The sequence below is a fragment of the Delphinapterus leucas genome, chromosome 2 (genome assembly GCF_059928025.1).
Source record: "Delphinapterus leucas isolate spDelLeu-1000000601 "Yukka" chromosome 2, BTC_Dleu_Yukka2, whole genome shotgun sequence".
NCBI classification, from domain to species: Eukaryota; Metazoa; Chordata; class Mammalia; order Artiodactyla; family Monodontidae; genus Delphinapterus; species Delphinapterus leucas.
In genome coordinates this window covers 137,617,131-137,689,219 of record NC_143130.1, presented here as the reverse complement: position 1 = coordinate 137,689,219, position 72,089 = coordinate 137,617,131, and the positions used below count along the sequence as shown (strand labels likewise).

Here is a 72,089-nt window from a genome sequence, read left to right as displayed (position 1 = left end):
ATTAATTTCCGCCAATTCCTGCTGCTGGCCATGCTGCCACCACACCACCTCAATTCCCCTCGGTGCTAACAACGGAAAGGGGCACACAGTGGCTGTCACTCTAGTGAGAAAAGGAAAAATGTACTGTCGATACATAAAATTTGTCAATGTAAATGCTTTCAGGAGCCCTTCGCTTTTCTTTTCATGTTCTTTGAGCCTAAGAACCATTTAGAGAAGCCCTGCTGTTCTAGCACCCTAAGGACACGAAGAGGATGCGCATGGGCAGCTGAGAAACAGAGTTTCTATTTATGTGGAGCACGGCAGGCCTAGATCTTCGATTCACAGTAAGCAGAATATCTTAATCACAAGCATTCTGAAGTCGTGCCAGGTGGAGTGCCTAGTGTCTGTCTGCTTGCTTTTCTTTCTTTCTAAAAGATACAACTTGGGAAAGACTCTGATACAGGCAGGTAGGCTCTTATTTCAGGATCCGTTATTATCTTCCCATTGGGAGGTTGGGAAAGAATTGGCACCTAAATATTCATCCAAATGCGTCTATACCAGGAGTGGTCTAGAATTTCCAGCAAGGACAGGGGCAAGGATGGCAACTTTTTGGTAAAAGGAGCTAGTGGGCTTCCCCAGAGAAACTACATTTGCATAGTAAACAGGCTGTTGTTTGGAGTCCATATTGACTGGGGCTGGATTGGTAAGGCTGACGGAGGTTTGGAAGGGCTCCTCACTTTGTATTCCCCATGCTTTTAGGAGCCCTTGCTACATGTTTTAAGGCAATGTCTTCAACAGAGCTAACACGGTAGAATAAAGTTTTTAGTAGTGTAGGAAGTGAGGGTTTTATCTGCCTAGAAAGATGCCTGGTACAAGAGGTGCTCAGAAATATTTGTTGAATGAATTTATGATTTTATGGAAGCTATTAAAGTAAAAGCCCTGGAAAAGAAGTCACCATCCAGAAAAACAAAACAAAAAACAAACAAACAAAAAACAACAAAGAAACAAAAAAAGAAGTCACCATCAGAATAACTGGTTTCTATTTTTTAGTTTAAGTTAATTATTAAAAATATTTAGAATGACTCCCTTCCCCTGACTGAAGCAATAAAGTGATATGTGTAAAAAATACAGGGAATAGTTTTTGGTAATAAGCAAATATGCAAATACATATGCAAGAACACTTGGCAGAGGCTTCCTGCTATCTTTCAATGTTTCTACAATTCTCCCATCTTCCTGTAAGAATAGGACTCCCAATTTTAGCTGGATACATGGCTTCCCAGATAAATATTATATTTCTCAACTCCCGCCCCGCCTGCAGCTAGCTTTAGGTATGTCACTAAGGTCTGATGGATGGGATGTGAATACACGTGACTTCCAGGTCATGAACTTAAAGTTAGGAGTGCAGCCTTCTTCTCTTCCTTTTCCCCTTATCACTGCGTGGGATGCAAATATGATGATAGGAGCTGGAGCAGCTATCTTAGACTGTGAGTTGAAAGCTGTGTGTTGAGGATGATAGAGCACAAGATAGAAGCAGCCTATACCTCTGACACCATCAAGCCTCCCTTAGACTGCCTGTACTCAAACACTTGAGAGGGAGACTTCCCAACCATTTTTAAAAATATTTATTTACTATTTATTTGACTGCACCGGGTCTTAGTTGCAGCACACAGAATCTTCACTGCGGTGTGCAGGATCTTCTTAGTTGCGGCATGTGGGATCTAGTTCCTTGCCCAGGGATTGAACCTGGACCCCCTGCATTGGGAACGTGGAGTCTTAACCACTGGACCACCAGGGAAGTCTTCCAACCATTGTTTTTTGGAATGCCTCTGTTGCTTTAGCCGAATCTGTATTCAAACAAATGTTAATACCATGCTACATTAGGGAAGAAAGCTGAAAGGAAAACTCCATTCACTTGAAACAAAATCAAGTAGAGCGGAATCAATTATTGAGATGTTCATTGGTTCTCATAATTTCCCTCTTCTGATTCAACTACTATTTTTCAGAATGAGTTCATATTGTTGTTGACTCAGGAAGGAAATGTTGGTTCTGATTTCTAAAGCTGTGGTCGTAGCCATTGACACTATTAGCAAGTATGAAATCCAATATACTGCCTGTTTTTTAATGGCCTGAGAACAAAGAATGGTTTTTACATTTTTAAATGATAGAGAAAAATCAAAAGAAAGTTTTATGATATGTGGAAATGACATGAAATTCAAATTTCAGTATCTGTAAGTAACGTTGTATTGGAGTACAGACACATTCATTCATTTAAATATTGTTTGTAGCTGCTTTCTTACAGTTGAGTAGTTACGGTAGCAACTGTACGCTTCACAAAGCAGAAAATGTTTACTGTATGACCTTTTCCAAAAGACAGTTTGCTGCTCGTTCACTATAGTATCTTTCCTGTTGTTTTTAGTGGAAGGTGGACACATATTATTTGAATTAATTTCCTTCACTTTGAAGTTTCAAGCTACAGTATCATATTTATACATTTAGGGATTTTCTCAAATAGCTTGATTTTAATCATGAAGAATATTTGATTAACTGATAAAGAACTTGAAAAGTAACAGTGGCTAAATTGCACTGTTAGTATTGGGTTGGTCGAAAAGTTCATTAGGGTTTTTCTGTAACACCTTTTGGAAAAATCCCGAATGAACTTTTTGGCCAACCCAATATCTCTGTGAACAATATTTCACAGATTTTGACGGCTGAATCTTCAGTCCCACATTTATCTTCATTTCCTTTGGTATTGGTGAGAACAAGCCCTGTCGTTAAATACCACCCTTACTATATTTCTTGTGCCATCTCCTCAATGCCATTCCCACAGCTATTATACTACTTCCGTTCCTTAATAATTCTACGCCATACTTTTGCAATAATGCTCTTACTGCTTTTCTTGCATCCAATCTCTTCTCCCATACATTTCCTTTCACCAGAGGGGCTTTCCTTTAAAAGAAAAAAACGTACACTTGACCCTTGAACAACATGGTTTAACTGTGCAGGTCCACTTATATGAGGATTTTGTTCAGTAGTAAATACTACACGATCCATGGTTGGTTGAACCTGCAGATACAGAACTGTGGATACGGAGGAACCTTGAATAAGGCGGGCGGGCCAACTATAAGTTATACTCAGATTTTCAGCTCCAGGGAGGGTCGGTGCCCCGTTTTGTTCAAGGGTCAATTGCACATAGCGAATTCCAATATCTAATCACATAGCTGCATGTCCCATCTAAAATATTTCAGTCCATCCATAACAAGTTCCTTAGGCTGGCATTCATGATTCTTCGTGATATGTTCTTACCCTACACTTTATCCAAATGGAACCATTCTCTTTTCCTAATATACCTCTGTAGGATAGGCCCTGTTCTCTGATCCATCCTCTGTGCCTCTGTTCATGGAATGATCTCTTACCTCCAAACCTAACCCTTCTCTCCATCCTTACATATTCAAATTCTGTTTGTTTTTTAGGGCCTAATTCCAATGCCAACTCTTTCAAGAAAACTTCTTCAACTCTCTCCTATTCCACGCTCAGTAAGTATCATAGACACCTATGGCTTTTTTCTGGCATGGCATCATTCATTCACCATTCTTCCAGAAGGACTACATGAATTTTATTTTGGGGATACGAGCAAACTCGATGGGATTATAACTCAAAATGCTGCGTGCTTCCTGGAGGGGAAACGGACATGTGACACTCACTAGGCCAAGCAGAAACACTCCCTCTCCATCTTGCTCTTGTTCTCCTTCTAGCCTTATCTCTTCGCAGTTTGATTCTTGAGTGATGCAAGCATGGAAAACGCCTGGAGCTCATTCATGTCCTGAAGAACTCATCCATTATTTCTGCTCCCAGATCCCTACTGCTCCTTTGCTCCACTCCTTGCGAGTGCGGGTTTCTTTGCCTTGTGATTTTATGAAGAACTCCATTCCCTTCCAGTGAACTCTTTTGTGAATTAGGCACTGCTGGTTTCTATTGTTTGCAACCAAAGACACCAGCTGATAGAAGTTGTGATCATTCCTTCTTCTGAACCCTCAAAATACTTTACCTATACATTTCTTAGGGTCCCTAATGCTTCCTACCTTGTATAATAATTATCCACGTTATTGTTTTCTTTGTCTTACACAATGTCAGCTCCAGAATTCTATATAGGAGGAGCAATTAGGGGTTGAAGAAGGAAAGTATAAGGGACTTATCATGAATCCTTATTGGAGTCAATAACTGTTTTCTTTAGACTGTATTTTTTAAATCTGTAAAAAGGCAACATTTTCTAAAGATGCTTTTATTTATACTTTATGTAAAATTAATAAAAGAACATCCATTTTCCTTTTCAGAGAATGCTTATTTGAAGGAAACATGGCATTGGCGCTTACAGTGGGGTGAAATTCCTCCTCCCCTTCCAAGGCCCCTTTGCGTACAGATGCTGACTTTTAAAGACTGTGAGCTATATGTCACCTCTGTGATCCCTAGTATAGGTCTTTACACAAAATCAGTGCCCAGTACAGTTGTTGCATCAGTCAGTCAATCAATGGTCACTGTACCATCTTGCCTCATTTTTCTTTTGCCTCTTTTCCAATGAAAATTAAGGCGTATGTTTTCCTACTTGGAATTTATTTGGCTTACTAATTTTTTTTTCAATAATCATTAGATGCCCACCACTATACTGGACACTGTTCTAAGTGCTAGGAATACATCAGTGATCAGGCAAGATTTCTGCCACCACAGAGCTTGCATTCTAGTGGAAATATATGCCTACTCAGAGATAATTACTATGTCATTTAATTCCTAACTTACTATAACTGTAGCACCAAATATGTTTATCATTCTCTTGTGTCACTTTGTGTTTCTGCCTCTTCTTTACTGTTGCCCCCAGCTATAACACAGTTTACTTTAAAAACTTAACATGAGCCCAGGGCTTTCTCTTATTGGTACTATTGTTTTTATTTTTCTCATTACTTTTTTTTTCTGTGCCTTCTGATATTTGAACTAATCTTCAAAAATAACAACACATTATTATTGACTCTTCTGTCCAAAGCTCCTAAAGCTTAGATATATTAGTCACATACAGCCAATGTCTGTGAGTCATAGAGCCATAGAATCTTGATAACATAAAAGAGAAAGCTTCCACCAAACTAGTATTTAATTAATTTTGCTTTTTAAACCCAGAAATCTGGCACCCCTGATGTATCACCAGCATCCAACAGAAACTGAGGTCCTAGAGGGAAATTAAGCCAGAAGTTAATATGTTTTTCTGTTTCTGACAGACCCAAATTCTTATGTTGCTCATGGAAAGGAAGTAGAATGGAAGTAAAAGAAGAATCTGACAAAAAGAATAATAACAAGTAGTCTACATCCTGAAAAAATGTATATAAGTGCCTATTCACAGCATCTTACCCACTATTTCGGGAGTGTCACCATTACTTGAAGTAGTAGCAAAATAGGAAGTATCATGATTATCCTATTGCACACCTGGAAGGTATTATACACATACTCAATTCAGCAAATATTCATTGAGGGCCTACTATGCATCACACCCTCTGCTAGGCTGGGAGGGTGCTAGACTGTGGCAGAGGCTATTGGCTATTCAACAGAATCTACATCCCCTTTTTCGTAGGCACAGAGCTGGTCTCCATTTGCAGTTAGGTAGCCATGTGCCTGAGTGCCAGCCAGTGGAATGGAAACAGAGTCCTGTGTGCTACTTCCAGGCCTAGCCCACGCTGCCCTCCTACTCTCACTCCTCTGCACTCCCTTGCGGTGGCTGCCATAGAGAGAACCATGGTGAGGATAGAAGCCACAGTTTGAACAGGGCAGAGCCTCTGTCAGCATGGTGCCCTGACTGAGTGCATAGAGGAGAGCCTCTGACCAATCTGTTCATCCTCCCAGGGCTCTGACATGAGCAAGAAATAAACTGCCATTGTGTTGAGCCATTACTTGTTCCAGTCTATTTATCACTGCAGCCTTGCCTGTCCTAAACATACATAGAAGTAGGCATGAGTTTTGAAGTAATGAATTATTTAAAAATTTTTATTTCAGCTTGTTATATACTAGCAATTAAAAAGGTTGAAATCATATGATCAAGTCAACATTTTTCCTCTTCATTCCTTCCTTCTTTTTCTTTCTTTCTTTCTTTATTTTATGAATTTTATTTTTTATACCACAGGTTCTTATTAGTTATCCATTTTATACACATCAGTGTATACATGTCAATCCCAATCTCCCAATTCATCACACCCCCACCCCACCCCCCGCCGCTTTCCCCCCTTGGTGTCCATACATTTGTTCTCTACATCTGTGTCTCTATTATTGCCTTGCAAACTGGATCATCTGTACCATTTTTCTAGTTTTCACATATATATGCATTAATATACAATATTTGTTTTTCTCTTTCTGACTTACTTCACTCTGTATGACAATCTCTAGGCCCATCCAAGGCTCTACAAATGACCCCATTTTGTTCCTTTTTATGGCTGAGTAATATTCCGTTGTATATATGTACCACATTTTCTTTATTCATTTGTCTGTCGATGAGCATTTAGGTTGCTTCCATGACCTGGCTATTGTAAATGGTGCTGCAATGAACATTGGGGTGCATGTGTCTTTTTGCATTATGCTTTTCTCTGTGTATATGCCCAGTAGTGGGATTGCTGGGTCATATGGTAATTCTATTTTTAGTTTTTTAAGGAACCTCCATACTATTCTCCATAGTGGCTGTATCAATTTACATTCCCACCAACAGTGCAAAAGGGTTCCCTTTTCTCCACACCCTCTCCAGCATTTGTTGTTTGTAGATTTTCTGATGATGCCCATTCTAACCAGTGTGAGGTGATACCTCATTGTAGTATTGATTTGCATTTCTCTAATAATTAGTGATGCTGAGCAGCTTTTTATATGCCTCTTGGCCATCTGTATGTCTTCTTTGGAGAAAAGTCTATTTCGTTCTTCTGCCTGTTTTTTGATTGGGCTGTTTGTTTTTTTAATATTGAGCTGCATGAGCTGTTTCTATATTTTGGAGATGAATCCTTTGTCTGTTGATTCGTTTGCAAATATTTCCTCCCATTCTGAGGGTTGTCTTTTCGTCTTGCTTGTAGTTTCCTTTGCTTTGCAAAAGCTTTTAAGTTTCATTAGGTCTCATTTGTTTATTATTGTTTTTATTTCCATTACTCTAGGAGGTGGGTCAAAATAGATCTTGCTGTGATTTATGTCAAAGAGTGTTCTTCCTATGTTTTCCTCTAAGAGTTTTATAGTCTCTGGTCTAACATTTAGGTCTTTACCCATTTTGAGTTTATTTTTGTGTATGGTGTTAGGTAGTGTTCTAATTTCATTCTTTTACATGTAGCTGTCCAGTTTTCCCAGCACCACTTATTGAAGAGACTGTCTTTTCTCCACTGTATATCCTTGCCTCCTTTGTCATAGATTAGTTGACCATAGGTGCGTGGGTTTACCTCTGGGCTTTCTATTCTGTTGCATTGGTCTATATTTCTGTTTTTGTGCCAGTACAATACTGTCTTGATCACTGTAGCTCTGTAGTATAGTCTGAAGTCAGGGAGTCTGATTCCTCCAGCTCTGTTTTTTTTCCTCAAGATTGCTTTGGCTATTTGGGGCCTTTTGTGTCTCCATACAAATTTTAAGATTTTTGTTCTAGTTCTGTAAAAAATGCCATTGGTAATTTGATAGGGATTGCATTGAATCTGTAGATTGCTTTGGGTAGTATAGTCATTTTCACAATATTGATTCTTCCAATCCAAGAACATGGTATAACTCTCCATCTGTTTGTGTCATCTTTGATTTCTTTCATCAGTGTCTTATACTTTTCTGAGTACAGTTTTTTTAGCTCCTTGTGTAGGTTTATCCCTAGGTATTTTATTCTTTTTGTTGCAATGGTAAATGGGATTGTTTCCTTAATTTCTCTTTCTGATCTTTCATTGTTAGTGTATAGGAATGCAAGAGATTTCTGTGCATTAATTTTGTATCCTGCAACTTTACCAAATTCATTGATTAGCTCTAGTAGTTTTCTGGTGGCATATTTAGGATTCTCTATGTATAGTATCATGTCGTCTGCAAACAGTGACAGTTTTACTTCTTCTTTTCCAGTTTGGATTCCTTTTATTTCTTTTTCTTCCTGATTGCCATGGCTAGGACTTCCAAAACTATGTTGAATAATAGTGGCGAGAGTGTCTTGTCTTGTATCCTGATCTTAGAGGAAATGCTTTCAGTTGTTCACCTTTGAGAATGACATTTGCTGTGGGTTTGTCGTATATGGCCTTTATGATGTTGAGATAGGTTCCCTCTATCTGGAGAGTTTTTATCATAAATCAGTGCTGAATTTTGTCCGAAGCTTTTTCTGCATCTACTGAGATGATCATATGCTTTTTATGCTTCAATTTGTTAATATGGTGTATCACATTGATTGATTTGCATATATTGAAGAATCCTTGCATCCCTGGGATAAATCCCACTTGATCATGGTGTATGATCCTTTTAATGTGTTGTTGGATTCTGTTGCTAGTATTTTGTTGAGAATTTTTGCGTGTATATTCATCAGTGATATTGGTCTGTAATTTTCTTTTTTTTGTATTATCTTTGTATGGTTTTGGTATCAGGGTGATGGTGGTCTCGTAGAATGAGTTTGGCAGTGTTCCTCTCTCTGCAATTTTTTGGAAGAGTTTGAGAAGAATTGGTGTTAGCTCTTCTCTAAATGTTTGATGGAATTCACCTGTGAAGCCATACGGTCCTGGACTTTTGTTTGTTGGAAGATTTTTAATCACAGTTTCAATTTCATTACTTGCGATTGGTCTGTCCATATTTTCTATTTCTTCCTGGTTCAGTCTTGGAAGGTTATACCTTTCTAAGAATTTGTCCATTTCTTCTACGTTGTCCATTTTATTGGCATAGAGTTGCTTGTAGTAGTCTCTTACGATGTTTTGTATTTCTGCAGTGTCCATTGTAACTTCTCTTTTTCATTTCTAATTTTATTGATTTGAGTCCTCTCCCTCTTTTTCTTGATGAGTCTGGCTAAAGGTTTATCAAGTCTGTTTATCTTCTCAAAGAACCAGCTTTTAGTTTTATTGATCTTTGCTGTTGTTTTCTTTGTTTCTATTTCATTTATTTCTGCTCTACTCTTTATGATTTCTTTCCTTCTACTAACTTTGGGTTTTGTTTGTTCTTCTTTCTCTACTTCCTTTAGGTGTAAGGTTAGATTGTTTATTTGAGATTTTTCTTGTTTCTTCAGGTAGGATTGTACTGCTATGAACTTCCCTCTTAGAACTGCTTTTGCTTCATCCCATAGGTTTTGGATCATCATGTTTCGTTGTCATTTGTCTCTAGGTATTTTTTGATTTCCTCTTTGATTTCTTCAGTGATCTCTGGTTATTTAGTAACGTATTGTTTAGCCTCCATGTGTTTGTGTTGTTTATGTTTTTTTCCCTGTAATTGATTTGTAATCGCATAGTGGTGTGGTCAGAAAAGATGCTTGATATGATTTCAAATTTCTGAAATTTACTGAGGCTTGATTTGTGACCCAAGATGTAATCTATCCTGGAGAATGTTCCATGTGCACTTGAGAAGAAAGTGTAATCTGCTGTTTTCACATGGAATGTCCTATGAATTAAATCTATCTGGTCTATTTTGTCATTTAAAGCTTGTGTTTCCTTATTAATATTCTGTCTGGATGATCTGTCCATTGGTGTAAGTGAGGTGTTAAAGTTCCCCACTATTATTGTTTTACTGTTGATTTCCTCTTTTATAGCTCTTAACATTTGCCTTATGTATTGAGGTGCTCCTATGTTGCGTGCAAATATTTTTATAATTGTTATATCTTCTTCTTGGATTGATCCCTTGATCATTATGTAGTGTCCTTCCTTGCTACTTCAGCTCTCTTTTGATCTCCATTTGCATGGAATATCTTTTTCCATCCCCTCACTTTCAGTCTGTATGTGTCCCTAGGTCTGAAGCAGGTCTCTTGTAGACAGCATATATATGGGTCTTGCTTTTGTATCCATTCAGCGAGCCTGTGTCTTTTGGTTGGAGCATTTAATCCATTCATGTTTAAGGTAATTATCAATGTGTATGTTCCTATTACCATTTTCTTAATTGTTTTGGGTTTGTTTTTGTAGGTCCTTTTCTTCTCTTGTTTTTCCCACTTAGAGAAGTTCCTTTAGTATTTGTTGTAGAGCTGGTTTGGTGGTGCTGAATTCTCTTAGCTTTGGCTTCTCTGTAAAGCTTTTGATTTCTCCATTGAATCTAAATGACATCCTTGCCAGGTAGAGTAATCTTGATTGTACGTTCTTCTCTTTCATCACTTTAAATATATCATGCAACTCCCTTCTGGCTTGTAGAGTTTCTGCTGAGAAATCAGCTGTTAACCTTATGGGAGTTCCCTTGTATGTTATTTGTCATTTTTCCCTTGTTGCTTTTAATAATTTTTCTTTGTCTTTAATTTTTGTCAATTTGATTACTATGTGTCTTGGCATGTTTCTCCTTGGGTTTATCCTGCCTGGGACTCTCTGTGGTTCCTGGACTTGGGTGGCTCTTTCCTTTCCCATGTTAGGGAACTTTTCGACTATAATCTCTTCAAATATTTTCTCGGGTCCTTTCTGTCTCTCTTCTCCTTCTGGGGTCCCTATAATGCGAATGTTGGTGCATTTAATGTTGTCCCAGAGTTTTCTTAGGCTGTCTTCATTTCTTTTCATTCTTTTTTCTTTATTCTGTTCTGTGGCAGTGAATTCTACCATTCCATCTTCCAGGTCACTTATCCATCCTTTTGCCTCAGTTATTCTGCTATTGATTCCTTCTAGTGTATTTTTCATTTCAGTTATTGTATTGTTCATCTCTGTTTGTTTGTTCTTTCATCCTTCTAGGTCTTTGTTAAACATTTCTTGCATCTTCTCGATCTTTGCCTCCATTCTTTTTCTGAGGTCCTGGATCATCTTCACTATCATTATTCTGAATTCTTTTTCTGAAAAGTTGCCCATCTCCACTTCATTTAGTTTTTTTTCTGGTGTTTTATCTTGTTCCTTCATCTGGTACATAGTCCTCTGCCTTTTCTTCTTGTCTATCTTTCTGTGAGTGTGGTTTTCATTCCACAGGCTGCAGGATTGTAGTTTTTCTCGCTTCTGCTGTCTGCCCTCTGGTGGATGAGGCTATCTAAGTGGCTTGTGCAAGCTTCCTGATGGGAAGGACTGGTGGTGGGTAGAGCTTAGTGTTGCTCTGGTGGGCAGAGCTCAGTAAAACTTTAATCTGCTTGTCTGTTGATGGTTGGGGCTGTGTTCCCTCCCTGTTGGTTGTTTGGCCTGAGGTGACCCAGCACTGGAGGCTACAGGCTCTTTGGTAGAGCTAATGGCGGACTCTGGGAGGGCTTATGCCAAGGCGTACTTCCCAGAACTTCTGCTGCCAGTGTCTTTGTCCCCCCGGTGATCCACAGGCCCCCCAACCCCACCTCTGCAGGAGACCCTCCAACAGTAGCAGGTAGGTCTGGTTCAGTCTCCTATGGGGACACTTCTCCTTTCCCTGGGTCCTGATGCACACACTACTTTGTGTGTGCCCTCCAAGAGTGGAGTCTCTGTTTCCCCCAGTCCTGTCAAAGTCCTGCAATCAAATCCTGCTAGCCTTCAACGTCTGATTCTCTGGGAATTCCTCCTCCTGTTGCTGGACCCCCAGGTTCGGAAGCCTGATGTGGGACTCAGAACCTTCACTCCAGTGGGTGGACTTCTGTGGTATAACTGTTCTCCAGTTTGTGAGTCACCCACCCACTGGTAATGGGATTTGATTTTATTATGATTGAGCCCCTCCTACCGTCTCTTTGGGCTTTTCCTTTGTCTTTGGATGTGGGGTATCTTTTTGGTGAGCTCCAGTGTCTTCCAGTCAATGATTGCTCAGCAGTTAGTTGTGATTCCAGTGCTTTCACAAGAGGGAGTGAGTGCACGCCTTTCTTTCATTTCTTATTTGCTAAAATTCTTAGGGCTTACCCAATCGTCTAGAAATTCAACCATCTTTGTTTCTTACTTATTGATAAAGGTGGTGATAAGTAACAAAAAATCTAATTAATTAGATTAACTAATTTTACTATTTATTAATTGTAATCTCTTGAGGTTCAAAAGACATTTTTTAAATGCTTAGATAATTCCAAATTATACTTCTCAACTGAGATTCCATGTCTCATACTTCAGCCCAAAGCACATTTTTTTCATATCTGTACAAACCTTCAAAAGAAAAAGTGTTTTTACCACCAATTAGAATACTACGATGGTGTCAACTATGTTCAAGACATTCACTGGTTATACTACTCAAAGCAGTCTACAGATTTAATTCAATCCCTATCAAATTACCTATGATGTTTTTACAGAATTAGAACAAATAATCCTAACATTTATATGGAACCATAAAAGACCCAAAATTGCCGAAGAAATCCTGAGGAAAAAGAACAAAGCCAGAGGCAAAACCCTCCCAGACTTCAGACAATACTGCAAAGCTACAGTAATCAAAACAGCATGGCATTGGTACAAAAACAGACATGGCTCAGTAGAACAGAATAGAGAGCCCAGAAATAAACCCACAAGCCTATGTCAATTAATCTTTTACAAATGAGGCAAGAATATACAAAGCAGAAAAGACAGTCTCTTCTGCAAGCAGTGTTGGGAAAGCTGAGCAGTCGCATGTAAATCAAAGAAGTTAGAACACACCCCTGGGACTTCCCTGGTGGTCCAGTGGCTAAGACTCCACGCTCCCAATGCAGGGGGCCCGGATTTGATCCCTGGCCAGGGAACTAGATCCCACATGCCACAACTAAGCATTCACATGCAGCAACTGAAGATCTTGCATGCTGAAACTAAGACCCGGTGCAGCCAAATAAATATTAAAAAAAAAAAAAAGAACACACCCTCACATCATACACAAAAAATAAACTCAAATGGCTTAAAGACTTAACTGTAAGACATGACAGAATAAAAGTCCTAGAAGAGAACATAGGCAAAACATTCTCTGACATAAATTGTACCAATGTTTTCTTAGGTCACTCTCCCAAGGCAATAGAGATAAAAGCAAAAATAAACAATTGGGACCTAAATACAAACTTACAAACTTTTTTTTTAAATTAATTTATTTATTTTTGGCTGTGTTGGGTCTTCGTCTCTGTGTGAGCGCTTTCTCTAGTTGTGGCAAGCGGGGGCCACTCTTCATCGTGGTGCGCAGGCCTCTCACTATCGTGGCCTCTCTTGTTGCGGAGCACAGGCTCCAGATGCGCAGGCCCAGTAGTTGTGGCTCATGGGCCTAGTTGCTCTGCGGCATGTGGTATCTTCCCAGACCAGGGCTCGAACCCGTGTCCCCTGCATTGGCAGGCAGATTCTCAACCACTGCGCCACCAGGGAAGCCCAACTTATAAACTTTTGCACAGGAAAGGAAACCATAAACAAAATGAAAAGACATCCTATAGACTGGGAGAAAATATTTGCAAACCATGTGACTGACCAGGGTTTAATTTCCAAAATATACAAACAGCTCATGCAACTCAATAACAGAAGAAAAAAAACAAGCAAAACAAAACAAGATAAAAAAAAAAAATCAAAAAATGGGCAAAAGACCTAAATAGACATTTCTCCAAGGAAGACATACAGATGGCCAATAGGCACATGAAAAGATACTCAGCATCACTAATTATTAGAGAAATGCAAATCAAAACTACAGTGAGATATTACCTCACACTGGTCAGAATGGCCATCATTAAAATGTCTACAAATAACAAATGCTGGAGAGGGTGTGGAGAAAAGTTAACCCTCCCACAGTGTTGGTGGAAATGTAAATTGGTGCAGCCACTGTGGAAAACAGTACGGATGCTTCTTTAAAAACTAAAAATAGAGTTGCCATATGATCTAGCAATCCCACTCCTGGGCATATATCCAGAGAAAACTCTAATTCAAAAAGATACATGTACCCCAATATTCATAGCAGCACTATTTACAATAGCCAAGACATGGAAGCAACCTAAATGTCCATTGACAGATGAATGGATAAATAAGATGTGGTACATATACACAATGGAATATAAAAGAATGAAATAATGCCATTTGCAGCAACATGAATGGACCTAGAGATTACCATACTAAGTAAATCAGAAAAAGAAAGACAAATTACCGTATGATATGACTTACATGTGGAATCTAAAATATGACACAGATGAACTTATTTACGAAACAGTAACAGACTCACAGACATAGAAAACAAAGTTATGATTACCAAAGGGGGAAGGCAGTGGGAGAAGGATAATTTAGGAATTTAGGATTAGCAGATACAAACTACTATGTATAAAATACATAAATAACAAGGTTCTATTGTATAACACAGGGAACTATACTCAATACCCTGTAATAAGACATAGTGGAGAAGAATATAAAAAAGAGTGTGTGTGTGTGTATGTAACTGAATCACTTTGCTGTACATCAGAAACTAACACAACACTATAAATCAACTATACTTCAATTTTTAAAAATTTGCTTTTATTTTTATATAGCATCCACAGTAATCGTTATGGGGGAAAATTAATGGGCCAGTTTAATTTCATAATCTGCAGTAAAAAAAACTTGCTTAGAATATTACATATACAGTTAGAAGCTGAAAGTTGGCAGAGACATCTACATGTTAATATCTAGGTATATTTAGCAGGGAGAAGATCTTTAAAACATGAAAAGAATTTCACAAGTTGGAACAAATACTCAGAACTGAAAGTGGCATATGCATAATTCCATTCCTAGCACACATATTTAAAACATTTTTGAATCCATGTGTTTCAGACTTCCTTTACCTCTTTTATATTTCAATCTGTCAGAATATATGGGTTAATGTTTTCATCATAAATAATCTTTTGTTCAAGTGAAAGGAATTGGTCTGATCTCAGCCACAAGGTTCTGAAAAACCCCTCATGACAAATTCTGTCTTCAGGTCAGCAGGGTGCCATCAGTCCTAACCATCATTTTCTATTTCTTTCTAAATATAAACACAAGGATTTGGTGCACAGAGCACCTCACCCACAATTGGATTGCAGTGGGTATTTCCAGATCTTAGGGACACCTGAAAGCCTCGGCTTTTCCATCTCACCCTCACAGACACAGGAATTGTTAAACTGAAAGCGGACTAGAAGAGGAATCTAGTTGTATAAATGTAATTCACTCTACAAGGAGGCCGGCTCGCTTTAAAGTTAAAATTACCACACATCCATCATCATCTGACGATATTAACTTACCTGATTTTCAGTTTCTATAAAAGGCATAAAATCAGTGTGAACTTAGATCTCCATTTGTGTCCAACGGCAAATAAAAAATGCAATGTTTAAAGGCCAGTAAATAGAAATTTACCCTGGTAATTAATAAGCCAGTGGGGTTAAAGCTACCCTGGGGGAGGGGGAGCCACACTCCTTGCTCGGTAAATGGGGCATGGGGGGGAGGGTGCACACCCCAATACTCTCGTCTCTCAAATGAATGTCCCTCAGGTTACAAATTAAAATAATAACCTACTCCACACAGGTAGATGATTTGTCTCACAGCTATACTTCTCATTTGGTGTTTATGGGAAGCACTTCAGAATGACTTAATATGACTTTAATGGCAGCAGGAAAAGAAGTTAGGGCTCTTAAAGCAGGGAACAAAGGTAAATGTGCAAGTGGCACTGAGGTCGACCACAGGTATACACACCTAGGCCCTGGTTGGAGACAGAAGCCCTGCATCTTCATGGGTTGCCCTGATGTGTTGCCTTTCAGAAGTGATGCAGGACATGATTTTCCCCCTTTATATTTAGAGCTATTTAAACAACTGCTCATCTGGGACTCACAAGGAATTAAAGTGAGGAAAAGTTAAGAAGAACTTACAAGAAGTGCTCATTAAAAATCTGAAGGACTACTTAATGTGCTGTAATGGTAACAGCATCTCCCTACGGGATCTCCCCAAGGGATGCCACCATCCCAAGCAAACTTACTGTAAAAATACTTAATTCGAGTATGCATTCATTTGTTAACTTATCCCAGCATTTATTCAGTGGGTAGGGATTGTGCTCTAGCTCTGGGCTGGGCTCTTTGCTAGGAGCTGAGATTACTTTGGTAAACAAGACAGGCCAGTGGGTCTTCAGAGTAGGTCTGCACTATGATTACATTTTGTAAATCAGTATAAATGACCATCTTATGCCCTGTTTCAAAATATTGTAGAAATTTATAACACTTAATTTTAATTACTTTTCTCATTCATTTGGTCAACAAATATTTAATAAGTACCTGTTGTGGATTAGGGTACATTTTGGAAGAGTATACATCATTTAGTTTTTGTCTAAACTAGGCAAGGTTCAATGTGAGCCAAACTGTCAATCATTGGCTTTGGGATCTGGATCACTGCCCCCCCCCAAAAAAACCCTCTATTTGTAATGCTAATGTCTGGCACATGGGAGATTCTTCAAATATGTTTTTTGAACCAATTTTTTTAAATGAGTGAACACACTTGAGGAATTACACATTCTAGACCACTCCTTTTTTGAATTCCAAGTACCATTCACTGTGGCATTTTGTCTGTTTTGTGGTTGACTAGTTCACTGTTTCATGTGAATAGCAAGCGAAAGTGAAAGGGTCCTGTGGCCAGCTATCCTATCTTCAATGTCTTCTTCTGTACAAAAATTTTGCAGAGTACAAAATAAGGGAAAATTTTATAAATGGTAATTCTCACATTCTCACAGAAGGTCTCTGGCATTTTCATTATGGCATATATCTATTCTGTGCTTCAGCAAGTTGGACATAGTCTCTTAATCAATTGTGCCATATTTATTCTTATCTTCATGCCTTTGTTCCCTCTGTTGCCCCCCAACTAGACTATCCACCCTCCACATTAGTCTGTCCTGACCTAATCCTAGCCCATTCTTAAAGACCCAGCCGTAGATGTATTCCTTTTCTTTCTAGGATTCTTCCCTGAGTTATACCACACCCCCCAAGCAGGGCATACTGCCGTATCACGTGTCATTTATCTTGTAACACCTTGCATACTGTTCCCTTTTTGTGTGTTTAACTTTCTTTGCATGTATATCTCACGGTCAGTGTGCTGGACCCCTAGAACCGTCCTCTACCCTTCTCTGCTCTGCTCTGCATATACTGGGATGCTGACCTTCATGGATGATGTCAATGGGCTCCCTTGTTCTCTGGTTTTCTGGTTTGGGGTTGAGTTTAACCAATGACGGTCAACAGGAGGAAATCAGAGGGTGGGAGGAGAGAGTGCGTGGTGTTTCTGGCTCAGTCCCCTCCCTGCTGGGACATGGCATGTCAGCATTCCTCTCCTGGACGCCACAGTTCCTGTTAGGTGGCTCTCTCCTATAGCTAAAACCACAACCACAGCTACAGTCTGCCTTGGGTTCCAGTAACTTCTCCTTCCCCTTATCCCTTCAGGATTAGGGGTGGCAATGGCTCTCCAATGTTGCTGGTCCCATGGTGCTTCACCATCCCTCATGGGTTCCCTATCCCCACCAACACATTTGTAAATAGTCCCTTCATTCACCTATCCTCAATTACCATGCTTGAGTGCACCATCTATTCCTTGCCAGGACCCTGACTGATAGAAGCAGCAACTGTGGTTTTTGCCTCTATGTATTCCCATGGATTATACCTCTATACAGCCCCCAAAGCTTCTAGCTCACTGTAGGGGCTTAATAAGCATTTGCTGAAGGAAGGAATAAAACCAAGCATGAACTGCCATACTGGAATTAACATTTTATGATTCACAGAAGAAAAAAAATCTTTATGAACTATGGTTCTTCAGTCAATAAGATTCACTTTCAGCTAGCATTCACACAGAACTAAGCATAGTGTTCACCATTTATTTTGTTTTCAGAGTGTTTTGGGCTTCCATTGAATTTATATTCACAATATTAATTAGTCTGTATTAAATATAGTTCACATATTTAAACCTACTTATTCTTCTGGGGAAACAATGTTAGGTTAGGTGAATTGAAATTTCCATTTTTCCTTCCTTTTCTCTTTTTCATTTATTTTTGTAGTAGTCCCTTTACTGATGATCCAGTCATACCAGGTTCTGCCTCTCTCCCCTCACAGGCTTTTTTCTGCACATGGTTTTTTTTTTTGTTTTTTTTTTTGTGATACGCGGGCCTCTCACTGTTGTGGCCTCTCCCGTTGCGGAGCACAGGCTCCGGACACGCAGGCCCAGTGGCCATGGCTCACTGGCCCAGCCACTCCGCGGCATGTGGGATCTTCCCGGATCGGGGCACGAACCTGTGTCCCCTGCATCGGCAGGCGGACTCTCAACCACTGCGCCACCAGGGAAGCCCTGAATATGTTTTTGCATACCTCAATCTGATTGGTGAAAATCAAATTCATCTGATAAATAGACAAGCTGTCAACCTCTTTAGAAAGTCCCAGTTTTTTCACCAGCTTATCTACTCCCTGTTCTACTGAATGTCCAAGGTGCCACCTGACATATACCTATAACACGTGGGTGAGAAAAGAAGTGTGTTAGCTCTATGAGGTGAAGATTAAAAGATAGGTGGACACAGATAACCTCAAGAACAGGTGAGATGCCTCCCTGAGCAGTGATCTTTCTAAAGGGTGGAGGCTGGCACCTCTCACGAGTTAACTCAGATAGATGCTACCTGGTCTCTCTTCTTCAGTGGTCTTCCTTAATAAACACTTATGTTCTGTATTGTCTTTTGGAGTCAGAGGATGGCCCACGACCATGAAATACATGCTCCTTGAACCATGCTTGTTTGAGTAGCACTGGTATCTGATTAGTATCCTGTCAGCGTAACTATTATTGTTCACCAAGAATGTTGCAATTAGTGAGTTTCTAGCTAATATAGTCCAGAACTTCTATCTGGTAGTTTGCTAGGGCAATGAGGAGCAATGCAGGTTGATTGTGGTGGGTATGCCAGGGTCATACTGTCCAAAACTTTAACAATGGTGTAGCCAGATTGAGAGTTACAGCCATCAACCTTGAGGAATTAAAAAAAAAAAAAAGGCAAAATAATGGCAGCCAAATAATTCATCGTTTCAGTCTCTGTAGAATCAAACTTAGGAGGGAGATTTTTGGCATCTGTTGTTTCCATTCCTAAAAATTCAGAGAGAAAGTTAAAAAAAAAAAAAAGTTATCACACACTAACTCCAAATTTGTATTTAATAAGAGAAAAAAATGATTCATGATTAGTTAGCGGCAAAGAACTACGTACGGACTCTCTTCGGATAATGTATCCAATACCATTTCTACTTTTTCCCAGGGTGAAATTGTGGGGTAAAGCTGGATGGGTTTTCAAAAGGTAAATATAACAAGGGGTTTAATCCTCTCTAGCTTCTGACCTTTATTACATTTTGAGTGTATTTGGAGTTCAGACTGTACTAGCCTACCCACCCTCTAGAGAGAATAAGTAAATAATCAAATGACCCAAATAAGACTTACCCCAGAAATAAGGGGGTGGGAGGCAGTGAGCAGTAAGAAGCAGTGGCACTGGTGGCACAGAATTTGAGCTTTAACATCATGGCTTTCTTCATGGGTAGAGATCGGACATTTTCCCCCACAAGATGCTCATTTCTTCTTGACACTTATACAAATGACATCTACCTATAATTCCTATTGTCATTTTCATGGATTAAAAAAACCTGAAACCATTTCTTCATAAGTAAAACAGTCTTAAAAGATAAAATAGGTAAAGAAACACTTTACAATCCAAGCAACCAGAAACAGCTCAGTTTAACATCAGAAATAGGGAAGTATCAGGACAATTTTGCAGCTTTGAAGGAAGTCTTTGAGTTGAATAGTTGAATTAGAGACAGCTAGCATAACTTTATGAAAGCGATACCTCGTACCTTACTAGTTGGAGTGCTTTAAAGGGCATTTACTGCCATAGAAAGACAATGGAACACAATGGATGTCATATAATTGTTTAAAAGCCATTGGATGTTGTTAACAATGAAGATTATTGGCTAAGACCACATCCATTGTGTAAGGTAAAATAGCTTGTTGGATTAAAAAATTGTTCAAAGCCTGCAAAAAGTGATTGAATGTTAATGGTGATGTTTTTTTAACTGAAGAGAGGTTATCTGTAAGGGTGAAATAATAGCTTTGAAAGGAAATGACAAATTGGAAGAATACACACAATCCAACCTCATTACATGTGACTATTGTGGTATCATCTCTGACACCATGTACTAAATTTCCAGGTATTTTTAACGGTATTATGTTTACTGTCTCATAATAACTTCCCTTTCTGAAAAGAGATGGAAAGAAGAGGCATGTTTAACAGGATTCTATTCAGTGTGTTGACTGTGATTAGTTGAGCACAAATCCTTGACTTTTTCAACTTTATCTAAAAATTACAAACATGTATTTTCATCTATCAGTAGAAACAACATAGTCAAAACACAGTGCTATTCTACCTATATTATTGTTTTTCTGTGTATATACAAACTGGGTTTATAGAAAAATATTATCTTATGTGTGTATATCTACAAACAGGTAGGCAAATTTGACATTGCTAAAAAAGCTGACTCATCATGCCTCTAAAAATGACTCTGGGGACTTCCCTGGTAGCGCAGTGGTTAAGAATCCTCCTGCCAACGCAGGGGACACAGGTTCGATCCCTGGTCCGGGAAGATCCCACATGCGGCGGAGCAACTAAGCCCGTGCACCACAGCTACTGAGCCTGTGCTCTAGAGCCCGTGAACCACAACTACACCCGTGTGCTGCAACTACTGAAGCCCACACACCTAGAGTCCGTGCTCTGCAGTAAGAGAAGCCACCACAAAAAGAAGCCCATGCAGCGCAAGGAAGAGTAGCCCCCGCTGGCAGCAACGAAGACCCAATGCAGCCAAAAATAAATAAAATTTAAAAAGTAAAAAATAAAAATAAAAATGACTCTGCGTGTAGCATCAGTTCCTCTTAGGAAGTTTACACAAGTCAGAATAACCAAAACTTTGTTGTATCCAATTCAACCATAAAAATATGAATAGAATCTTTGAATCCATTTCTCTCATCCTGAGGGTGGTATTTTTAAGATATACAAATCTGGCATGGAAAAAAGTTTGTTCTGTTTTGATGACTTATGGTAGAAGTCATATTTTCTGCAATCTGTTCTAAGCAACTTTTAAAGAAAGAATGAAATAAAAATCTAATCAGGGTAGATTCTACACCAGGTGAGTAAAAATGCTCTAAATTATAATCTAAGTTCATGTCATAGTTTAAATTAGATTTTAAATATAAAAAACCTTGTGAGACACAATGAAGTCTTCAAAACTATGGGAAATTGGTATTCATATTGACATGTATATGTGCATATATTATTGTCTGTTAGTGGTGACAACTGTTGCAATAACAAGAAATTGTATAAAATTAATTTGGACACAATGGGTCTGATTCAGCAACCTGGATGTTTTAAGAATATCTTGAGTAAAGCACTTCATTTATTATGGGTAAACACTTATCACTTTACATTTTTCCAGTAAATATAATTCCCTATGTGTTTTACTGGATATAAAGTCATTGAACAGTTACATTAGAGAATGGATTTCAGTAGCATAGTGTCTGACGTTGAAAAAGTTCAGGGTATCCTGATTGTGGTGGTTACAGGACTCTATACATATGTTAAAAAAATTCACAGAATTGTATACCAAAAAAAGTCAACTTTATGGGCTTCCCTGGTGGCGCAGTGGTTGAGAGTCTGCCTGCCGACGCAGGGGATACGGGTTCGTGCACCGGTCCGGGAAGATCCCACATGCCGCGGAGCAGCTGGGCCCGTGAGCCATGGCCGCTGGGCCTGCGCGTCCGGAGCCTGTGCTCTGCAACGGGAGAGGCCACAACAGTGAGAGGCCCACGTACCGCAAAAAAAAAAAAAGAATACAAAAAAAAAAAAAAGTCAACTTTATGACAATTCAAATGATAAAGTTAACGTCTAAGAAACAGTTCAGTATACAACAAATGGTTTAGATTTTTTTAATGTTTGTGTTGGCCTTGGAAGGATAAAATATAACGTATGGCATGTAATAAAAATTTGTAACTAAGTAGTAAATAATGCTAAGACTATAAGGAACAAGGAAAGGTGTTTTAAAGTACATACCAAAAATATGCAAGAACTATGAGCTTCCTTTTTTTTTTAAAATTTATTTGGTTGCGTCGGGTCTTAGTTGCAGCAGGTGGGCTCCTCAGGTGTGACTTGCCAGCTTCTGAGTTGCGGCAAGTGGGCTCCTTAGTTGCAGCTTGCAGACTCCTTAACTGCGGCTCACCGTCTCCTTAGTTGTGGCATGCGAACTCTTAGTTGCAACATGCATGTGGGATCTAGTTCCTGGACCAGGGATCGAACCCAGGCCCTCTGCATTGGGAGCATGGAGTTGTAACCACTGCACCACCAGGGAAGTCCTCTATGAGCTCTCTTAAGAGAGAATTTCAAGGCTAGTAAATCTTTTCATAACACGAACTTCTTAAATCCTCAAAACATGAGAAGACCCTCCTAGAATTTACTAGTTGGGAGTAAATATAAAAATAATTTAAAAATTATGTTTACATCATAGAATAAGAACTGGAAGGAAGCTTAAGAAATCATTTGATTACCTTCAGGCAGGTGTAAACAAAGCTATTTAACCAAAGCTTTCAAATCTCTTCCCAGAGATCTCCAAACACAGAGAATCTACAGTGGCCACCAGTAAACATATTCCTGTGTTTTGCCACTGGGTTGGGTAAGCTGGGGATATGAATCTGTGTTCAGCTGAAAGCTCCTATGTTAAGTTCTTTCATCATCTCTGATCTTATAAAGAAGGCATGGAGAGCTTCCTTCAAAATCCCTCTTCCAGAAATTATCTATGCATTTCATGACATTAATTGGGTCATCAGTTTAGCCATTCTTCTTCAGGTTAAATGAACTTACCCTTTAACTATGTGCTATACTCATCTGAGAAGTGCCCTTGAGATATTTCCATCATAACAGCTCTTTCAGTTCACTTGGGGTTCCACACTTCCTTTGTATTTTAAAGAACAGTGTCGAAATTAAGTCCTGCATTCTTGTTAATACTCACCCCCAGTCCCAAGGGTTGAGTGCCTCCTAGGCCGTGCATGCTCTGTTCCATTTTTTTCTTTTTTTAAACAGTCTGGGAAGAAGTTAGATGTATATACAAACCGCTTACAAATGGGCATCATGTAAGTGCAAAACCCCGATAGAGAAATAAGCACATGGTTCCTGAGTTTGTTTTTTAGCTAATGATGAAAATGCAGGTAAGAATATGACAAGAAGTACCCTTAAGGACATGTAAGTGATGGAAAGAGAAGGAAAACTCCTCTAGGTAGTGCCCAAAGGAGTTACCATTTTCTTCCTATCAACATTGGGTGGATGTATAGGTCCCTTCCTTGATAGCAGCAGAACAAAATAAAATAAGTGTTATAACTGACAAAGAAACTTACAGACACCTACAGAATCAAATGAGCAGCCCATTCTAATATTTTGCAAGTATAAATAGAAAGAGAAATAACTAGAGGTGTAGAAATAGTTGAAAAAGACACTCAACATTAAATTCTAAACTTCAAGTTTGAAACACCCAGAGATTGGGATTTCTCCATAACTCATAAATCAGCCCTAATTCAAAGAAATGGCCAGGATGGCAAAGGCAAGCAACTTTAGATCTGGCCAGGACAGGACCTGGGGAGGCCCAGCAGAGACCCATCATCTGTTGATAAGGAAGAAGACCCAAAACAGAACCAGGACAAATAATTCTGTAGTCTTACTGTCAAAAGTGTCCATCCATTCTTTATTGCGGAAAGGATCCATACTTCAGTTGTATCTTTTATATTATTTTTTGCCACTTGACATATTATTCATTCCACAGTTATACTTCATTTCTCCTCAAATGATTCTTTTGCAACCTTTAGAAAGCCCTTCACTATGTTCCTTTTTATTTGGCTGAACTTGGTGGATGCAAGAGGGTGGGCTTCTCCTAAATCATGTTGCTCAGAGTATGTTAAAAAAAAAAAGGTAGCACCCTAGACAGGTGTGTTACTGTTTGAATGTGCCACCTGTTACACACCCAGGAATGAGACCTGCTTTGCTAAGAAGGAAAGAAGTTCTGCTCTAGAAACTGTTCATTGAAGCTCTTCTTTTATATTGAGGCGGGTTCCATTAAATAGCCATTATCAACTGCATAAGACAAAGCTTGTGTTAGTTCGAGGGCTAGCCCCTGTTTTAAAATCCTAGAAAAGATAAATCCTGAAGGTTATGGGCCATTTCCACTTTCTCCACTGCTTCCCTGACAAGAGGTAATGTGGGTCTGAGGAGGAAACCAAAGATTAAGGGCTTAAATAAAGCAGAAGTCGTGTGTAACTGCCCAAATGCTAATACACACTCATTGTTGCTCAATTTGTTATTTAAAGTCTGTGCTTTATTCTATTAACTTTGATTTGTCCTTTTTGCTTCTGTAATTTTTCCATACTGGGCCATCCTGGCAATCCTCCCTACCTTTCTCTCTGGGTTTCATTCCCTGACAGGGGCTCTGTGCCTGGGTCTACCTGCCAGGACCCAAAAGGCCCATTTGTAACTAACTACCATCATAATCTTGTCCAATGGTGATAGCTTCACCCAAAGATTTAACAGAGACAAAACTGAACAGCAACTTATAATAAACATCTGAGTTAAGAAAAAATTATCAGGACAAACCATACGTAAGGTTAGATTAAAACAGATAAGGCAGGATGACAGTGTGGTCCAAGCAAGTTTTTCTATGTGGAGATGCCTTCTATTTAGTATAAATGAAAACATTACTTAAAACAAACCAAACAAAAAACCCACACACACAAAAAAACCAAATTCACACTCAAAAAAGGGGATAAAAACTAGTATTGAGAACAATTATGAAAATGACCAGAAATGGCACTTTTCATCTGCTGCACAGGGGAGTTAATATCATGAAAACTTAATCATAATGAAATATTTTGTCAAACAGTATCTGTTCCTGTATTAAGAAATTAATGCGGGACTTCCCTGGTGGCTCAGTGGTTAAGAATCCGCCTGCCAATGCAGGGTATACGGGTTCAAGCCCTGGTCCAGGAAGATACCACATGCTGCGGAGCAACTAAGCCGGTGCACCACAACTACTGAGCCTGCACTCTAGAGCCTTCAAGCCACAACTACTGAGTCCGCATGCTGTAGCTACTGAAGCCCGTGTGCCTAGAGCCCATGCTCCACCACAAGAGAAGCCACCACAATGAGAAGCCAGCGCACCGCAACGAAGAGTAGCCCCCACTCGGCACAACTAGAGAAAGCCTGAGAGCAGCAACAAAGACCCAACGCAGACAAAAATTAAAAAATAAAAATAAAAAAATTTATTAAAAAAGAAATTAATGCCCATATGCATAACTTTGAGTTCACAGAAACTAAACACTTAAGGTGGTAGAATTAAGGATTTCATTTTCCTCTTTATAGTTTCATGTATTTTCCACATTTTTTGGAAAGAAGTTTTAGAAATAGAAATAAAGATTAAAAACTAAAAACTGTTTAACATAGTTTTTCCTTCTGAATTAGTATCCTGTTCACGAAACATGAGCATAATAACTCAAAGTTACTATTGACTTCATCGAGATATGGCTAGTTATATGCTTAACTAATAATTGAAGTGAGGATGAGAAAGAAATTTTGCAGAAAGTAAGAATAATATTATGCCTTGTCTATATGAACCCAAACCTGAAGATATTTGAAAATATTTGAGTAACTGAGTTTACTTTTCATCTGCATTAGTGACACTACACGGCTATTTATATTTTGGTTATCACCAAAAAATCTTAGATATCAGCATTAGTATACATGTTATCTATTTTTCTACAGCAGAACTTCTCAAGTTTGGCACCTGCTGACATTTTAGGCCAGACAGTTCTTTGTTGTTGGGGGCTGCCCTCTGCATTCATTATAGGATATTTAGCAGGATTTCTGGTCTCAGCCCACTAGATAACAGTTGTGGCAACCAAAAATGTCTCCAGACATTGCCAAATGTCCCCTGGGGGGAGAAATCACCCCTGGTTGAGAACCACTGCTCCATAGTAAGTTATCACTCTCCAAATATTTTGATTATCTTTTTAACAGTTACCTATTACCATGGCCACGTTAATCATGCCATGATTCACATTGATCACAATTATCAAAGAAATTACAGATTTACCCCGGCACTCAGGGTTACTATTAGGCTATTAGACGAAGCCTGGGAATATTCAAGGAAAAAAATTCCTATGATTAGAAAAATAAAAGATTACACAGAAAGAGCAAAGATTTTGGTTGTACATTGGAATCCAATTACATTCATTTGTTGAAGTGGTCTGAATGGCTCAAAAACATGCAGCAGCTATCATTCACTCAGCAACAACACAACAGATATATTAACACACATTTCGAGAAGGAGGGATATTGCTTCATAGGACAATACCGCTAATATTTAAGAAGAGATGTTGGTGGATCATCAGATAGTCAGGCATGATTTTTTTCCCCCTTAAATGTTTCCTATCATTTTTCTTACTGCTTTTTTTTACTTAAACACAGGTTCACTGGCACTCACAGTCAAAATTCTATTCCAAAACTAATCTTAAAAAAAAAAAAAAACTAATCTTAAAATTAAATATCTTACTTTTATTTCATGTAAATAAATTATAAATGATCACAGTTAATAATATAAATAATAAATACTATCTGCATCACCATTCTTTTAGATTGTAGTGATTCTTATGTCATCACTATGAATAGGGGATGGTCTTTTGTCTCTTCTAAATGTCCCAGTCCTCACGGGATAATTAAATATGACCTAAAAGCAAAATAAAGTTTAAGAGGATTTTTTTTTTCAGATATGCAGCCTTGATTTGTACCGTTGTCCTCCAATTTCCTTTTTAAATTTTCAAAAATAACATGTGAGTTTTAAAACTTATTTAATTTAAAATGACTCTGTTTTTAAAAAAGAATACACTGCAGTGGGATGCCGGGACTGCATTCATCCCAGCATGCCCCACCACTGTTCTTTGGATGGCAATCACAGGACCCAGACATCAAGCTGTGGAGGAGATTCTTCCAAGCAACAGCATCTGGCTCTTTGGCAAACTGAACAGGCAGTTGCCCTGGTGGCTTTGGAGTTGCCTCTGGGTCTGTCACAGGGTAAGGCTGCTGATGGAGTGTCTGGATTTTCATCTCCTTTTCGTTTCACCATCCTTCTCATACACCTTTTTGGCGTCAAGAGATCCAAGAACATCCATAAAGCAAATACTGCCCTCCTTAAGTCTAATGAATTTCTACATAAACACTGTCGTATTAAAGAAGTATCCCTTTCCATTGCCCACATCCCTTACGAAAGTGTAAAAATAGGCAAGCATTCTGGCAGCAGCAACAGTAGCATTCTATTTCACACCCCACCTGCCGAGAGAATCATAAATTAAATGTTCTATTTTCAGTCCTGGGTATTTTAGGCCTGCATTTTCACCTTCTTTACTTGTAATAGATCTGTTTGCCAGTTAAATTTAATAAAGTCATATTTATAATATGAATAGCTACCTAATCTCATGGAAACTTTTTTTTTCATTCTCAAGATTTCAATCTAAGCTGGCAAGGTGGTATAAAGACTATAGGGGCTTAGTTAGAAGAATTTATGGCACTTTAAAATCACAAGTGCAGTCCCTGGAACAAACAAACACCTGAACACAAGAATCGGCAGCTCTAGAACAAAGGGGCTCTCATATCCTCTTAGCTGTACAGGAAATTAAAAAGGCGAAATTTGGAAAGTAAAGAATGCATTTTTGGATGTTTTTCGGATATTTGAAAAAAAACAACCCTCTAAATACTTTGTACCAAAGGTAGTAATGAACATGGCCTCTCTACAGACCACAGGCTACTCATGGGTGCCATGACCCTCAAATCATACCCAAAAGATAAAATAACTCCTGGTGAAGAGATGGCTCAAAGGCTCTAGTGAGACCAGACAGACATAGATCAGTAAGATTGCTTTATAAGAGGTAGCATTTAATTCCTCCTGCTAGAGTTCATCAGAAAAAGGGATGCTTTATGCACTGACCTCTTCTATAGAGACTCAGTTCTAATGTACTATCATTTGATCACATTCAATAACTCCATCAATGACCAATGGAAAAATCCATGGTAATGTCTGTTTTATGGATGGAGAACAAACTAAAAAGAAGGGGGAGAAAGTCTTCATAGGAAAGACTGTATTTGAGTGTAAGTTGTTACTTTGGAAATCCTAAATTCGCAGGGAAATAAAACTCATCACAAGTAGTTGAAGCTAAAATGGACAAAAACAAACTAATAAATATATAATAACTATGTCTAGTCCAGAAAAAGAGACTGAAAAAGTAACTGGTATTTATAATCATTTTGAACACTTTTTGTTGCATTCTCTTACAAATAAGATAAAAATGAAATGATGCCACGCACACATATAGTCTATCTTTTAGATATCAGCTAAAAGAATATGCAGTTAAATCTCAAGGTTGTGTTTATTCCTATCTAAAAAATTATCTTCTCCTGGAGAGCACATAATCTAAACATATAATAAAATGTACACTCAGTTGCCTTTTGATTTTATTTTTTAGAAACAAATCAAATTTGAACATTAAGAGTCATCAACTTTTGTCAGTTAATGCAAACAACTCCTACAGCTTTCCCTAGTACCACTGCTGTGGATGATCAACACAAGTACTTACACCTTAGAGCAACTGACAAATCTTTCCATGCTTAATTTTTGTCTTCAATAATCTTCTATACTCTAGAAACTGGAAAAATCAAGATGACTTCTGCCCTCAGGTTTGGGATGGTGAATTTTCCAGAAGATGGTAGATAATGTAAAGTTTTAGATCAAATCCTTATTAGAACTATTTGCTTTTGCTTTAAATGAGAAAAAGAATTAACTTAGTTTATGGTCCTGAGCATGAATCTCTAGGCATAACTTCTGACAACTGCATAATACATAGTAGGCCCCTGAATATGTTTGTTGAATGAATGAACAAATAAATGAATATGAGTTCATGTTGCAATCAACTTTTTAAAAATACTTATGCTCTGGCGACTTCTTGGATTGATAATCATACATCTTTAGAGAAATAAGAGATTTCAATGGAAAATTTTGCACGTGAAAAATGTTTATCCATCCTGCCATGTGTGAATAAATTTTTTGATAGACCAAACTGATCCAAATGTGCAACTGGATTTAAGACTATATGGTCTAATGCAAAATGTTTTTTGCTTTTACTGGAATGTAGTTGACTGAGGTTGTATCTACCCAATGTCAACTACCAGGGCATTTAAAAATATTCCTTAATGATAATGGAATTATTTGGTTTCTCTCCAAGTGTTTTAACATAAACACAGGCTTACTCAAGGTGACCTATTCCTTGGTGAATACCTAGTGTCTACAGAATACCTCCTTGTTAGAAAAAGGCTTCACCCAGCCCTTTGCTACTTCTGTTGTTTTACTGAAACAGTAGGGAAAGGTCAGGATAAATTAAGGGCCATGATTCTATTGATACTCAATATCTATAAATCATGCCTGTTTCGTCTGTGTTTCTTTGACCTATTTTGTGCATCAAATACAAGAGAGCACAACCAGACGGAAACTGCTTTTCAAAAAGTAACTCAGAACATACCATCTACTTTCAGCATGGTCTGTATGTCTCTTAAGTGGTGACTCTGTCATATTCAGAAGCTAAGTATTGGATGCAATTATATCTTTCACTTTTTGCTTGTCCATTAGTTGAATAAGCTGCCAGAAAACTGCCATTTAGGCTAAGAGCTACTATCTGTTGCTGAACTAGCTTAAATGGTATTCAATAAATGATTAGGAATGTCATTATTGAGTTGCTATCCAAAGTCACACACATGCTAATAAAGATGCCTCCAGCATCCATAGGTCAAATGCCAAGAAACAGATCCACAAATACAAGTTAGTCTGTTGTTACTCTTATGTTATTGGGCAAGTATGACATATAAGGTTCAAGCTATCCCAAGAAGAGAACCACTTCCTGCTGGTCTTGTGACCTGGTCATTCCCTTGATACCCAGCTGACACACATGGCCTCACCACCAGTAGAAACCAAGGCTTGTCTGATAAATAGTAACTGGAGTACTTCAACGTTTGCAGTCTGAAAAAGGCAGTCCAAAGGAACAGGAAAAGCTCTAGATACATCATATAGACTGAGGTGGGGGAGGAGGGGAGAAGGTTCCCAGACCATGACAAATAGCTGATAGCTGGCTTCCATCAAAGGAAGGTTACAACGCTCTAGAGCAGGGGTGCCCAACCCCCAGGCCACGGACTGGTAGTGGTCTGCAGCCTGTTAGGAACCCGGCCGCACGGCAGGAGGTGGGCTGTGGGTGAGCCAGCAAAGCTTCATCTGCCGCTCCCCAACGCTCGCATTACCGCCTGAGCCATCCCCCCCACCAACACTCCGTGGAGAAATTGTCTTCCATGAAGCCGGTCCCTGGTGGAGAAAAGGTTGGGGACCACGCTCTAGAGGTCCACCTCTCCTGAGGGAGGGAAAGGAGGAGGCTGGGGTTTTAGGGGAAACTCCATGTCTGCTTGTCTTCAGAAGCTTTGAGAGGCTCCCTGACCCGTGGGCAGAATCACGAAAATGGCAAGTCTGCAGGAAGTCTGTAGATGAATAGATGGAAACAGGAGGGAAAGTGGGGTATGATTGAGGGATAACAAGGCTGGCCCAGGGACACTGAGAGCTGCAGATGGAAGTGTGCATTTGTGGGAGGAACTTTCCTGTGAGGCTATCGTTCAAGGGAAAGGCATGTGTCCAGTTGGGCCTTGAAGGATGGGCTCCTTCCTCCTCGGAATTTGTGTGTGAGTGTTCTCAGGGCAGCCTTGGAAGCCTGACTACCAGCTCCCCTCTGCTCTCCCAAGCACCTCACACGGGCCCAGACCCCAGCAGTGTATCTCTCCCCGGCGCTATGTGTGGCTGGCCAGTGCGAGAAGCCTCCAGAATTCTCCGAAGGAGCTCGGCCCCCTGCCCCCACTAATCCTTGGTGAAGGGAAGAGATCTGGTCTGAGTGTGCCTGTTAGCCTGCGGCCGCCTGCCCCACCTTAAGAGAGTGAGTGATACTGATGGAGGGGCGCCACCCCCCGCCTCCAGTTGCCTGAGCCTCGGGCTGGGAGACGGCGCTGGGGAAGAGACCGGGGCAGAGCGGGTTCCGAGGGCTGTAAGACTCCAAGCAGCAGGCGTCAAGCCTCTCGCGGGCGCCGAAGCACCTCGTAAAAACCTAAATCGAGATCACCCCTTCCCCAACCTGTAGTCGTCCCCGGGGCTTGGCGACCGCTAGGGCCGCCCTCGGGTCCCCGCGCCCCGGAGCGCCAGGCTCGGCCGTCCGTAGGGCCACGCCTGGCACTAGGCGCCGCCGGTCGCTCCGCGCCCAGGCTTTGAGGTCTCCCCTTCGCGCGCTGGCTCTGGCAGCTAGACGCTCCGGGTTCGAGGCGGCCAGCGCGAGGCCTGAGTTGGCCGCCCACGCCGGGGAAAGGAAAAGCCAGAGGTGGCCGCCGCCTCCTCCCCATTGCCCAGCCTGGCGTGCTCGAAACTAGGAAAGGTTGGGATCCCCCGCGTTCAACACATACGCACGCGCGAGCACACACGCACACACTGAGAGAGAGAAGCGCGTGCACACGCACGCTTTGCTCTCCTGTCCAGAGTTGGAGAGGGGGCGCTTTGGCAAACTTGGTCGACCCGCCGGATGACCACTTGCGCACAGAGGCCCCCCTCCCTTAAACTCTCAGTTTTAGAAGATTCTTTTTCCCCCACGACTTTTCCGTAAGTGAATCAAAGCAGAATCCAGTCTCCGAGGCAGCCCCGTCCCTTTAGGTAAACTTCTCAAAATGCACCAGGTGGCCCTGGGTCTCCAAACCTTCCTGCGCTCGGGCGCCGCAGCCGCCCTCGCCCGGCTCCGCTCGCAGGCTGGAGAGCGCCAGGTTTGCGCGCAGACACCCGCGGCTGGGGCGCCTCCGGCCGGGTGGCGCTGCCCAGGACCACGCGACCCGCGGGAAGGGGCGCCCGGCCCCGCGCCGCACTTGCCCAAAACTAAACCGCCTGATGACAGCCGCTCCTGGCGCTTACACATTAAGAAACCCAAATTAAGAAGTGGGTGAACTGGGGAAGGAGGGAGCCAGGGGAGTTTGCACCCTGTATCTCAGGTATGAGCACTTTTCACTGACATTGATGCAACTGCATTAGAGTTAATGGCAGCAGCCTGCTTCTCATTATTAATTGTCTTTGTGTTTGGATAAAGTATGTAATCTTCTCAGCCACACCATTAAAATGGGTTGCCTTTTCAATTAAGAACTGTCGTGAGCACAGCAGTCAATTTTCCTAATGAAGATGCATTATATTTTAACATTTTTTTAAATAAAGGAAAATCCCAGGTTTTTATTAGACACGATTATGGAGAAATACAAGAGAGTTTCTCTAAAATGTATGCGACCATGTAGTGCATTAAACGCCAGGCTTTTAAATAAATTGAAATTTCTGCAGATAAAAGGAAAGCATGAGTATCAAATATGTTCAAACCCGCTTCATTCAGATTTCAAAAAGCAAATACGATGAGTTCATTTTTTTCAAATGCACTTAACAGATACAACAATAAAAACAAGTCAGTGACTGAAAATATGCCTGTAAACTTTCGGGGGATCCCTTCTAGTTTAGAGATAATTTGCAGATCTTAAACTAAAGCAGTGATGTTTGTTGAAAATGCACTACGCACATTTAGATAACGTGCAGTCTTTGAACAAATACCTCAGCTTGATCATTAAGGGGCAAAAAATGTTGGGGCTGTGCACTTACAATTAGTTTTTGTTTATCTGTTTTCTTCCTTGTTTTCATATTTCGTCTTTAAAAAGAGAAAAATTGAAAGCTAATGGCTCTAGCAGAACTGCTTAAAATTCTACACCTTTGTGATAAGCAACTTTTCAATTATTATAAAAAATTAAAATCGCAAAATTCTAATGTCGAAGTTTAAAAACTGGTCAGAAAGTTCATGCTTGGATATGAAAGTGGAAAGTTTGCATCTGTGAACAAAAATGAAAAGTGTGTGCTATTCATTTTCTAATCTTGGGAATATGGGTGCCTGTAGTAAAAAGGATCTGTCAAGATCTATGTTTTCTTTGTTAATAAAAAAAATTTAAGTTACTGTATTTTGCATATGAAATACTATTTTAGACAAACAATTCCTCTTTTTTCTTTCCCCATTCAACGTGAATACTCTCAGAGGAGCCACATTACAGAATAGTGTTGGAGGGAAAAAAAAAATAAGTCAAATTCTTCTAAATAGAAGAAAAAAGTTCCCAACAACAGCCAGGCTTTTTTTTTTTTCTTTGTAAGGCGACATCAGTTGGTTATTTTGCAGACATGATCTTTTCCAGGTTTTAGGTGTTATGTCTTTTAAAAACTGAACTCTTTTTAAATCAACCAGCCCTTAAAATGATCTGCAAAGGGTGGGAAATTAGATTTTCGATTAAAACCTTATCCCATCTCGAAGGATTACTTTATATTGATTCTTAAATATGGCTACAATTGATGGGCTCTAATTAAAAATCCAAAGGAAAAGTCTGCCGTGCCCATATAAAAGAAGCTTTTCATATACGGGAAATAAAGCTTGTAAAAGGTTACAAATAAAAGATTAGAGATTTATCCAAACTAGTTTAAAGCTTCACTGTGGTTTTCTTTTCTTCTTTTTTTCCTTTCTTACAAAACCATTCCCGGGTCTTTTTTCCCCCAGTTTTAAATGAAGTTTGCAAACAGGCAAGATATTGGACTGTAATGGTTGTTTTATATCAGCTCTGTAAGCTCAAGGCTGCTGCCTGCAGTAGAATTGATTTCAAGGAAACTTCAGGACCAAGAGATGAAAATTACATAAACTGACAGCTACCACCCTTCAACAGTCCATCCACATTCCCGTCCACACTCTCCTGACTCCCAAACCCACACTCCCACCCCTCACATTGCTCTCCGTCTCTCACAGTCACACATGCCCTTCCTATCCCTCACCCTAACCCTGCTCTGCACACACCCTTGGTCCTCACACGCTTAGGGACAGGCGCATAGCTTCCAGCTCACACTCAGCTCATAAATGTCTCACAGCCCCACATCTCGCACTTGTCACACAATCTTAATCCGTTTCATTCCGGAACAACATGGTCCTCTTTTCCTCTTTTTTTTTTTTTTTTTTTTTTGCATTTGGAATTTGCCTCCGACTCTTTTATCAGGACAGCACAATCCTATCTTTGAAGTCATTTCTTTCCCCCTTACCCTCTTCTTTCTGAAGCACCAGCAATGCAGGGAATAAGCGACCCAAGCTTAATTCATAAGTGATCTGTGGCCTTCTTTTTTTCCCCAATTCTGCCAGCATCGCCAATCTTTAGCTCTTGTTAAAAAATTAATTAAAGTTAATCTTGTCAAAGTTTTTAATAAAGACGTATTTTAAAACCTAATGAAAAATGACTTCTTTCTAAATATCGTGGCAGTTCTAAGGCAAGATGTGGTCCCCCACTGTCCACTGAATCACTGAAAGGATTGGAAATTAATCTTCATATTTCTGAAGTAAGTGTTCAGGGAGTCTAACTGGCTCCTTCCCCCCTGAGAGGCTGTGTTCTCACGGAATATGGGTTTTGTTCTTCATCTTCTTTTTTAATTAGCCGGAAAGAATCCTGAGATCTCTCTCCTTCCTCGTCCCACTCCTCCACTCCCCCACACCACCATACTTAATAAACTTGGAGGAAAGTTTGGAATATTTTAAACTGGCCTGGCATGTGGGGTGGAGAATGTAAGCCCAGCTAGCACCAGACGTGCATCTAGATTTCGAAATATGAATATCAGCCATATTTTGGAAACTGCATGCAAGCTTTGACAAATAATTTGATTCCCCGTGTACTGGTTTTCTTAATTTACCTTCTGAATGCTTACATCCCATATTTATAGCAAGATAATTGTACTCATGGCAATTAAAAACCATCCAGTTGTTAATGAAAATTACTTAAAAACATAAAGCATGCTACTAGAAGTCAGATTCATAGGAAAAAATTTAAAGACAGAGGACACAGGAAAAAAAATGTTAAACATGAACAGAGAAAATAAAATGACCACATAGTAAGTGTACTGGAAGTTCAAGGACTTACAGAAAATCGAGTTAGACTTTTCATACAAGGAGTCTTTTTCTCCCATCAGGTGTCTAAGGTTTTCAGTACAACAGCCAGCAACCCCCACCCCCACCCCAAAGCTAGTGGCTTTTGTCCTGAACTAGAGTAGGGTTTGTGGGGACTGTACCTGAGCCCGGCTGTCTGCAATTTCCAAATTGGCAAGAAGAGACTGGAAGATAAAGAGCATGATCTTACAGGTGAAGAGCAATTTTGCAACTTTTCCAGGAGACACCCAGGAGAAAGCTTGCTTGGTACCAACTGCTGCAGAGTCTGGGCAGAATTCCTCTAGAAAGAAAAAGAAAGTCTTTTCCCACCCCCACCCCCACCCCCGCATGCCTCTCTCTGTCTTGTTCTCTTTCTCCTCTCTGTCTCTCTCTCTCTCTCTGTCTCTCTCTCTCTCTCTCTCTCTCTCTCTCAGATCCAATCTTTTAAGAGCTTCAGCACATTGCTAAGCTAAAGGGAAATTCTCTTTGATAAAGCGGTGTTTCCAGCTTCTGGGTTTTAAAACCTAAATCTATATTCAAATCTGGCTGAAGGTGTGTTCTGGGATTTATGAAAGCCTCTTAAAGGGGTAAATTTACCAAACCGTGACAAAATCATCACAATCTTACTTTAGACATCTGAAGTGGATGAGAATTTTAAAGAGACCCTTGTTTATTTAACACTGTCCATTTCCAACTCGTGGTTTATTGGCCCCGAATTTCTGCGAAGTTACTAGACGAGAGGGCAAAGGAGAAGCGAGAGCTGGCTGCTCCCGGCCGCTGGAAGGGGAAAAGCCCTCCCACGCCCCCAAGGCGCCGAAATCTGCCCGTCTAACAGAACGGGGGAATTTTCAGGGCGATTCAGCTGCCCCCGCCATCTGAGAAGACGTCAGGCTGGAAGGGTTTCCCACGACTCCGGACCCCACTGCAGATAGGTCTCCCGGTCTACAATTTTTCACTCACTTTGTGGAGATCACAAGCGCGCGTTCTGATATTTCTCCACCTCACCCCGCCCCCATTGCCCCAAGCCCTCCCTCCCGCCCTTTCCCTCCGCCAGCTGCACAACGTCCATTTTTCCTTTTCGTTCTTTGATGCTTTAAACATCACTGTGGTACAACTGGGGGGAAACACTGTACTGTCTTGGGGTAGCAAGGAGGCTCTGGCTCGTGGGATCGGGGTGGATTTGCCCTTCCTTCATCGAAAGCATGGTGACTGGCCCAGAGCTCCCTACCAGCGCCGCACGGGCCAGACCTCCTGGGGCATTTCTACCCCCCCTCCCCAATTAAAGGCCTCAGGGCAGTTGTCAAGCATTTTAGTACAGTGGGGGTGGGGTAAGAAAAAGGGTCCGTACTCACCCTCCCCCCAGCCCGGGCCCCCTGAGAGAGTCTTGACTCCTGGGAACGCGACAGCCAACGGGTCTCTTCGGATTGGAGCGCTCGCGGAGGGCCCGGGAGGAGATGGGCAGACCCCGGGCCGCTCGAGGTCTCGCGGGGACCCGGGGCCCAGAGCTCTAGAGACACCTGCGAGGCTGGCCGCGGCCGCCGAGTGTCCAGCCTCAGGCCGAGCCGGAGACAGAGCCCAGCCGGGCTGCCGAGCGCTGGCTGCCTCGTGCGCACTCCCGTAATTCGTTAATTGCTGGAAATCCCAAGGACGGCCACTTTTGATTACACATACAGTATAAGAACCGACAACAAAGCGACGAATTAATTAACCAACTTCATTAACATAGGTCCCCAAATTAAAAGCGGCGAGCTGTTTCTTTGGCCCACTTGCCGTGGCGGCGTGGTTGGAGGGGGGAGGGTGTTCAGGAAGAGATTTTATATTTCTTTTCCGGCTTTGGGAGTTGTGAGGCAGGAACTGCTTTCTGCTCTCCGCCCCCCACTCCCCGCGCACCCCCCCGTCCATTCACACACCCTCAGCCTGTCCACTGGGGCCTGCACCCCACCCCGCCCAATCCGTCTAGGCTTTTCTGGGGACTCAGGTCTGTCGGTCCCCGCTCTCTGTGCCAGGCGGAAAAGTTGGGCTGGGGTTCGCTCTCTCCGGCTCGGTCCCCGGGTGCCGACCCTCTCCAGCCGCTGAGCTCCCAGCCCCCGGCTCGGGCCGCGCGGGCTCGGTTAGTTCCAGGCCCCGCCGCGGCTGGCGTTGGGGTGGCGTTTGTTTTAACGCAGAAACTCTGATTATTTCCAGCGTGGGCCTCCCACGTCCCCTCCCTCCCCGGGTATCCTGCCGACCCCACTCTTACAGCCCCGAATCCTGACCTGGCTCCTGCTGTCTCCCCAACTGGCCCTGGGGTTAGATTCCGGGATTCGTGTTCTTTGCAGGCTGCCTTGGGCTTCTTAAAACTCTAAAAACCCTGCGCGAAAACCAGGAGCCCGGGTCTCTTGCTTGGGGGCCGGGAGACGTTTATAGGGACATAAAGAATGAGAGAGACACTGAGTTTTTGAAAATAGTTTGTTCTTGGACTTGGGTATCTGCATCTCTCTTGCCTACACGCCTACGCTTCACTCCCAGGCCTCCTTTCTCTACCCTTCCCGGTCCCCTCAGTGTGGTCTGACCCTGTTTGAGACCGCAGAGTCGTGTTTTTAACCTTCAGTCTCACTAGCTTTCTGTGTCTGTTCTACACACTTACTGCTAGCGTGGAATGTGATAACCAGCTATCTCCCACGCTCACTCTTCTCCAACCTTAAATATTTTTATCTTCCCATATTAAGGTGTATGGGTTTCCTTTCTCTCCTTCCCTAAAGCAAAAGCAAAAACAAAAGAGGGGGTGGGGGGAGAAGAGAGGAAAGGAAGAACAGGAGAAGGAAAGGAGAGGCCTCCCTGTCCATCATTTTAATTATACAATAAGTTCACATGCTCCGGCCCATAATGTATATTTTAAACACAGCCCAGTGTCTTTCAAGAACATTCTGGTAATGTCGGAGGCCTGGATTTGTTGCCTGCTCGTCCCCCCGTGCAGCAGCAGCCTGTTTTCCTCCCCCTGTTGTGTGTTTTTATTATTTTCCCTCTGGCTTAGATGTGTCAATCATTCTCTCCCTGCCATTGGTTGGAGAGTTTGCGTCAAAAAGTTGCCAGAGAGGCGCTTTCTCAGCAAATCTCCCTGAGAGCGGAACCGACCTCAGCTCCAACTCAGCCTCCACTGTTATTAAAAATAAAAATCGCTAGAGAAGCCCTCCTCACGTCTACTTTGTATGTATCACAGAGGGGCCCACGCGCGTTTCGAACTCGAGCGACTTTCCTTATTTTCTGTTCTTTAGAAAAATATTTTTTGTTGTGTTTGACTTTTCATGGAAGGGTGAAGATTGCAAGGGTTCTAACCCAATACTCTTGATTCCTTTTAGGATAGCTGGCTATTTGGAATTTTGAAGGATAATTTGATTTTTTCCCCCCCAACCTCCCATGTGGCTCTAAGGTAAGTGTCTGTCTGTCTTGTCTGTCTGTCTATATCCATATCTACGTGTCCCTCTGTCTACCATCATCCCAGTGCCTCTAATAGACCCACTGATGCACCTTTGAGAACGTGGAGTTCTTCTGAAGGCTGATGTATATTTTTCCCTTGCAAATTTTTGAGGTGTAATAACGATCACTGCGAAAAATTTGTGATCTGGAGATAAGGGCGAGAGTGGGAGGAAGGGAGGGAGCGCGCTCCTGGGGTCGGTGCTTTCGCAAAACGTCGTGGAAACCCTCTGAGTCCGATGTGGGGTATTTTGAAGGGGCGTTGTTTGTGGTTTTGTTTTATGTCAACGCCCATTCTGGGCTTCTCCCTGCTATCTTTGCGCTTTGGACATCACATGTGGTTGGGGTCATTTGGATTGATCCCAAGGACGTTTTCAGAGTCCGAGACAAAAAGATGCAGATGTAGCTAGATGGATGGATGGATGGATGGTGATGGTGATGATGATGTTGTTGTTAATAATAATAATAATTTGGGCGCCTCCGCGCGCCCAAAGCCCGGCTTGCCGGCGGGTCGGCGGGCGCCGGCAGCCGCCGCTCAAGCTCCTGCCTGTCCCTAATGAACGTGAGAGGAAACCCGAGAGGATAACCGAGGAGGCGGGGAGCGCCGGCACCTCCTCCGCCCCGGCGCTCGCCGCTCGCTCTCTTCGGCCTCCTCTCCCCCAGCCAAGAGCAGCTCACCAAGGTTCTCGGCCTCTTCCAGAGGGCCTTCAAATCTCCTTTTTCTTTTTGAGCACCACTTCCCCCACTCAGGGGGGAAAAAACCCGGGAGTGCCATATCCGCCCCCCCCCATGGCTGTTGTGTGTTGTGGTCCTAGACCGAGCGAGCGTGGAAGAGTCGTTTTCCAACGTGACTGCCGGGGACGGTTCCGGGCCCGCCCCTCGCAGCCCTCGGCGCGCACCTGGGGCGGGCAGAAGTGGCGGTGAGTGTCCCCAGCTCCGCCCGAGGCCGCACGGAGCCGGGGACTGGAATCCTTCCGGTGGGAAGGCGGCCGCTCGGTTGTTCTCTGACAGGGGCCGCGGTCCGGCCTGCTTGCGCGTTCGCGCCCTCTGCTCCCAGGCTTGGGGACACCCGGGCGGCGCGGGCCGGGTCGCGCCGGGGCAAGCGGGGCGCTGAGGCCCAGCCTCCAATCTCGGTCGGCCCGGGGGAGAACCAGCAGAAGGTCTCAGCCGGCACCCAGCCTCCGCAATGAGTCGCGCCTCAAACTCCGAAGATGTCTTCGTGTTGAAGCGTTCAAGTGACTCTTGAGACCACAGTCTGGTTTCAGGACACACTTTTTGAAACCCAAGTCCCCGTCAGAATCCCGCCGAGTCGGCTTTTTCCTCTTTTACAGACCGAAGTGGAGTGCGGGGACAGAAGGCCGAGCCGCGTTGCCCCTTGAGTGGTGGATTGCTTGGGGAGGGGACGGGGAGGTCACTCCTGGAAATTCTCCCTGCATCCCAGAGCTTCGGGGGTCAGGATTTTTCGTGCTCTCCTCGGGACTTTTTCCCGTCACCAAAGTTATTAGCACAAGAGAGGAGTTGAAGAGGAAACTCCTCCCCCCAAAGGCAGGTAGATACCCAGACCTCTGCTCTCAGAGCTAACACCAGGGCTTTCTCCTCGCCATAATTAATAGTCAAGGCCAACCCTTTTGGCACGTTTCTTCCTCCCTCCCTCGCGAATGGCAGCATTGTTTGATTCCCTGAGGCCAGAAACTTTCACTCGAGTTCGCCGGAGGGAGGCCTGCGCCGGCTGTTTTCTGCGCTGCCCGCATATCTCCTTTTTCTTTCTCTCTCCTCTTCCTTTTCGTTGTCTTCCGAGCCGCAGGCAGGTCGCCAGTCCGCGTAGTTTTGTTTCCTTTCCATCATGCAGAAAATTAATCAGCCCGGACGAGAAGCAGAGCTGAGCACGGCGTCCTGTAATTAAGGGACGTGTGCCCTTCGGATTATCTCGTTAGTTTATCAAGAAAACATTTATTATAATTAATTCTCGGACGAGGTAATTATTATTGAGCGAGGACACAGCAACTGGTAGATGGGCTCCTTGGAAGATGAAAAAAAAAAAAAAAAAAACAAGGGGGAAGGGGGGAGGGGGGAGGGGAGCGACAGATTGCACGAATTGACCGTTAGATATAAGGCAGCGCGGCCCGGGGCGGGCAAGTGGAGCAGGACCTCGGGCGCCGGGGCTGCGAGGCTGCAGGGCTGCCGGGCAGGGACGCCGGACCAAGTCACTCGCGCCCGGAGGTGTAGGCGCCAAGCGGCTGCGCGGGCTCGCCGTGAGACCGCCGCCCGCTCCTTCTAGGTAGGAGTTCTCCAGGGGCCACCTCCTGAGCAGTTGTTTTGAGGCTTGTATTTTTGAAAAGGGATTTCTTTTTCCCCTTCTGGGCTCTGCTTAGAGAGGAAGGGAGAAAGGCTTCCTGGCAGGGCTTTGAAAGTTAGATGGAATTGTCTAAGGCCTCTTCTTTGGAGAGCGCATACCTAGGCTAGCTGTGGCGAACACGTCGTAGTTTTGTTTTGTTCCTTTTTCTTTTAAAGATGTATCCGGTAGTAAATGGAAAACAGTCTATGCCGGGAATTTTGGTCATTTTTCGATGGTAGAGCAAAGGAGCTCCAAGAAGGATCTCTGTCCTGTTGTTTTCTGTTTGTAACTGCTTTTTATGCTGGAATGTGCTACTTTAATGTGTGATGTGTCAGGCATTTCTAATTGCGTGAGAGCTATACATGTAAGAACACTTCCATATTTCTCATGTGCACATCCGATATGATTTCAGTTGTTTCTATAGTAGTTCAGAACTTTCCGACATAGTAAGTTTGCATTAAACAAGAAAGAACTCCAGCTTAGAAGCTATTAAAACCAATACATGACTGTATTTTAAAGCAATATTATTTTCACAGCCTCCAAATAACTATCTTGAAAGGAAAAGATAAAACATCAAGTCTTTGTTGTAGGAGCAACTAAACTAGTTCTACTGGTGAGATAATACAAACTCCGACAAGGGCATTTATAAAATTACATTAAATTAGATCTAAGGGTGGAAAAGCATGATTTTTGTGCTATGAATTTAAATCAGGAAGAAGTTGCAGTAACTGGGTTCCATCTGTGGAGTTTTGTGTCTTGATCTCTTAAGCAATGTAAATATGAAAATCTAGAGTCCTTAAAACTCAGTAGGACCTCTGTAAAAGTAAGAGGGAACTTCTCCTAATCTTGTGTCCGCCATTTTGAAGCAATCTCTCATAGTGTCAAAGTTGCAAAGTAGAGATCCATGCAGGAGAAGTGCCACCTTTTAGGAAAATAAAAGCCAAAATTGCAAACAGCCAGTCTATAAACATCAATTTTGGATCCCTTTGCTTGGGGGAGTGAGAAATACTCAACAGAATAAAGTAAATAACTTTTCTTTTTCTTCCTTCCTTTTCCCTCTCTGAGCTCTTTTTCTTATAGGATTTTAGGACACTTGAAGGGTAGGGAGAAATTCTATTAGTTTCACAACTTTGGGAGTTTGTGTATCTACTTTCTTCAAAACTAGAATGTGCAGAAAGGCGCAGAGGAAACTCTGCTGTAGCTGCTGAGCACCCAAATGCCCGAAAATTTGCCTCCTGCAGGATCAGCAGCCTCTACACATCAAAATCAACATGGAAGCGGCTTGCGCTACAAATGTGCACTCTTTCTACTTGCAAATGTGGGAGCCTGTCATTATCTGATTGGTGGGATTCTAACTTTACTTCAGAATTCCTAGCCCACCCTGTGCCAAACTTGAAGACTTTTTTTTTTGCACTGCGTTTAAATATTTGATGGGTGTCGATAAAAAGTTAAATACTTGTTTGTTTAGCTTTAGTTCTTTAGACACATATAATCAAGTTCTCCAAAACCCTAATAAATCTGTTACTTACCTCGAAATCTAATTACCCAGACTACTAATTAGGTGAAAATGATTACTGGAAATGACTTCAAATGTGGAATAATAGTGGTTGAGAAGTTTTCTCAAGTTTGCTGTTTCGCAAGTTGGTATTTTAGATGTTAAGTGCACTGACATTTTAGGTTCGCAGCAGTTGAAAGTGGTAAAAAGCTAAGATAATTAAAATCTGCCTTGGAAAGGCAACAGTCTGGGGAGAGGTAGATGTCTTGAATTGTTTCTTTGTTTCTCACCAATGGCCTTTGTTATCTGCATTATTTATTTAGCCAAAGAGTTCTTTGTCTCTGCAAATGGCCCCAATCAAGTTTTGTTTGAGACAATTAGCTAGTGCCAGCCAAGGAGTCCTATGCAAATGTAGGGATAGGAATGCAATGTGTGCATTTGGAGGCGTGGGGTTTTGTTGGGGCGGGGGGAGCGGGAGGCAGATTGTATTGCTTTCTTCGGGTCTTTTTTTTTTTTTAAGTTTTGGCTGGGGGTGGGGAGGACAGGTTTATCTGGTCTCTCTGCATCTCCTCTAGTTCTGAGAAGCTGGGGAGGGGAGCGGGGTAGTGGGGGAGGCTTTGCAAGTCCTTTAAAAGCCTCTGCTGTGCAGAGCCCGGGCTCTTCTTAAGTTAGTGGTGGAACGTGGAAGAGCTGCGTCCTCCGAAGCGGTAAACCAGCACCTCTGTTTGTTTGTTTGCTTTGCCTTAGCTCCACCACTCCAAACCCACCCACCAGGACTCTGAATCTGTCCACCCCGGGAGAAGCGAGACCTTCCGGCTGGGTCCCCCGGATTTGGGCCGACTTTGCGCCTCCAAACAACCTTAGCATGATGTCTTATCTTAAGCAACCGCCTTACGCAGTCAATGGGCTGAGTCTGACCACTTCGGGCATGGACTTGCTGCACCCCTCGGTGGGCTACCCGGGTAAGTGAGTCCCGCGGCACTGCTGCCCTGCCCTTCCCCACGCCCGCTCCGCGGGGCTGTGACACTCTTTCCCCCCGAGCACCGGGGTTGGCGGTGGCGTCGCCCCCGCCCCAGCTCCAGACGAGGTCTCCACTGGGTTTTCCTTCCGAGAAGCTCAAAGCCACAGGGCATTTACCGGCCGAGGAGAGGACAGGGGCTGGGGGAAAGGGAGTAAGGTGGATCTACAACGTAGGAGTGGGGCGAGGAAGGCTACTGCCCTTGTCATTTGGGCGAGGGGACCCTGCCTGTACCTCGAAGTCCAATTCCTCGGAAGTGCCCTCTTGGCGAAGTCGGGTTTCTCATCATAAATTCTCCCCGCCAAGCCTGGGGCTTCCCCTCTGACCTCCAGGCCCTTAGCCTCTAATCCTTAGAGGTGTGATTTACCCCGGGTGTGAGTGCTTTCCTTTCCGATAAGATCTGTTTTTTAAAATCCTCCTAGAACAAGAAGTATGAAATATGCCCCCATTTGAAAGATGGAGGAACAAAGGCCCTTGGAGTCCTAAAAAGCCTAGATCTCGGGCAGAATCGAGATTTGCCCCATCAGTTCGAGCTGCCAGTCCTCAGGGATCCTTTGACTTCACAGAGTGGGGTTTTTGTGTTGATGGTTTAGGGGTTGATTTTGGAGGGTTCTTGTTTTTTGTCCTCCTTTTTTTTTTTTTTTTTTGGTTAGCTTTCGAAGAGACCCTCTGTCTGGAGCCATCTCCGACGTCAGGCGGAGTGGGGCATTCCCTGGAAGGGGCAGTGTCTGCCAGAGGAGCCGAGGCCGGGAGGGGGTGGGGAGGACACGGGTAGGGTCCGGGTTGAGCTGCTGCGAGGACCAGGGGAGTGCTGAGTGTGGGCGTGGCGGGAGTCGGACACCCGCAGAGACCCCTGTGACTGAGAAGCTGCTCCCGCACCCTAAAGGGCCCTGGGCTTCTTGTCCCGCAGCCACCCCTCGGAAACAGCGGCGGGAGAGGACGACGTTCACCCGGGCGCAGCTAGATGTGCTGGAAGCGTTATTTGCGAAGACCCGATACCCAGATATCTTCATGCGGGAGGAGGTGGCGCTGAAAATCAACTTGCCCGAGTCCAGGGTGCAGGTAGGGCAGATGTAGGTAGACACAGCCATCCTTCCTAACCGTGCCACCCCTCCCCCCAGCACTGTATTTGTTGAGGACCCAGGAGAGTTCCAGGTCTTGGAGAGGACCAAAGGAAGGTTTTAAACTAAACACTTGGCTCCATCGGAAGACAGTAAACTTTTCTCTTAGGGCCCCTTGAGTGTCTGATTTCTCCTCGCGCCCCTTTTTGTCCCTCCACCCCCACCCAGTCCTATAACCAATGTTCTTCCGGTCCGGTTGGCAAGGTAAGACTGGTGATTTAGCTGCAGTGATAAAGCACAGTCCTAGAACCCTTGGACCCCTGGTGGACAGAAGCCCAGCCTTGGCAGATTTCAAGGATAGTCACATAATATTTTAGTTCTTCCCTTCCCCCGTTGGAAATCCCCCCTCCCATTCTCATCTACTTTTAGGGGTAAAAGAAGCTTAGCTCCTGCATAGTTCCAGTATTTTTACAGATGAAGAAATAGAGTAAATGACTTGCTCAAGGTCACATGTCAGTTTGGTGGTAGAAGAAGAAATTACACAGTAAGAGTGTTTTCTTTGACTTCTTAGGGATGGAACAGAATTTGCTAGATCTGAGCCATTCAGCAGATAAAATATCAACATGGTATCCCAATGATACCTTCCCCCCTCCCCTTACTCCCCCTTAACTTGACCTTAAGCTGGAGAGGAAAGTAAACTCCCAACTCTTCTGGAATGCAAGTCCCATATAGATTTCTCTGGAAAGAATGTTCAGCACCTAAACCACATGTACACCTGGGACTCCCCTTCAGCTAGGACACATCAGCATGAACTGCTGATCAAAAAGAGCCTTTTTCAAAGTCAGAAGAAATTTTAGCACTTGTGAGGCTTGAACTAAAGTCTTAACTGAAAGAAAATAAATGGCTCTGCATGGTTGGTGGTTTGTGCTCAGCCTTCACGGCATCATTTTTACCACAGTTAAGACACCCATATGGAGAGCTCATTCAAGAGGACAGCTAAGGACTTTTGCCCAGAAAATGCCAGTAGCTTCCCTGATAAGCGCCCCCTCACACAGCAAACACAGCACCTTCACTGCAGAACATGAAGAAGGCTGGTAAAGAGAATTTTCAAAGTTACACACAGAGGCAAAGTTGACAAGCCAATGAACATAATACAGTAAACAATCTATGTGTCAAGTGGCACTACCCTGAAGGCTCAGACTTGAGCCTAGGAGAGAAGTCTGTCTTTGAGCTCAAAGCAGAGTATATACGAGTCACTCCACTTACCATAAAGAAGGTTTTGGCAAATAGTAGCTTTCAGACCTTCTTCCTCAACAGGATCATTTCTCCTGGGGGCTTTCTTCTGTGAGTCTTTCTAGAAGAGACAAAAAGTAGAGTGATGGAACCAACCTACGTATTAGTAGTTGCTACCTGGAAGATGGACTGTAAACTGTTTGAATTTAGGCTGTTCTTGCTGGCATATAACAACAGATTATTTTCCCTCATTTCTCTTATGTTCCCATCCAAAAGACATAGAATAGGTATGTTCTATTCCATTGTGAGAGTGTTCCAAAATGCAGCTGGGTCTTATGTGTATGTGTGTATTTGGGGTGAAATAAGAGATAGGAAAGTGAGGGGGAGAATTTTTAGTCATGATTTGGGCGATTATCTTAAATTTTACTGCTCTGAGCTGGGAGTAAAGCAGGGTCAAATGCTTTTAGATAGAGCCTCCCCAACTTTCTTATAATTCCAGGAACATATATGAGAGTTTCACTGGCAGGAGAGATTGTCTGCTAAGCTCATCTGTCCATCTAGGACAGATTTATAATCTGGGAGCCACTCTTTTCCTTAAGGAGTCCATGTTAAAGAAGTTTCTTTCCCTTTCAAGGTGTGGTTTAAGAATCGAAGAGCTAAGTGCCGCCAACAGCAGCAGCAACAGCAGAATGGAGGTCAAAACAAAGTGAGACCTGCCAAAAAGAAGACGTCTCCTGCTCGGGAAGTGAGTTCAGAGAGTGGAACAAGTGGCCAATTCACTCCCCCCTCTAGCACCTCAGTCCCAGCCATTTCCAGCAGCAGTGCTCCTGTGTCTATCTGGAGCCCAGCTTCCATCTCCCCACTGTCAGATCCCTTGTCCACCTCCTCTTCCTGCATGCAGAGGTCCTATCCCATGACCTATACTCAGGCTTCAGGTTATAGTCAAGGATATGCTGGCTCAACTTCCTACTTTGGGGGCATGGACTGTGGATCTTATTTGACCCCTATGCATCACCAGCTTCCTGGACCAGGGACCACACTCAGTCCCATGGGTACCAATGCAGTCACCAGCCATCTCAATCAGTCCCCAGCTTCTCTTTCCACCCAGGGATATGGAGCTTCAAGCTTGGGTTTTAACTCGACCACTGATTGCTTGGATTATAAGGACCAAACTGCCTCCTGGAAGCTTAACTTCAATGCTGACTGCTTGGATTATAAAGATCAGACATCTTCGTGGAAATTCCAGGTTTTGTGAGGACCTGCAGAACCTCTTTTTGTGGGTGATTTTTAAATATACTGAGCTGGACATTCCAGTTTTAGCCAGGCATTGGTTAAAAGAGTTAGATGGTATGATGCTCAGACTCATCTTCTGATCAATGTCCCGGGAGGCATAGAAGGAAAAATGAAAGGCCTTAGAGGGGCCTGCCAACCAGCTACCTGAAATGGACAAACCATTTGATACTTAAGATCCTATCATAGTTTTAGATCATTGGTTTTACTGATTTGCAAAGTGATCGAAAGCATTCTAGCCACGTGCAACCAAATACCACCAAAAATAAACAAACAAAACTAAATTGTGAGGGAAAGGAGGGAAGGACATAGCCTTCTTAAGCAGAGGTGTTCCAATGTCGTAGCCAATCCTTGGTTGAATCTTAGGAATGGACAGTGTCTCAAGCTCACTCACGTTTCATGACCAACTGGTAGTTGGCACTGAAAAACTTTTCAGGGCTGTGTGAATTGTGCGACTGATTGTCCTAGATGCACTACTTTATTTAAAAAATAATGTTCATAAGGAGTCAATATGTAGTTTAAGAGACAATCAGTGTGTGTCTTATATAAATGGTACATCTGTGGTTTTTAATCTGTGCTAGACTTCAAAACTGTGATCTCCTGTTATTGTATGCAAACTTGAACTCCACCTCTGCAGGGGTTCTTCTGTGATTAAATAGGTTATAATTATAAGTAAATTCAGAGCAACTGAGTACTTATCTAAAAAGATTGCCTTTGGCTGGAGGTGAGCTGCACTGAAACTTTACAACAAAATGTCTCTGGACAAGGAGAGTGAGAGAAGAGAAACAAAAGGACACTAACTCATCTGTAATTTGCTGTTGGTAAGCCTAGCAGTAAAGAGACATTGGTCAATTGCTCTGACCCTGATGAATTTATAAACTGAGATCATCGTTGTTTATGCTTGCAGATGTTAACTGGAAAAGTTATATATGCATAAACCTTTCTTCCTGGATTTGGCAGATATGTATAATTATATTAAAATGGTTCTAGCACAACATTGGGTCCAGTTTAATTTTATACCACCATTTATGAATGAGAAGCCCACATTCAGCCACTCCTTCCCGAAACATGTTTTTCTTGGGTCAGAGAGGGAATTAGCAAACTTTATTTTTAAAAAATTTTGAGGGGGGCCTCATCTATGAATGAACAAGATATGAATGACCGGTATGTCAACTTTTTGTGACTTTCATTAGTACTGCTCCAAAATTGAGTATAGAGAGCCTAATAATTAAAAGCTCTCCTTGCTTTTCCCTCCCTACCAGATAACCCTAACAATTTCTTAGGCACTTTACTAGCATGTCTTAACACAGATCAATTTTTTAAGCGAGAAGGGGCGAACTGTAGTACCTCAGAGAAAATGTGAATGACAAGAATTCCTTGTTTCTATTCTCTTATTTGATTAAGGTTTTTTTTTTTTTTAACTTCCAAAAATATCTGAGGTAAACATGAGAGGGGATGTAATCAGAATCTGAAAGCAATTCAGGCAGAAATGATTTCTGAACAAAAGAGTTTCAGAAAAGTTTTAAAACCTATAATTTCAGTAGTTGAACATAAGGCACCCTGGTCAGGTTTTTTTTTGTTGTTTTTTTGTTTTTTTTAGAAAGTGCTGAGGGAAAAAAAAAATAGGTCTCTTCTCAGTTGTACCTGCATTTTGTAAACCAATCACCAGAAAAGACAAAATGGGCCAATGATTATGGTGCGTCTCAGGTAAAAGCAATATTTAATTTCATTTTAAACTCCTTATGCTCTTAAGTCTGACCAAAATTAAGCGATTCTTGATTGTAACTTTTTAAATGAATGTTAGCAGTTGCAACCATTTTGTTTTCTGGCTGATTTCCCCCTCCCTGGCTGCTGCCCAGGCTGTCTTGAGCCCTACATGAGCTCTTGTCTAATAATTGTTTTTGTTTTGCTGCTAAAGGAAATGAGGAAATGGAATAGTTTACAGTCAACAACTGAGGCACAACTTGATGGCAAGATTTTCTAGTACCTACTGATAATATTCACCCTACCGTAGTTTACAACTGGAATGAGATTGGGGCTGGGGGTGGAGGGTGCAGAGAGAGAGAGAGAGAAGGAACGAACATGAATCTTTGCTTTATAGCTGTCCAGATACTGGGTCTCATGCAAGGAAAACAGATCCTCAATAATTTCTCACACGGCCTTCAGTTTTCAGGATGCCCCACAAAGGAACAGGAAAGATTACCCTCTCTGTAAAAACAATAACAACCACCACAAACAGCGGACTACTCAGCAAATCACGCGGTTAGGTTTCTCTCCCCGTACTTTAAAAAAGGAGGACGTCAGAAAAAGGCGCCGAGCCCCCTCTGAAACTAATTTTTCCATCACCTTTGCACAACTTTGTTTAACAGACCACGGAGTTAAAATCCCTTTGAATTGACGGCGAAGGAGAAATGAATTCCCCCTGACCGCAGGCAACGGAGGGAGGGCGAGGGAGGCGGGGAGCTAGCGCGGGCTCCCACGTCCAGAGAGTTCCGGTCACCGCGCCCTGCCAAGACCCGGCTTTATGAAGTTTAGTCCAATAATCATCATTACTTGGTACTGAAATGACGCCACCCTCCAAAGGCGTCGGGGAGCGATTTCAACTGCTTGCTGGCGATCAACAAAGACTTGAATGTTGACGTAACCTTCGTTTTGAGGGGTGCAGGTGAGGGTGGGGTAGTTTGCTTTACAAAGCTCTGTTGTCCCAAACCTTTGTCTTTCCCACAAAGATTCTGGGCCCTTTGTATTTCACCTCGGGAGTGTTTCGTCCCTTCACAGATAAGAAGAGAAATCCAATCAAGTCAATTAAGTTCCGGCTTTCGAAACCTCGGAGTTTGAGATCATGGTCAGTTTCCTCAACTCCTCTCCCACTCGCTTCCCTCTAATCTCACCCTTCCTGCGGCTCTCCACTCCCTCAGCCCCGGAGGCCCCGGGCGGCACTGCGAGGATGTGGCGCCCGGGAACAGCCTGTGCTCCCCGCCGAATCCACGGCGGGCTTTCAGAGCTGTGTTTTCTAAATCTCGACTGCCCGATCGGAGCTACCCGGGAACGGCACTCCCATCTCTGCCCCGGGGGGCCCGAGGCCCAAGTGGCTCTCTAGCTGGCGCCGCCTTCTGGGCTCCACTCGGCCCTGCGGGCCGGGAAGAGGCGGCCTTGAGGCGCTCGTCCGCCAGCTTCCCCTCTCTCTGGTCCGGCTCCGGCTCTGGTCAGAACCTCGGCTGAGCCGCAGCCCCCATCACGGCCCGGTCCTCAGTCTCCCTCGCGGGCTCCGGGCGCTGTGGGCCCCGGCGAGGCCCGCGCGCCGCCAGCCCAGGGAGGAGCACGGCCTCCTCGAGCCCTGAAGTCAGGCTTCGGCGTCAGCCGTGGTCCTGGGCACCCGTGGCCGGGTGACTTCACGGCCTGGCCGAGCTCGGGGGCCGGGCGGGCTCCAGGTGCGCGTGCGTGGCCCGGCCAGGAGGCGAACGCCCTGAGCTGGAGGGAAGGGAAACCGAGACCGAAGGAGAGGATGGCGACGTGGCCCTGCCGGGCCCGGGAGAGGGGGCCGGGGGAGAGATGCGGGCCCGACGGGGCCCACGGCCTCTTGCCTTCCTCTCTCGCCGGGAGGAAGCGCCGCAGACGGCTGGGTGTCCTACTGGCGGTAAAGGGCGAGGCCGCCGCCGCCGCCACAGCGGGAACTCCCACCGCGCCTTTGGCCTCCGGTGTCCGGCGAAGACGTGGCGCCGACGAGGGGGTCCAGCTGGGCCTGCCTTGGGCCCCAGGAATACTCCAGGGAAGCCTGGGGCTTCTGCTAGTGGGGCTGGGGGAGTTGTGCTCGGTGTTCTGCCCTCCCTGGGGCTCCTGGGCTCTGAGCTGAGCCTTTCGGGGGGGAGCCTGCGGGACTCTGTTACCCTTGGCTCATCCCTTTTCTCCGACGCCTCTAGATTTCGTCTTTAAACTGGATGCCCTGACTTTCCTTTTCAGAACCGGCGCAGCACTCAACCGCCCTGAAGGCCAGAGGCCAGTTCTGGAAGGGGAAAGCCGTGCCTTTGGCGTCCCGGACAGCGCCGGGCGGCCCGTTCCGGTTACCTGCAGGGCAGGGCCGGGCCGCAGTCCTGCGCCCGCCTCCACTTAACCAGAGGGCGCTCGGGCGGCGGCCAGTCCCGGCGCGCTCACCACATGTTTGAACCCGCGTCTAACACCCGCTGAAAACCTCGCTGTTGTTATCCGGACAAAGCTGTAACCCAAAACCAGGAGTGCCAGTGTGAGGTGGTGGTTTATTGATACACAGACGTGTTTTAATCATACAAAAGAGAAACACAAAGGAGTCGGGCAGGAGACAGGCGCATCCCACACAAACGGAAGCTGACGTCTTAGAAAACGACCAAAATGCGAAGATGCAGGGTCGGGTTTTGCCATGACCTCTGCCTTCTTCACGCCTTCCTTCAAAACCTTATCTCTTTCCCTTTCGTACCACAAAAGGGTTCACGCCCCATTTACGCATCTGCATGCCCAGATCTGCGACCAGTGTCTTGAACACTTCTTTTCCTCTTCTCAACGGCCAGAACCCTGTAAGCGCAGCGTGCCCTGATAAAACCTGATCCCCCTAGTCGCTCCATTTCTGCCCTTGGGTTAGCATGATACAAAAAACGGGGAGCCCCTGGCACTTTCCCCTGGGATGGAGAGAGCAAAACCCCAAACAAAACCCACCCCGATGTTTTTCCGTATTAGGCTCTGAAACTGCACAGATTATGGGATTTGTCTCGGACAGAATTAACATTACATGTGAACGGTAGTGCTTCGGTATATTGAGACACATTGTATAGGATTGCTTGGAGCATCTCTTCTAAACTGCCTGTTAATAGCAACATGAGACCTTAAAATAATAAGTGGTTTTTCGGTTTTAACCTGATTAAAACGAAATTTAGACTGTGTAAAGGGCAGTTTTTCTGGTGGAAGCAGTTCGAAGGAAAGGGAACCCATCACGGGGGCTGGAGGAAGCTTTTGTATGGAGAAATGGCTGGAGAGAAGTAAGCAGGCATGCGTTTGAAAGGCCTTCTACTATGCAGCAGTCCCCACAAGTACGGGAGGTGCCCCCAGCTCTAAAGAGAATTAGCCAGACTTCCTCTCTTGCAAGCAGTGTGTTTTATATTTAAAAACCAATCTGCTGTCGACTGTAAAAAACAATAAGCAAATTCAAATAAAGGAGCCCTACCAAGTCCAACCCATTTGGTCAAAGATAACTGCAGGTACCAGAGAGGTCAGGCTATCACTAGGGGGAGGGTCGGCTTCGAATTTTGTTTTTCTCCTAGAGGGAAAGTCGAACAGCATGAGGTCTGTGACTCACTTTTATTCCTTAATCTTCCCCATCCTTTACCTTCAATTCTCAGAGGAAGGAAACATGGTATTGGGGGGCTGCGGGGGGGGAACACAACAACAAAGGGGGAAAAAAAAAAAGAATCCCGTAGCAAATATAATGGTAAGTGGCCAAAGTTTGAATTGACTTCTGTTTCAGCACCACAGGGGGAAAAAAAAAGCTATCCAAGAATCAGATGGAATCCTGTCACCCTCTCCAGTGTCCTAGACATAGTTTGCCTACTTCCGAGTGGGAAAATGACCTTTTTGGAAGAAAGGCTTCTTAGTCTACTTGACATCACTAGAAGACATTTCCAGCAGAGGACTTTAAAAATAAGATGCCAGATTTTAGCAGCTATTCTATTGCCTTTTTCTTTTTTCCCCTTGAACTGCCCATGATGGGACCACCAAATCCCAAACGGTATATCCTGCACCCTACAGGTCTGCTCACCCTCCAACCCAGGTTCCCGCGGTAAAGGCCATAAAACGCCCGCAGAGACAGCTTTTGGGTGAAGTGAAGCCTCTCCTTAGGCCCTGCCTCCAATTGCCCAACTGGAATCTCCAGAGACCTTAGGCTACACTGAAACCTAAAAATCACTTATAGCAGCCTCCAGTTGTGTTAAAATCTGTTCCTAGAACCAACAGTCACATTTTAGGCTCCTGGGCCATTAATAAAAATCGCCTTAACATTCAAATGGCTCTAAAATGCGTTGATAGCGGATTACTGGGGCCTAATGGACGTCGTGTGTGATAACATGACCCCTAAGCAGCGACGTTCTGGAGTGGGTGTCCGACCACAGCAACCTGATTATCAGCTTACAGTCAAACCTCTTTTTAGCTGCGATGCTCTTAAGAGGCGTTCTTCCGGACAGCAGAGCGCGAGTCTTCTGTGTTCTTCATTTAACCGTATTTAACTATCGCGTACCGTTCTGGAAAGGGGAGGGGAAAACTTGCCTATAGGCGTAAGGTCACCCCCAGACGTAAGAGGGGCGGGTTGCCGGTCACTGCCCCTCCCCTCCCCTCTTTTAATGGAGCGATGCCCGAAAGGCGGTGGCTAGGGCACATCTAGGCCCCTGCCTGGGGTGTCGGTTTCCCCTAAGTCTGGGGCTTCCCCGCGGTACTCCCGAGCCTCTCGGCCTCTGGTCGCCTCGGAGCGAAGCCTGTGAAGAGGCTGCTTGGCTTGACCCGACAAGACCTGCCACGTCCGGAACACTCGTGGAGCTCTCCCGCTGCCCGCGAGGAAGCCTTCTGGACAGGGTGCGCGCAGTCGTCGACGCTAAGGACGCCCTGGCAGCGGCCGCGGCGCAAGGGAGGGAGTGGGTTCCCGGCTTTCAACGAAAAATGTGGCAAGTGCACCGTGTTCCCATTCTCCACCCCCACCTTTCACCCAGCGAACTAAGCGGAAGACTCCGAACGCTGGGCCTTCGGAGGCTGCAAAGTACACCCGGGAATCGCCCCAGGGTCCTCCCCTGCCAGCGCGGCGTCCCGGGCTAACGTCATTTGTCGAGTCCGGAGAGAGTAACAGGCGAGGCCGGGAGTTACTGGAGTGGCTGAGAGGCAGCTTACGCACCAGCTGCGTGGGACATTGAGATCACGACCCCCCCACCCCCAACCCATTCAGCGCACGGGCACCAGCCCCAGAAGTGGGCCTCGAACCCACAGCGCCCCGAGCCATGCTCCAGGCCGCACATGGCGCCGCCGGTTCCCCTGCGGAGCGGTAGACTGTGGGTCGCGCCCACCCGGCAGAGGCGAGGCTGGGTCCATAGGGCACTGTGCCTCCTCGCGGAAGCGGGGGCACCCGGGAGCCCGCGATCCGCGTGCTCTTCCTTCTCCAATCGCACCCATGGTCTTTACGAGGATCTGATGGGGGTGTGAGTGAAAGGACGCCGCGAGGCAATGATTATCCTCGGTCAAGGGCGACGTGGGCGCCCTTCTCACCGCATGCCCGGACCGCAGCCCCACGCTGGGCGGGCTCCAAAGTCCAGACTTCCTCCCTCAAGCTTCTTGTGGTGAAAGACGTGGGAAATGAAACAGGCTTGTCCTTAGAGCTTGCGACCTGGCATAACCCCTGCCTACCGCGCCAGGCCTGGGCTAAGACCCCGGAACCAAGTGTGCCGGTCCCGCGAGGAATAGCCGGCACCGTCCCAGTGTCCTTGCGGAAGTGCACCCACCCGGGCCCGAGGGCTTGGGCGGCCGGCTGGCAGCGGCTTCCGGTTCCAACTCGAGGCCTTGCCAGCTGGCGTGTGGAGCGGTGAGATTACTTCGTGCCAGGGTACGTTCTGACTACTGGCTGACGAAGTCGTCTAAACTGAATTTTGAGATAGTTTTGAACACTAAGGATGCACATGTAAAGCTTTCCCCTGAGTCCTTCTTGGCCACTAATCTAAACAAATTTGATAACTTCTGAGTTGTGTTTGGGAATTTCAGCCATTCTTTCAGTGGTAAGGATGTTGTTTTTAATGGGAGGCAGATATTTTGGACAATTATATATATTTATATGTGTAATATAGAAATTACACATATATACATGTGTACATTATATACATGTGTACATATATATTAGACATATATGTCTAAAGTGAAATTAGGTAATTTTGGAAAGAAGAATCATTAATTTTTAAATTTTAAATTGATCCAAGTCTCTAACTGAAATTTATTTTTCAGTAGCTCTTGCTGATTAAGTTGACTCTATTTTTAATTTTCGTCTGAGTTGACCACTTGAAGCTCTAGAAGGCTAACAAAACCTCAGTCTATTTGTTAATTATCTTTTACCAAAATCATAAGGGATATGTTTGGTCTTAAAATTGATCATACTCTAAGGCCCTCTAATTTTGAGGTGGAGGAGAAGTGGTACAAACATGTATTCACCATTTTCAAGGACAAATAATTGGGTTGATTAAACCAATAATATATATATTTTTAATTTTATTTATTTGTTTTGGCTGCATTGGATCCTCTTTGCTGCCCACGGGCTTTCTATAGTTGCGGGAGCAGGGGCTTCTCACTGCCGTGGCTTCTCTTGTTGTGGAGCACAGGCTTTAGGCACGCCGGCTCAGTAGTTGTGGCTCAGGGGCTTAGTTGTTCCGCGGTATGTGGGATCTTCCCGGATCAGGGCTTGAACCCTTGTCCCCTGCATTGGCAGACGGATTCTTAACCACTGCACCACCAGGGAAGCCCTAAACCAATAATCTTGATTTCTGCCCATTTTAAGAGGGCATATTGCTTTCTTTCCTTTTTCTCTTTTCTTCATATGTATTGATAAAGATGTGGAGTATGTACTCTTACTAGAAATTGCTTGAGCTGATATCTTTTTCAGGAATTCTTAACCTGTGATTCAAGTATCCTTTTGGGAATGGTTGTCCGTGGATTGATTTTAGAGGATGGGTAAATTGACTCAATTGTATGAAAATTTCTTTGGTTTGTATGTTAAGTGTATTTTTTCTGGGCAGAAGGTCCATAGCTTTCACCAGATTCACAAAAGGGTTTGTAACCACCCCAAATTATGAACCGTTGGTTTTTATAATGCATAGGTTGTGAATGAAGGGTGAACTTGGAGATGGAAACTTTTGTAATTCTTGGTAACAATTGGACAAGATGGCAGCCCTGTAAAATGTAAGTCTACCCTTAACTTTTAGCAACCTTTAATTTTCTTTAAACAAAATAATCTTAAAAGTCCCTTTTATTTCTAAATTCTACCTAGTTATTTCTAAATTCTACCTAAATTTGAATTATTGTCCATGAGTCTGTTTATATATGACACATTAAATTAATGAATGAAGTAGACAATATTTATTCTAATGGTATTTTGCATGAAATGTCAAGTAGAAAATTTAAGCAAATATTTTAATGATTCAGATCCAAAAGCCTTTTTAATCAAAACAAAACAATCGACAATAACAACAATAATAAAAAGATATTCTCCAACCCTAACCAAATATTTCAGAAAATTTAATGTGAATTGGTTCTCTGTCTCTGCACATACATAAATGTGTGTGCACATACCAACCATGCGTAGGTTCCCCAATTTTTCTGTTGAAAAGTTTTTCCTTTTAAAGCTTGATGACTGTCAAAGGTGGATGAAACAATAGATAAGGGAGGTGGGACCTTCTGACTGAGTGAGAAGGAGGGCAAGACTATGTCATCCAGGAGAGGAATTCAAGATCAGGTGGCATAATCTGTAGGGGACCCGGGATAGAATTTAAATTAAATACTTAGAGGACTTTCGTCTTGAATAGCAGATTTTGCCCACTTCCCCCACTTAGAACTCCCCAGCTTACTTCCAACCTTGTCTGAGAGGATATCTTCCATTAACGCAAGAAGAGGTGTAATCTGTGGTTTATTTAGCATTTGATCTTTGCACAGAGGCTTCCATTTAGAGTAACCATTGCAGCTAAGGTTTGGATCTGGTCCCTTGAATAGCCTGAACCAGGCGACCTCAGGCAAGTAGACACAAGATACTAGCAATTTATTTCATATCAGCTCCCAAGCCATCACCAGATGATAACAACCCTTGGACACCGTTAATCTCTGCTTGACTCAAACTGGTGACCGCAGGGTGAAAGGCAGGGCATTATCTCTGAGCAATTCGTGTGGCCTTCCACAGATTGCCAGTTGGGCCAATACAACTGAAGCCTCTTCTCCAGTGGTTACTTTAAAAAATTCATATCCAAAGTCTTTGGTCTTTGTTGGACTGGAAGGTAGGAGGGCTTTGTCAACGAAAATGCCTGAGGGCCAAGATGTAGGAGCTTAGAATCCAATAAAAATTAGAAAGGTTGAAAAGGTAACCTTGTGTGTTCCCTGCCCAATAAACTTTGAACAACATCACTGTAACTATGACTAGAAAAAGCCTCTGGAAATGAATGTTTTTGCCAAACAGTAAAGGGAAAATTCACCTTAAATAAAAGGCAAAGTCCTATTTAGAATTGGTTTTATTGTTTTGAAAATGGCTTTTATTTTGCCATCTCTAAGGTCAGTACAGATCACCATATACTCATTTGGTGTAAAGTTCAGGGCTAGAAGGGATGGCAGAAGTGGTGGGCAGTGGAGAATAAAGGAAAGGGGTGTACTGAAAAACAAAGCTGTCCTATGTGTCGGTGCCCAGAGACGGGTGGCCAAGTGACCTGCAGGGAAACTACTACTATTCACATTTTCAAATATGTAGAGAGAAGAGTTTTAGTTTCATGTCCCAGCCTACTCAGTTCTAGCCTGAAGTCATAGAAACATGCCATTACTACTCAGTGGATTTATTCTGCCCCTGCTACTCCAATATACTAGTTGTAATGATTCAATTTGATTTTGCTAGATGGCTCTAGAGAGAATCGACAGATTTTTTAAAAATGGAGAGGTTTTAAAAATACTGCAGCTATTTTAATATATTTTTTAACGTCCATGTGTTGGAAGTGGATCACTGATGGTAAAAACAAATTGTTTTAGGTATTTTTAGCAAAAAGTTCCTTTGGACAGGATCAAAAATCAGCTTCACTTACACAGAACTTCAGTTGTCAGCAGTGTCACAGAACCGTGTCACTATGTTTCTCCATAACTTCATTCCTAGTCTATTTGTTTGCTGCCCTAGCTTTTTAATTAACTGGTATTTACAAACCCTGTTCCATCGTTTAGTATCTTCTCCCCAAAATTATACACTAAATAAACGTAAGCTATAATTACTAATCATAGGATGGGTGCATTGTATACATTGGTAAAGGAACACCCCTTATGACAAAAAGTCACTGATGGGTAAAGTGGTGCATTTTGTAACATTGGGCAGTTGCCTAAGTGACTGTGGGGAAGTAAGACATGGGGTAAACAATGAAGGCATTTTACCGCTTAAGACTGGGCTTGGCTCTAGTGTTTTGATGATATAATGTTCAGAAAGCATAAAGAGAGTCACAGCATTTTCCCAGTCATCCAAGAGGCAAACACAGATGTTTAGAGTATTTGTAAGGGCTTACAATTTCAGGACTATCTTTCTTTAGTATCTCTCTGCTTCATGAGAGGGTCTGGATAGAGTCCAGAACCTTAAAGGGGAAGAGTCTAGGCTTTTGTTTCCTTGGTTAGAGCTGCCACTTCTTCAAGATGATGATGGTGAAGATGGGATCAGTCCCTCATATTGAAATGATTTGCATATGTCTTAAATCAAACAGAGCATTGGACTAGGTGATTTACTCAGCCTTTCAAAGATCTATCCAAGCTGGCAAATTTACTACTTTCCAGAGGTCAGTTTTTATTGTAGGTCTTGAACTTTTACATTTGTGTCCTTCATTGATAACTTGAGTGGATTTGGTGTCAAGGGACATCAGTAGCTTCCCTTGTGCACGTGCAGCTTCTGCTCATCCTGCTTATCTTTGCTGAATATTTTGAACTTTTCCTGAGCTTTGGTTAATTTTACCCCAACTTCATATACAAACTGTGTTGTTTTTTTTTTTTTTTTTTTTTTGCGGTACGCGGGCCTCTCACTGTTGTGGCCTCTCCCGTTGCGGAGCACAGGCTCCGGATGCGCAGGCTCAGCGGCCATGGCTCACGGGCCCAGCCGCTCCGCGGCATGTGGGATCTTCCCGGACCGGGGCACGAACCCGTGTCCCCTGCATCGGCAGGCAGACTCTCAACCACTGCGCCACCAGGGAAGCCCTGTGTTGTGGTTTTTTGTCTATATTTCTAGCTCTCCTGACATTGTAGAAACCCTCACACAACATTAGTTAATAAGGAGATGTAACTTCCAGGTGCCTTAGAAAATGTCAGTCAGTATATGTTTTTTATTATTTGAGAAATTAGCCCCAGTTTCACTAGGGGTGTAGTTAAGGATAGTAGTGAAGCATTCAGGCTTTAGAGTTGGATTGTTTGGGTTTGAATCCAAGCTCCTCTATAATAATATTTGTAGATATTTGTCCTTATGAAGATTATTTAACCCGTCTGTGCCTTAGTGTCCTCATCTGTAAAACAGGAAAAATAATAGTTTCTATTCCCCCAATTGTTGTGGGTATTAAAGCACTTGGCTTAATAAATGCTCAGTCCATGTTCTCTGTTATTATTATCACCATTATTGTCATCATCATTGTAGTCAACCACTGGCCAGCAAAACTGAGTCAGAGTCAGAAGCCATGATGAACTAATGTTGACTGTGCTCATTCTACCAAAAGGACAGGAACACAGATGTAATAGGAGGAATGCAAGAAGAGTGATTATATAATATTGTATAATATATATCAAACTATGTGTGTTACATAACTGCATGGTTAGATTTATTTTGTATTGTGTTTGTCTTTGTCATGAAGTGTCTGTATTTTTTTTGTTCAACATTGGTAGAAACCATATGGATTTTGAAATCTGCAAATATATTTGGAAAGAAGGAAGTAAGAGCAAAGACAGATTTTATAAGGGGGTTAGGGTGTAACAAGACAAACCGCTCTATTTATTTATTTATTTGGCTGAGCAGTATGTGGGATCTTAGTTCCCCTACCAGGGATCGAACCCATGCCCCCTGCAGTGGAAGCACAGAGTCCTAACCACTGGGATGCCGGGGAGTTTCCCAGCCCTACTATCTTTATTTTTTTTTAATTTTTTTTTCCTACTACCTTTAAATCATACCTCTAGCCCTCTCCATGTTAAGAGTTAAAATATTTATCCATCACTGCAAGTAGTTTTTTCCCAGCTCCAAGCACTCTGAACACCAACCTGCTCTCACTTTAGTTAAGAATGATACTGGCATCTTTATTCCCACATAATGTGGGTTAGTTCATTCTGTGGACAATGTTTATTGCCCCCACCCCATCTCTAAAAACACTGTCAAAACATGGTTTTAATTTCCTTTTAAATGTGGCTCAAACAGGGCTGCCATTGCATTTCACATTTTCTCCCTTATACACTGGCATTTAACAAGAAGAGTGAGGTAAAGTAATCTAGTAATAAAGTAATAAAGACCTTGTAAATGGGCTCTTGGTTTAAAAAAAGAAGTAAGAGAATAATTGGGAATAAAAAAGGCTTTATGCAAATCAACTAGTATGGATGATGGCAGAAGGAGAAGAGAACAGGGTAATGAATTTGTTCAAATGAATTTACTGAAGATGGCAATTCAGCTCTCTAAGGAATTACAGGGAAAACAAATAAGTGGCTAGAGGGACTGATGTCTCAAGAAAGCCTGAATAGGCAAAATGGACTATGTTTGCAAAGAGTGAAGTTTTAGTCATCAGCTTCCACAGTGCTTCAGCACACACTGTGCAAGCAATTTGTTTAAGGTTGCAAAATCAAAACATGTCTCTGAGCGCATGGACAAGGAGGCAACACCTTTGCGACGTCTGCAGTGGAGCCAGGACCTGACAACCACCTGCCAGTGCCTGAAAAGGCATCACCCATCAGGCAGGCAGAAGAATTGTCCAAGACTAATTTGGAGTAAACTGATGGAAACAAGAAATATGTCAGTGATGACCTCTCACTAGCTATGAAAAGTTCTTCCAGGGAAGTGGCACAATCTCCAGTTCGGAACATTTAAAGCTAGAGAAGGAAGAACTCTTGGACTTAAGTCTCAGGAACTGTCCAGCATTAGTGGAGGGCTGGAATTGCTGCTAAATGACCTGTTAGGTGTGAGTTTCCATCTACGATGTATCTAACTGTCTGCTTATTGAATACCAAATGTAATTTTCAGTTCTTTTTTTTTTTGGCCACACCATGTAGTATGTGGGATCTTAGTTCCCTGACAAGGGGTCGAACCCTTGCCCCCTGCAGTGGATGCACAGAATCTTAACCACCGAACTGCCAGGAAAGTCCCTTTTTTTTTTTTTTCAGTTCTTTTGACAGTTCTGACACTAATATTGTTACTGCCAAAGATATTTCTGTAGGTTAATATAGACTTGCATTTGTTTCACAAGGAAATGTAATTATTTAATGAGTCAGTATTTGCCTTGAAGGCACTTCAGCTATGACCTCCTCAGGAATTTCAAAGAATAACCAAGCTCATTGCAGCTTCTCATGCCTGCTGTAAATTGCTCCAAACAGCAGACACTAACCGCATTACTAACGAATTACATGAATAATAAAATCATAATGTTTTTCTGGTTTTAGAGAGATTAAAATGGATGTTAGAATGGCTATAGGAAAGGATTCTCAAGTGTCAAACTTTTGTAAAATTAAGTTTCCACTTAAACTTTCATTAGGATTTAGGAAAACTAGGACCATTATAAAGATGTATCTGTTCATTCAGTGAATATTTGAGGGTTTTCTCTGTACCAGGCATTCTCCTGGGTTTGGGACACACAAGGTTTCACCTCCTGTGGAGCTCACATTCGTTTTTATGGAAGAACACACTAATGGGTGGTCATTACAGGAGACAGAAACTTTGGAGTCAAAAGGGAAACACCGCTGGGTTTAAATATGTGTGGAAATGTAATTGGCATTAGAAGCTTAATGTTTGTCAGCACTTTCATGAATGAAAACAATGAACGGAAGTACAGTGTGTGATGCTCCATTCTCAAGTCCCTCTGGGTGATCTGGGCATGTGGAGGGCAGTTGGAGCACTTCAGCTGCTTCTCAGAACATACATGGGTCCCAGGGTCCATAGCTGCTGAAGCTCCATGTGGTATCCTGTGTCCTGGCCTTGTTGTGTGACAGTTGCTGCTAACAAGCTTGGCTTTGGCTTGACCATCTTTGAAACTACCCCCTCCCTCACCCCTTCCAATTGCCTCAATCAAACCAACTCCTTAGAAAAACAGTGCTGTTAAAGAAATGGCCACAGTGTCACCAGAATAGGCAAAGGGAATTACTTAGTGTTTTCTATAGACATACTGATTGTAAATTTTAAAAAGGCCTTTTTGGAAAAGACAGTCCATTAAGAGACCACTTAATGTTTAATTACATGCGGTTGGAAACTCCACAGAATAGCAGCCAGCCAAACAGGGCATCAAAATCTAAGACATGGTGGCTGGTGCAGAGTTTCCTTTTGAGTTCCAGGTACAAAAATTCAAATCCAGAGTGGTGTATTCTCACACTCTGGCGCTACCATAATACTTAATTATTACTGTCCCTGTGGTGCAATATGATCTTGGAAAATGTCACACAAGAATTCCACCAAATTGTTTGTTTTATTACTTTTCCTCCCCCTCCCTGGTTTCCGTTTCTTGGCTCTGTTCTTTTCTGTAGTTGCCTTTATCTCTCTCTCTCCTCCTTCCAAATGGCATTGTGAGGTTGAGTTCACCAGGTGTGCAAACTTCCTCCCGCATCTGACACTTCTTTGGCAGAAAGCGCAGGTAGCACAGCAGGTATTGTCAGGGTCAAGTTAAAAAATAACAAAACCTGCCAATGCAGATTTCCTTCTCATGGTGCCTGGCATCAGTGGGCTCTCAAAAAGACTGCTGTGGCTTTAATATTTACCTTTTACAACTGGCATGAACTTGGCAGTCCATCCACAGCTCACCTCCTTTCTCCTCTTCTGTCTTTGTCAGGACCAGAGGATAGCTGGTGTTTCCCCTGGTCTCAAGGCAGGGAGGGTAGGGACAGGAGCAGAACGGTGAACAGCATTATTCTATTTAGAAAAAGTTAATTGGGGCTTCCTTGGTGGCGCAGTGGTTGAGAATCTGCCTGCCAATGCAGGAACATGGGTTCGGACCCTGGTCTGGGAAGATCCCAGATGCCGCGGAGCAACTAAGTCTGTGCGCCACAACTACTGAGCCTGCGCGTCTGGAGCTTGTGCTCCGCAACAAGAGGGGCCGCGACAGTGAGAGGCCCGCACACCGCGATGAAGAGTGGCCGCCGCTCGCCGCAACTAGAGGAAGCCCTCGCACAGCAACGAAGACCCAACACAGCCAAAAATAAAATATATATTAAAAAAAAAAAGTTAAAAAAAAAAAAAGTTAATTGGAGCAAGTACTATTGTTAGATCTCAGTTTAAACTTTAGTGGTCACTGTTAGGTCCTTGATTTATCAGAAGTGAACTGACTTGGTAAAATATTGGAGATGTTTGATCTCTGTGGTGATCTTTTAAAATTTAAACTTCTTTAAAAAATATTTATTTATTTGGCTGTGCTGGGTCTTAGTTGTGTCATGCAAGCTCTTAGTTGCAGCATATGGGATCTAGTTCCCTGACCAGGGATCAAACCCGGGCCCCCTGCATTGGGAGTGCACAGTCTTAGCCACTGGACCAGCAGGGAAGTCCCCTTTTAAAATTTAAAACCAGAAGGAAATGTGGTACTGTAAGTAGTGAGTTATGTGCCAGGTAAATGCCAAAGTCTTACCTGCTAACTAAACTAGAAACTAGTTGATTGTGAGAGAAATAGTACCAGGGTTTTTGTTTGTTTGTTTTATTTTTCATTGTGTAGTATTAATCCTAGTAAGGAAAAATAAAGTCTTAAATAAATACATGTCTTAAAAACCAGACATGCTGCTGGCATTAGAAAGCTTTGTCTCCAGTACATCTAGCTTCCATGGCCCTTGCTGAGAGGGAGTGCCCAGACTGTTCCCAGATTTTTCTCAGAATTATGGGATCTGCAGTGACGTTCCTGAACTTCATCAACAGCCGGTGCTCCCAACACGCTCCTTAACACGCTCTTTAACAACAAAGTGGGTTTATATATTTGTTGCTTTCCTTAATTTAATGAGCAAGTGTTTATTTCTTCTGTGTTCACTATGGGGCCAGCCTCTTTCACAGTTGACTCCAGTGAAGAAATTCCTGAAGAAAGGAGATGTGTGTGTGTGTGTGTGTGTGTTTGTGTGTGTATGTGTGTGAGTGGTGGTGACGGTATCTTTAGAAATCGTTAAGTTTGTAGCTAAGCTCTAATTCCCCCTATTTTCTGCTTTTCCTGGGTCAGGTAGGAAGAGTGAGTAACGTTTCCATGGGTTGGACTGCTGTGGGGCTCCTTCTAATATTTTCCTGCTGTAAAACAGGTGGAATTGTAGCTACTCCAAAGACAGCATTCTGTTGCATACATTGACAGTAAAGAACCATGGGTGTACATTAGGATGCAATATTGATCAAGATGGGGGGTTTCCTTGCAGATAGTACTCTTTCATTTTATAAGAACAGATATGCATTCTACTAAGAAATAAAATAGTTAATATATCTGGAATAGTCACTAATACTTGTTAGTATTAAATGCTATTAATTCATTAGACCATTAAAATTTATATCAAACATCTAACGAACTAATTGTAATATTTTAAAAAATTATTTATTTTGGTTGTGTCGGGTCTTAGTTGTGGTGTGCACACAGGATCTAGTTCACTGACCAGGGATTGAACCCAGGCCCCCTGCACTGGGAGCGCAGAGTCTTACCCACTGGACCACATGGGAAGTCCCAAACTAATTGTAATATTAATGGAGAGAGAAAAAAGTGTATTGCAGAACCTTGTATTATTTCCTCTTTTTACAAAAATAGCTCTTCTATGTAGAAAATATTGGGTTGGCCAAAATGTTCGAGTTTTTTCCATAACATCTTATGTGTTTAAACATTCTGGGCACGGGGCAAGTGATTGCAGGATCAGGGAAAAACTGCCTCTCCTCAAGTTAATGACTGATATGATGATGCTCTTAGCCCCCATTAACTATCCACTCCTGTCTCTTTAGATTAGTCGAACACAGCCATGAAACTAGGATTAGTTGCTGCTAGTTTCACCTGGAGAAGATGACCTGTAATCATTTTATCTTAGAGTACAGTGGAAATCAGGGAGAGGTGGCAATTAACCTCCACCAGCATCACATTCATATATATGTCTGTGTATATATATGTGTAACACACACAACCTTTTTGTTTTTGTCAATTTTTCATGTATCTCTGTCATCTCACTAGGTAGGATAAAAATTTCAGGGGATTTCACTTTAAACTTATTTTTATCCCCTCAGTACATAGCCCAGGACTTGGAATATGGCAGGTGCTTAATACAAAGAAGTTGTTGTTAGGAAATGATGACTCAGGCAACTGAAGACAAGACCAGAGGGCATTTGTCTGTGTGATTTGTGCCCTCTCTGCCTTGACAGAGCCCTTACTTTGGTCTCTTATCTAGTCCTGCTCCCCACCTTCCAGCCTGTTTGTTCATGTTGCTATTAGACTTGCTTTCTAGAAACCAGATCTGTAACACATACGCGCCATGGGATAAAAGCTTAACATCTAAGCTTGGCATTTAAGATTCTGCAACGTGGACTTCCCTGGTGGCGCAGTGGTTAAGAATCTGCCTGCCAATGCAGGGGACGCTGGTTTGATCCCTGGTCAGGGAAGATCCCACATGCCATGGAGCAACTAAGCCCATGCTCCACAACTACTGAGCCTGCGCTCTACAGCCCGTGCTCCGCAATGAGAGAGGCCACCACAATGAGAAGCCCGTGCACAGCAATGAAGACCCACCCAACACAGCTGAAAATAAATTTATTAAAAAAAAAAGATTCTACAACAGTGCTTTTCAAATTTTAATGTCCATACAAATCACCTGGGGATTTCCTTAATGCAGATTCTGATCTGGTAGGTTTGGGGGTGAGGCCCAAGAATGTGTATTTTGAATGATCTCCCAGGTGATACAGCTGCTGCTGATCCTGGGACCGTATTTTGAGTAGCAGGTTTCTACAACACTTGGCTTAGCCCAGGTGTTAGATACTGTTTTAGCTCATCTTAATTCATTCCCCACACCACACTCTACATTCTAGCAAAACTGTTGTTCTTGGCATTCTCTGGCAATTCTCCGACTTGTGCTTTGATTCGTGTCATACCCTTTCTGCCTGCTAAGCCATTACTCATCCTTCCACAGAGCTCAAATATCACCATCCCTGTGAAGGCTTCCAGCTCAGTTGCCCCCTCCTTGGCCAGCTAATTCTACTGTCTACCAAGTTCTCACAGCGCTTTGCTAGTGCTGATGTTAGGCACTGATTACAAGTTGTCATAATTGTTTGTTTACATGATTGTCTTTCCAGCTAGACCATGAGCTACAGGGCAGGGGGCCAGGCCTTAACTATCTTACAATCTCAGCACCCAGTATACAGTACAGCACACACAATAGTTCCCTAATAAATATTGGTTGAATTAAATTAACTGCATTTCTTACTATCACTCTTTTTCAGAAGACTTTTAGTGATGAATATTTTGAGACGAAAACATATCTTGACAGAATTGATGGGAAGTCATGAAGGATCATAGCTGCAATAATAATAATAATATTGTTAATGATAGGTATTATTATTATTTTTTTAACATCTTTATTGGACTATAATTGCTTTATAATGGTGTGTTAGTTTCTGCTGTATAACAAAGTGAATCAGCGATACATATACATATATCCCCATATCTCTTCCCTCTTGCATCTCCCTCCCTCCCACCCTCCCTATCCCACCCCTCTAGGTGGTCACAAAGCACCGAGCTGATCTACCTGTGCTATGCAGCTGCTTCCCACTAGCTATCTATTTTACGTTTGGTAGTGTGTATATGTCCATGCCACTCTCTCACTTTGTCCCAGCTTACCCTTCCCCCTCCCCGTATCCTCAAGTCCATTCTCTGGTAGGCCTGCGTCTTTATTCCCGTCTTGCCCCTAGGTTCTTCATGACCTTTTTTTTTTTTTTTTTTAGATTCCATATATATGTGTTAGCATACGGTATTTGTTTTTCTCTTTCTGACTTAACTTCACTCTGTATGACAGACTCTAGGTCCATCCACATCACTACAAATAACTCAATTTCGTTTCTTTTTATGACTAATATTCCATTGTATATATGTGCCACATCTTCTTTATCCATTCATCTGTTGATGGACACTTAGGTTGCATCCATGTCCTGGCTATTGTAAATAGAGCTACAATGAATATTGTGGTACATGACTCTTTTTGAATTATGGCTTTCTCAGGGTATATGACCAGTAGTGGGATTGCTGGGTCGTATGGTAGTTCTATTTTTAGTTTTTTAAGGAACCTCCATACTGTTCTCCACAGTGGCTGTATCAATTTACATTCCCACCAACAGTGCAAGAGGGTTCCCTTTTCTCCACAACCTCTCCAGCATTTATTGTTTGTAGATTTTTTGATGATGGCCATTCTGACCGGTGTGAGATGATATCTCAGTGTAGTTTTGATTTGCATTTCTCTAATGATTAATGATGTTGAGCATTCTTTCGTGTGTTTGTTGGCAATCTGTATGTCTTCTTTGGAGAAATGTCTATTTAGGTCTACTGCCCATTTTTGGATTGGGTTGTTTGTTTTTTTGATATTGAGCTGCATGAGCTGCTTGTATATTTTGGAGATTAATCCTTTGTCAGTTGCTTCATTTGCGAATATTTTCTCCCATTCTGAGGGTTGTCTTTTCATCTTGTTTATGGTTTCCTTTGCTGTGCAAAAGCTTTTAAGTTTCATTAGGTCCCATTTGTTTGTTTTTATTTCCATTTCACTAGGAGGTGGGTCGAAAAGGATCTTGCTGTGATTTATGTCATAGAGTGTTCTGCCTATGTTTTCCTCTAAGAGTTTGATAGTGTCTGGCCTTACATTTAGGTCTTTAATCCATTTTGAGCTTATTGTTGTGTATGGTGTTAGGGAGTGTTCTAATTTCATTCTTTTACATGTAGCTGTCCAGTTTTCCCTGCACCACTTATTGAAGAGGCTGTCTTTTCTTCACTGTATATTCTTGCCTCCTTTATCAAACATAAGGTGACCAGGGCTTCTCTGGTGGTGCAGTGGTCGAGAATCCGGCTGCCAATGCAGGGGACATGGGTTCGAGCCCTAGTCCGGGAAGATCCCACATGCCGCAGAGCAACTAAGCCCGTGCGTCACAACTACTGAGCCTGCGCTCTGGAGCCTGCGTGCCACAACTACTGAAGCCTGTGCACCTAGAGCCCGTGCTCCACAATGAGAAGCCACCATAATGAGAAGCCCGCACACCACAATGAAGAGTAGCCCCGGCTCACCACAACTAGAGAAAGCCTGTGTGCAGCAATGAAGACCCAACACAGCCATAAATAAAATAAATAAATTTAAAAAATAAATTAAAAAGATAAGGTGACCATATGTGCATGGGTTTTCTATCCTGTTCCATTGATCTATACTTCTGTTTTTGTGCCAGTACCATACTGTCTTGATTACTGTGGCTTTGTAGTATAGTCTGAAGTCAGGGAGCCTGATTCCTCCAGCTCCATTTTTCGTTCTCAAGATTGCTTTGGCTATTCGGGGTCTTTTGTGTTTCCATACAAATTGTGAAATTTTTTGTTCTAGTTCTGTGAAAAATGCCAGTGGTAGTTTGATAGGGATTGCATTGAACCTGTAGATTGCTTTGGGTAGTAGAGTCATTTTCACAATGTTGATTCTTCCAATCCAAGAACATGGTATATCTCTCCATCTATTTGTATCATCTTTAATTTCTTTCATCAGTGTCTTATAATTTTCTGCATACAGGTCTTTTGTCTCCTTAGGTAGGTTTATTCCTAGATATTTTATTCTTTTTGCTGCATTGGTAAATGGGAGTGTTTTCTTAATTTCACTTTCAGATTTTTCATCATTAGTGATAGGTATTATTTATTTATTAAATTCTTACTATGTACGAGGCATTGTGCTAATCACTTACATATAAAATTTCATTTAAATTTCACAACTTATATTTTAGATAAGGGCATACCCACATAGTTTAAAGGCTGCAGCCCCAGGGAATGATAGAGTTTGGATTTGAAACCTGACTCTCAGATCCAGCCCATGCTCTTAGCCATTTTTCTGATGCTGGAAGAACAGTCTTGCTCTAGGGCTCTGCTAAGTGTGTCTTCCTGCCTAGGATATTCACCAATTATGTGTACTCTAAATGCAGCAGGGTCTCCCTCCAGGGGAGGGACCCTAATCTCTTTCTGTGCTTTAGACTCCTTTAGCAGTCTCATGATGCTTATAGACTCTTCTGAATAATATTTTTGAATGCATTAAAAAACAAAATTACAAAGGAAACCAATTTTATTGAAATACAGCTATCAAAATAAGAAAAAAACCCAAAGCTATGACATAGTAATATGTGCCTTTCTTTATTAATGCCTTAAATAATAAGATCTAGCAGTGAGTCTAATAATGACTTTTTTTTTTGGCCATGCCACACGGCTTGCAGGTTCTTAGTTCCCTGACCAGGGATTGAACCTGGGCCCATGGCAGGGAAAGCACCGAGTCCTAACCATTGGACTGCCAGAGAATTCCCAGTCTAATAATGACTTTAATTTTGAATTATCTATGGGGCTAAACAATATTTTGAGATATCTGCAACTGAAATATGATGAAAATATCCTTGATTTCTCACTATTCAAGACAAAATCACAGGTGTTGTTTCAGATAATGTAGTTTGTTGCCTATATTTACAGTAGAAGAAAATTCTAACTTTTAAAAAATATTTATTTGTTTTATTGAAGTGTAGTTGATTTACAATGTTGTGTTAATTTCTGCTGTACAGCAAAGTGATTCATTTATACATACATATATATTCTTTTTCATATTCTTTTCCATTATGGTTTATCACAGCATATTGAATATAGTTTCCTGTGCTATACAGTAGGACCTTGTTGTTTACCCACTCTATATATAATAGTTTGCATCAACTAATCCCAAACTCCCAATCCATCCCTCCTCTTGACAACCACAAGTCTGTTTTCTATGTCTGTGAGTCTTTCTGTTTTGTAAATAAGTTCATTTGTGTCATAAGAAAATGCTAACTTTCAATAAGAGGTTAGTGCAATTAAAGATGTGTTTTTTTTCTTTCCCAATCATGGACCCCCAGAATTCTATGCACAGACACCTTGGATATGTATGTGTGGGTCCAGGTTAAGAACCCATGTTCTAGGGAAAAGGGATGCTCTACCTTTTTGAAGAGGTTGAGGTGCTCATACGTAGAAGTTATTCAGGTGTAAAAAAGTATCATGTACATAGAAATGCCATAAAGTCAGTGCCAAGAGGTATGTAGTCATGTAATAGACGGGAGGAGAAGGAAGAAGAACCTGGCAGAGTTAGAGCCCTGCAACAGGTAAGAAGCTCTGCCTTTGGGGGTGAACCCAGAGATTTTCAGAAGAGGATGCAGAAAGCATACTTGGAGGAAAGTTAAAGTGTACATAAAAGTCTTAGGAATTGGGAGAAATTCTGTAATTTCTCTTTCCCCAGGAGAGACATATTATGATAATTCTGTACTGAGGCACACAAAGGGACCTGTGCCTGGAGTCATCATGTGATGGCAAAGTGGGCACTGTCCCCATCTTCCTGTATTATATATACACTGATGTATGGCAAGGGTCATCAAGTCCACTAACCTCTACCTACTTTGACTGAGTCAAATGACAGTGTAAACCCAAACCTAGTGTATATCTTTATTGACTTTGAAGAGATAGGCAATTCAAAGTTTGGAGGCACAGATGGTGTTTTGATCACCCATAGTTGAAAATTTGTCATTCTAATGGCATCAAATGCCTCCATTTGTCATTCAAGTACACTAAGATAGGATCCCTTTTTTCTTTTAGGACCTTAGCTCCCTTTTCTCATGCACTTTATGTTCTTGGCAATTGAACCTATTAAAATTCTTTGCCCACTCTCACTTTATTCTCCTTTGTAAATCCCAACACCAGTAATACCCTTTCTTCTTATCCCAGTCTTCTAGCCTATCCATCCTTTAAGCTTCAACTCAAATTCTTCCTCTTCCATGAAGATTTTCCCAGAACTACCTCTGTCTGTCACAGCCTCCACGCTGGAAACAATCTTTTCCTCTCTGGAACTCCCATAGCACTTTATATTTCTTTTATGATATATAACTTCAGCGTTACTGTCAACAACAACAGTTGTGGCCTTTGAAGAAAACTCAGACTAGAAAAAGTGCCCAATTATGGGAGGAAAAGCAGAGAAGAGAGTAAAAAACAATATTTATGGCCCTCAATAGTTCTATGTCAATATACAGAATATGAGTAATAACGTGAACTTGGAGTATTAACCAAGGTTGTAAATGTAATTGTACAAGTATCACACAAATGGTATAATAGGATTATGAATAGAATAAGGCAAGTAAAAATATATATTTTTGATTAAGAAATTTAAAATTTTCCATTAGAGGTGGAGGGGAAGTTTAAGAAGATACACAGTATATACCAGCTTGGAATGACATGATCAGAGCCCTCCTTATGAAGATTACTGTGATGACAGCTGAAGGATGGATTAGAGCAGAGAGAGATTTAAGGCAGAAAGACCAGTTGGCAGCCATTTAAATAGTCCAAGTAAGATATAATAGATATCTACTTAGGACTTCAAGATTTCGGGTCTAGGTGCCTGGGAATATGATGATGTTTTTAAGAAGAGTATGTAGTAAAAGGATTTGAGGGGTACTTGCTGGATAAGAGTGGTTTGAGTTCTAAAAGCTCTTGGGGGACAGGAAAAGTGAAAGCCTTCCGATCAAGGAATTAAATGCAACTGTAGACTGAATTACTACAAATACAATGTCCCAGTCATAACTGCAGAATTGCAAGCAGGTCTGGGTTCACACTTTATGAAACACTTTGTTAAATATGGTAACTTGCAAATTCTCTCATTTGAAGAACATTGGAAGAAACTTGGAATGTTTAAATCTGAAGAGATAAATAGGGGGGATATAATCACTGTCTTCACATATGTGAGACATAGAAGAAGTAAAGAGGGAATTAATTACATTCTGGAGTGGAAGGTGGTGGGGTGGTGGTAAATGGAGTTACCAGGAGAAAATGTTTGGCTTATCCTAAGAAATAGTTTAATAGCAATGAGAGCTGCCAAATAGTGGGAAGAACTGACTTCCAGAGCAGTGAGCTCTTCATCTGTGAAGCAGTGAAACAGGAACAGGATGAAA

At 42.7% G+C, this 72,089-nt stretch overlaps 1 protein-coding gene across 2 annotated transcripts; it reads left to right on the top strand.

The window, feature by feature from the left end:
* Window positions 1–42,341: 42,341 nt before the first annotated feature.
* Window positions 42,342–46,961, top strand: OTX2 (orthodenticle homeobox 2). Of its 2 annotated transcripts, none has more exons than XM_022570771.3 (3): window positions 42,342–43,356; window positions 44,323–44,474; window positions 46,341–46,961. In XM_022570771.3, the coding sequence occupies exons 1-3, from the start codon at window positions 43,260–43,262 to the stop codon at window positions 46,959–46,961; spliced, it is 870 nt and encodes a 289-aa protein (XP_022426479.1). In that variant the 5' UTR covers window positions 42,342–43,259. The 2 variants fall into 2 exon arrangements, with proteins under 2 accessions (XP_022426479.1, XP_022426478.1); XM_022570770.3 differs by having other exon boundaries at window positions 44,299–44,474.
* Window positions 46,962–72,089: the final 25,128 nt, after the last annotated feature.

Excerpts from the sequence above, each read along its gene's own strand:
- OTX2 (XM_022570770.3), top strand. The coding sequence starts at position 43,260 with ATGATGTCTTATCTTAAGCAACCGCCTTACGCAGTCAATGGGCTGAGT. Across the intron at positions 43,357-44,298 it reads CCCCTCGGTGGGCTACCCGG|GGCCCTGGGCTTCTTGTCCC; the intron begins GTAAGTGAGTCC and ends CGCACCCTAAAG. Across the intron at positions 44,475-46,340 it reads TGCCCGAGTCCAGGGTGCAG|GTGTGGTTTAAGAATCGAAG; the intron begins GTAGGGCAGATG and ends TTCCCTTTCAAG.